Genomic DNA, 67,148 nt, shown 5'->3' on the forward strand with positions numbered 1-67,148 from the left:
TTCCAATGGAACAGGGACGTAGAAAGCTGCCTTAGAGTGCAAGAAGGGCCACACTAAATCAAGCCAATAGCCCATCTAGTCCGGTATCCTGTTCTCTCTATAGCCAACCATTATGTCTATGGGAAGCCTACAGGCAGGACCTAAATGCAACATTGTGCACTCCCATTTGGTATTCAGAGGCAGCCATCATGGCTAGTAGCTGTTGATAATCTTATTTTCTGTGAATTTATTTTATTTTAAAAAAGAAAAAAAACTCAAAGTGGTTTTAACGCTATATAAGTTGGTGGCCATCACTACCTCTTGTATCTACTTCTTTTTTAATATATATTTTTATTGAACAATTTTAGCAAACAAATTATAAATCAATATAACCATTTCCATTCCCTCCCTCTTTTTTTCCTCTCTCCCTCTCCCCCCCCCCAAAGACTTCCCTCAGCTCCCCTCTCTGGTTTCTTTGCACATATTGTTCTCTGCATATTATAAAATTGTACATACCATTGCCTTGTCTATCATGTATTCAACTAATAAATTTGTGGATGTTTATTCAAAACCTGCAAAGGAGTCCAAATCATTTTGTTGTATTTTTAGATAATTTGTAAAAAGTTCCCATTCTTCCTTAATTGTACCTTCTTACACATGCAAAGAGGGACGCAGGTGGCGCTGTGGTCTAAACCACAGAGCCTAGGGCTTGCTGGTCAGAAGGTTGGCGGTTTGAATCCCCACAACAGAGTGAGCTCCCGTTGCTCGGTCCCTGCTCCTGCCAACCTAGCAGTTCGAAAGCACATCAAAGTGCAAGTAGATAAATAGGTACCACTCCGGCGGGAAGGTAAACAGCATTTCCATGCAGTGCTCTGTTTTGCCAGAAGCGGCTTAGTCATGCTGGCCACATGACCCGAAAGCTGTATGCCAGCTCCCTCGGCCAATTAAGCGAGATGAGCACCACAACCCCAGAGTCGGTCACGACTGGACCTAATGGTCAAGGGTCACTTTACCTTTACCTTTACACATGCAAAAACATAGCACATAGTACATTGCAGGAACATGGGAATATAAGAAGCTGCCTTATGCAGAATCGGACTGTTGATCTATCCAGCTAAATATCGTCTACACTGACTAGCAGCTGGTTCCTAGGGTTTCAGGCAGCACTCTCTTCGAGGAGACGGTAGGGATTGAACCTGAGACCTTCTGCATGCAAAGCACGTGCTTTACCACTGAGCTACAGCCCTTCCCTTGCAGAGATTGGTTGGCTTCAAAGCCTATCCAGAACAACAGACCTGGACCAGACTTTGGCTTCTTGAATACCCTCTGCATAAAGATAAACAGCCAGAGCGGGGGGTGGGGAAATACATCGTCTGTTATGTCCGTCCACAGAGATCAACATGCTACGCCTCTGTTCTTGCTCACAACTGAACTGGAACAGTTCGAAGATAAACGATGACGAACGATCACATGAACCGGTTGAGCGGCTTCTTTTATCAGATTAAAGTTCCCTTGCTAGGTATTGGCTCATAGGGCAATCCTGTACTCACAGTGACACATGCAGAGCCCCAGTGATGTAGATGGCTCAGGGCATAGGGGATCAGGTCCCACATCGCAGCCATTGCAGGCTGGATAAGCTGGTTTCACACCACAAAGTTTCGTTGCAAATGGTTCTTTGTTTTCTTTCCATCCCCCTCTTGCTCCTAAAACACTCCACTCTTCATTTAACGGGCTTCCTCCCATCCTAGTTCTTCTAGCGTCCCCCCCCCCCTTTTAAACAATTCCAGTTTTCTGCATGATAAACTGGCTTTTAAAAAAGGAATCAGATAGAAATTTACAGAGCCCAGATCCATCGGCTGCTATGAGCCACTGTAAGTAAAAAATGCACCTCCGTGATTGTCAAATAATGACTCCTTATCATATCCAGAGACAGGGATGATATGCTGAGGACAAAGAATGGGTAAGGGCTTGCTGCTTCATTGCCCTGAAAACATCTAACTGGCCACTCTATGAAGCTGAAGGCAGGATTAGATGTACCATGACCTGATCTAACAGAGCTCTTAAGATTTTAACTGCATGTATAAAAACCTTATATGACCAGCTGGAAGGTTAAACCAATTCCCTCATTATATGCAGCTGCTACAGCTGAATGTAAGACAAGTCTGCTAGATAGGCCAAGGGCCCATCTAGTTATAGAATAATGGAATTGTAGAGTTGGAAGTATCCTCTAGTCAAATCCTCTGCAATGCAAGAATCACAGCTAAGGAATTCCTGATAGATGACCATCCAACCTTTGCTTTAAAATCTCCATGGAAGAGGAGTCCACCACCCTATGAGGGACTCTGTTCCACTGTGGAACAGCTCTTACCATCATCAATTTCTTCCTGATGTCTAGTTGGAATCTACTTTCTTATAATTTGGATACATTGGTTCGGATCCTACCCTCTGGAGAAAACAAGCTTGCTCCATGTGGCAGCCCTTCAAGTATTCAAAGATGACTATCCTATCACCTCTCAAGCCTTCGATTCCCCAGGCTAAACATACCCATCTTAGAATGGTCCCTGCCTGGCATTAGACAAGCCTCTAGACTAGTCCAGATGTTCTCTCACCTTCCCTGACTGCTGGTCATGCAGAGTGGGATGAAGGGAGTTGGATTAAACAACATCTGGAGGCCACAGGTGTCCGTCCCCCCATTATAAACACATACATGCAGGAAAGAGCGAAGCTGAAGTACCTGCATTTCAAAAGACTGCTTTGATCCCATCCCCCAACCTGCAGAAGCCGCCAAATCAAGCAACGTTGAAAAGGTCAAGGACCAAGCAAGCCAAGAGGTCAGAATGACACCCATTTGCAAACTGGAGTGAGTCCAGCCTCCCTCCTGTTCATAGGTTACATAAGTCGACAATGAGGGAATTGTCAGTGTGGCAAGGTAAAGTGATTGGCAGCACATCACTCTCGAATGTAAGGAAGGCTTCACACACGCAATGAACAACTTGCCAGAGTCTGCAGCAACCTCCCCCCCAAAACTGATGCCTTCCGGAAGTTGTTAAGACTACAAATCCCATCAGGCTCAGTCAGCAAGGTCAAGAATACAGGTGTTGCAGTCAAGGAGCATCTGGAAGACCACAGGTTCTCCTCATCTAGTCCCGGGAACTGTAGTTTGTTAAGGGTGCTGAGAGTTTTTAGGAGACCCCAGTTCCCAGGGCTACAACTCCCAGAGTTCTCCAGGAAAAGGGATTGACTGTAGCTCTGTGACATCCATAAAAGGCCTCAGTAAATATACCCTTAAAGATTTACAATACACAAGAGACTGTTTGCTGTTCCTGCTCAGTTCCTATTTGCACTGAGCTCAGCTACTCCTGCGTTAAACACACCCAGGGCTTTTTTTCTACAAAAAATGTTAAAGGGGTACTCTCATTTTCCTACTCATATTGAAATACTGCCCCTCAGTGAGGCCAAACTTAAGATTCACAAAATGTTTAGGGGTATGCATCCGCCTGTGTTGTCGTCCCCAGAAAAAAAGCACTGAACGCTCTCCTTTAAACATGCCCTTGTCTCCCTGGATGCTCACCTTCCTACCTGTTCTTCTTCTTCTTCTTCTTCTTCTTCTTCTTCTTCTTCTTCTTCTTCTTCTTCATCGTTTTATTTGTATGCCGCCTTTCCATAGTTGAAACAATGCTCAAGGCGACTTACAACATGACAAGATTTACATACCGTAATTACCAACATAACATAACAGGAGGTGCAAACAGCTTCTCTCTGTAAGCAAGCTCAGTGGTGGCTGTTTGTAGGCATCTTCCCCATCTCCCCACACTGCTAGGACAGCTGGTAGCTGTAGCTCTCTGGTCCCTTTTCCCTCTACCTCCTGCCCAATCCTCTGAATGGGAAATGCCAAGGACTGGGACTTTCTCTGTGCCCTGCTTTCACTTTCCAGTATAGAGAACCTTGAACTCAGGTGCATTAAACACACATGCAAAATACAGGCCCATTCATTCCAATTGTGGCTGGCTGCAGGACAGCCATAGGCTATTATAGGGAAGAGGTTCTGTGGCTCAGTGGTGGTGGTGCTGCTTTGTCTACACACACAGGAATCTGCATTATGCAAAGTCAGACCGTTGGGCTCATCTACGAAACAGGGCTCTCCCCCAGCACTAACTGGAGATGCCAGGGACCTTCTGTACACCAAACAGAAGGTAAGCCACTAAGCTATGGCCCTCCCCACCCTTTTGCACGCAGCGGGTCCCAGGTTCAATCTGTGCCCTCTTCAGCCAAGGATGAAACACCAGGAGCCACTAGCCCAAAACTGAACTGAATGGACCAGGGGTCTGAATCAATACCAGGTGGCACCCTACCTTTGCATCACCCTAAAATATTTTAATATTGAATTGTTTTTCGCCGCAGTGGGTTGTGTAGGCAGATGTATACCTAAAAAGCTATCCCCTTAAAAGAAACAAGATAGGGAGGGGGATGTGATAAAAGCAAACTACCCAGGTAATGTGCATTCCACAAACACATCTCAAATGTTGTCAGTGAGCCAGCCTTCCTGTGCTTGTTTGTAATCCCTCATTTCCCCCTAAAAGATGGATAAACAATATCAACCCTGGCCACTGTCAAAACAATCCATTTCAGAGTGAAATGTATTATTTTCTGCAGCGCAAGGAGCCTGTAAACCGTTTCCCCGCCTGTTGAGCAGGGGGAAAGGAAACAAACAGAGCCGGGTTTGCCAGGCTGTACCATTTGCAGATGGTGGGAAGTTTAAAAAATAATAATTGTGTGTTCCTTTTCACCTATGATACTGTTCCTGCGCTGGGGATTCTGGCAGTCTCCCACCCAAGGAGCTAAGCCAATCTCAGAATGCTGCAGCACGGTTGCTGAGAGAAGCGAGACCTGGTCAGCACTGAATTGTAGGGTTGAAAGGGACCACAAGAGAAATCTAGTCCAACTCCCTGCAACAGAGGAATCTTTTGCCCAACGTGGGGCTTGAACCCACGCTGCTGAGAGCAAGAGTCTCACACTCTTACCAATTGAGCTATCATTTAACACCTCTGGTTCAGTGGTCTGAACTGGCTGCCAATTTGCTGTCGATTATGCCTGAAGCGAGGGACATGGGTAGCGCTGTGGATTAAACCACAGAGCCTAGGGCTTACTGTTCAGAAGGTCGGTGGTTTGAATCCCCGCGACGGGGTGAGCTCCTGTTGCTCGGTCCCTGCTCCTGCCAACCTAGCAGTTCAAAGCACATCAAAGTGCAAGTATATAAACAGGTACCGCTCCGGTGGGAAGGTAAACGCTGCTCTGGTTCGCCAGAAGTGGCTTAGTCATGCTGGCCACATGACTATGTCGGCTCCCTTGGCCAGTAAAGCGAGATGAGCGCCGCAACCCTAGAGTCGTCCGGGACTGGACCTAATGGTCAGGGGTCCCTTTACCTTTACCTATGGCCTGAAGCTGTCAGAAGGGTCCTGCTCTTTCATTTGCTCTCCTAAAGAGGCAGAGAAGCCACAGGGAAGCAAAGCAGAATCCAGCATTCACAAACTCTGCTTTGCAAACACTGGCCAGAGTGTGCTCTGAGTCACACTGCCAGCATGTGTTTGCCCCCACATTCAGCTGCCCCCGCTTCTACAAACAACACCCTGCTCCTCCCAAGGTGGCTCCCCTGCACTTTGTCAGCTGTCGCACATCCCTTTGCCAATGCAGCCATGCTTCAGTCGGGAGGGCCTGAGGCCAGGGCAGGGACAAGTCCATGGAGCGATGCGGAAAGGATGGCACAATGCATACCTAAGCAAATATTGAACAGAGAACCGACAGGAACATAAAAAGGTCACGAAACTAAACATGATCCCAGAAGAATGCAGTTCAGGAACATGTAATCTCTGTGTCTATCCTGTAACACCTAGAGAGGAAAGGCAGAGCGGAGCTCAGTGCAAGTCGTAGATTCAATCCCTGCAGCTAAAAAACAGCTGACCTCCGTCTGACGCCTCCTGAAGTTGCCCCAATCCTTCCATCCCAGCAGAGTTGCTTCCTTCCTGTTCATTTTGCCCTTAATTTTCCTGACCTTTAAAAGTGGTTTCCCCATCTAGTTATACTTCTGTGCCCTAGGCTTGGAGAAAACAATCCCTCCCTGCCCCCCCAGCTGACCAAGAACATATTGGTAGGCTTCTGGAGAGTGTGTGAATCTGCACACTACAAGCAGAAAGGAATTGCTTTCACTTGCTTTCCGGAACTGTAGCCGTATTGGTCTGTTGTACTACTAAGAATAAGCAAGTCCTCTGTATACTTTTATTTCAAAGAAACCTGTATAACTCTATGATGCTTACATCCAAGGAATGGGGATTCAAAACTGCATTTGCCTTGGCAAAAGTTGTAGCAGGGTGGTCTTTATTCCGGCTTAGTTAATCCATCTAGCTCTGTGTATTAGTAGCTCTAGCTCTGTCCACTGCTAGTATGCGGCCCCCAACAGATTATCCATGAGGGAATGTGGCCCCTGACATAAAAATGTTCTGCACCCCTCAAGTTAAGGGATCTCAGGTAATGGGCTCCTCACAGTAAACCTTACTGGTCAATTGGCAGCCTCATAATTTCAAGGGGGACATGCTGGGTCTCAAACAGAGACCAGGCTATACAAAGGGCAGAATGCAGATCTGAGAGGCACGTAGGGACACTGGAAGTTGCTTTATAACGAGCCGTGCCATTGGTCCATCTAGCCCAGTGAAGTCTCCTTTGACTGGCTCCACCAAGGTTCCAGAAATAAATATTTCTCAGCTTTGCTCATAGAAGGCTGAAAAAAGGAGAACAGAATGCAGTGTAGAAGACAGAGCTTCCTCACACATTTGCTTACACACCAGTAATCAGAATGCCGGAATGTGGCTAGTCCTGCTATCAAATATGGCTCTGGTCTGGGCCTTGCTGATCTGCATAGCTCCCCACCATCCATGAAACCAATCACAACATTTTCCACAGCACTGAAGAGCAGTTAAAATTAACCAGTGAAAAACAATACACATCTCTCTCTCTCTTACACACACCCTGCTTTTGGAAGTTTTCTCTGCAAAGTGAAACACAGAGATGTCAAAAGCGCAGTGCTTCTTTTCTAGAAAAAAGGTGCCGGAACTCACCATGAATTACTCCCTCGTTCTCTTAGAATGGCAATGGCGCCCACCTGAGAGGTGCAGGAACTGAGTTCCGGAGAGTTCCGGCTGAAAAAAAAGCCCTGCAAAAGCCTGAATCAATAAAAGAGGAGGACAGGCTGCAAAAATAGACACAGAACACTCACACCGACCTCCTTATTTGTACAAAAGGTTATTTTTAATCATGGAAAAGAAACTATAGGCAGACACATGATTGCAGAATTAGGAAATGCTACCAAAAGAAGAAGAAAAAGGAACAGCTGAAAACCCGGTCCCAGGACAGACCGCTCATTCCTTTTCTCTAAGAAGGTCGCTCAGGAAAATAATGTTATCTGCAAGGAGAGAAAAAGAGAGATGTTACGCATTCAAACATGGATGAACACAAACACAGAGTCCAAGACCACTGATTTATTAGTCACCTTCTAAGCGACCATCCCAAGTTGATATGCACACATTACTGTATTTTTCTCTCTATAAGATGCACTTTTCCCCCTCCCAAAATTAATGGAAAATGTGTGCGCGTCTTATGGAGCGAATGCAGACTCCATGGCTTCAGCGGTAGCAACATGAAGCCTCCAAAGCGCAGAGGGAGCGCTCCCACCGCGCTCCGGAGGCTTCATGTTGCTTTCGCTGTGCAGCGCCCCTTCAGCGAAGCAGAAGGAGAAATGGAAGGGGCTCTGTTTCTCCTGCCGCTTCGCTGAAGGGGCGCTGCGCAGAGAGGGAGAGATTTTTATTTTCTTGTTCTCCCCTCTAAAACAAGGTGCATCCTATAGACCGAAAAATACAGTAAGTTAAAAACTATGAAAACAGCAGAAGCATTTAAAACAAGACTAAAACCAGATGCCCATACAAGAAAACCACCATCCAGAGCAGGCAAGTTCGCAACTCTCCAGCAGGCAAGTAGAACGCATTCATATACCAGCCAATGGGTGGATGCTGCTGAGAATGACTACTTAATGTGCCAGCAGGGCTAGTCAACTTGACCCCACAACCCGCCTCACAGTACGTGGGGAGAGAGCAGAGGGTGTAGCCATTCCAGAACTACCTATCCAACATAAAGCTAATGGCTTTTACACGGTGAGCTGCTTACAAATGTTTTGCAACTTTTGGGTTGGTCCTAATAACGGGTTGCATCCAGCTAAGTTTTACTCAGAGCACACCCACTGAAATCAATGAACCCAAGTTAAAGATGTTGATATGTTTCAGTGGGTCTACTCCTGAGTAGGACTAACACTGGCTACAACCCAAAGTTATTACCGTGGGGTGTTTTTGGCGGGTGTTTTGTTCGTTAAAAGGGAATTATTTTCTCCCTCTTTTCCTTAGCCACCTCTCCAAGCTGCCTCTCATCCAACAACCACCCTGTCGGACAGAGAACGCAGGAAGATGGGAGGAAACCTATAATCGGTGGCACAGCCAGACATTCAAGTATTTCCTGCTAAACTCCTGAAATCTGAACTTTCAGACAAGGCTCGCTTTCTTTGAGAAAGCAAACAGAGTCTGACCAGCCTCTTAGTCGGCAGAGGGGAAGCGTGCAAAAGCTCACCGACAAGGAAGTAGTAATTCTCTGGATTCTGCCCTCCTCTCAATTTCTGAATGCAGCTCTCAGCTCAAAAGACACATCATGATGCATTTAGAAAACAAACGAACTTGTATTTTAGGACAAAGTAAGTTTTAAAATGTGTACAATGGGATGAAGTATGACTGAACGCTCATATGTCATGAGAAAATACATTTAAGGGCATGCATTGCCTGCAAACTTTCTAAAATAAAAACGACTTACACACCAACGAGAAAATGGGAGAACTTGAAGAAGCATGTGCAAAACTGACGCAGAGCAGACACTTAGCTGTCTTCACTAAGAGCACCCAACAGCGACACCTTGTGGCACAGGCTAGGCATTCAAGGCATTACTCAGTTTTATCTAAATCCGCCTTGTTGTTTGAAGCAAGGAAAGAGAAAGGTGGTTCGGATGCATGGGCAACAAGCACAGCCCCCTTCCCCACTTGCCCTGCCTAGATTGTCATGGGAAGTTCTTTACCTGCTATGATTGTTGTGGCTTGCCGCCTTACGTTGTTCTTGTCTACGTACTCGCCGTAGTCTATCTTCCCTTCCACATAGATCCGAGCACTGCCAGAAGCCAAGTACAAGACAACAGGGGAGATTAATGGTGACATTTTGCTGGTAGTGCTTTAAGAGCTACCGCTAACAGATAGCGCTCATCTGATTATTCTGTAACCACAGAAGGTGTGAGAGGGAAGGAAGATTTCAAAAGCCACTGCGGGGGGGGGGGGCTGCAAACCGGAGCGTGTCTCATCACAGCAGGCTACTGAAATGGGTCCTCCTGGGTCTACACACACACACACACACACACACACACACACACACACACAGGCTATTTTAAGTCGTGAGTGGGCTTGCAGACTCAGACTCCTAGAATTGTAGAGTTGGAAGGGACCATATGGATAATCTATATTCCAACCCCTCCTGAAATGCAGGCATCTTTCACCCAACATGGGTCTCGAACCCACAATCCTGAGATTAAGAGGGTCTACCAACTGAGCTATCCCCGAGGGCTTATTTATTAATAAATAGATAGATAAATAAATAAATAAATAAATAAATAAATAATTTTATCAGCTCAGAGGCGACAGATGGATGGGCAGTTGTGTTACAGGGAGCCTCCACCTCCAGTGGAGAAGAGGTGCAGGGACCAGAGGATGCTAGGGAGAGCCTCAACACCAAGCCGAGCAAACCGGAGAGGCGGGAAGTTCGCCCCTGCCAGCACCCATTCTACGCAGTAGGCTCTGGTGCAGGGAGGGGCGGAAAAGGCTGGGGGTGACGCAGCTTTTATGCTGGGGGAGGTACAAAAACCAACCACTCTCAGATTCTGCTAGCGACTGAGCCAGACATGAACTTACGATGCTCTGCACTGTAAATAGTTTGCACCAAGAATAAAGCCTGGAAAAGACAGGTCGGAGTCTTGCCAGTTTACTCTCGAGCAACCACACCTGCATCTGACAACATCTATATTCCGTCCTTCAATCAAGGAGACCAAGGAAGCATACACGGTTCCCTCCTTCCCCCCATTTTATGTGAGGTAGCCTAGGCTGGCAGGTAGTGGCTGGCGGAAGGTCAGGCAGTGGGATTCTGCATGGGGGCTTGAATCTGGGTCTCCCAGCCAAAATATACTATCCAGTCTAGCTCACGCGGGCTTCCATCCGGTGTAATGAACATCGTACATGTGATATCTGGTGGCTTAGCTGGATTTAGATCACAAATAGCAGAGGACAGTGCAAATAAATATATAAGCACCATTAATTACTATGTTTATTACCAGTTCTTCACCTGCAGGTCCTAGGGTGAGTTAGAACAACTTAAAATTTCAGAATTAAAACAAGATAGTCACAAGAAGAGGGTGGGTCCTGACCGTCAGGTGTCTAGGGCCACAACAACAAAAAATGCATTTAAATAGCTCCATATTTCATCCATCATCCTTATTGTGAGTTAGGTAAGCCTTGGTATCCCTCCTTATTGTAGACTTGTGTCTAAGGCCCAGATTGGCTTGCTTAAGAACATCTAAGTGATTTCATCACCAGGGGCCTCCTGCCTCATTTCATACATTAGGCCCGACCACCAACCCCAGGTTTTCTATACCAGAAGTGGGTGACCTGTGGTCCTCTGGATGCTGTCGGACTCAAACGTCCACCAGTCCCAGCCAGCATGGCCAACAGTCAGGAATGATGAGAGATGTAATTGAGTAACACCTGGAAGACCACAGGCCCCCATGTCTGCTGAGCAGGGAAGATTGGTATACAAAGAATGTCAGCAGTAAGCTCCTGAGGTTTTGTAACGCCCTTCTGTTACGCAGATTTCCCCCAGTTTAACTCACCCCTTCTTCACATACTGATACGCCACATCTCTTAGCCCCGGCCTGAACACAGAGATTCTGTGCCATGTCGTCTTCTGTGTAATATCACCTCGGTCAAAAGGAAACACAGAACAGATAAACACCCATGGATTCATGGTCTTTTCCAGAGGGTGGGTTAAATCAGCCTTTCTGCAATGTGGTTCCCTCCACAGCTGTTGTTGGGACTACCAACTCCCATCATTTCTGAACTTCAGCCATGCTGGCTGGGGCTGATGGAAGGGGGAGTCCAACAACATATGGACAGCACCACATAGGGCGAAAACTTTCATGGGGTGGAAGAAGCGTTCACTTCAACTCCATCGCATTTTCTTTCAATGTGCGATCATGGAGTTTCACGGTGCAGCCACCCTGTTTCTCAACAACAGGCACCCACAACAGTGCATTCGGCATCTGTGTGAAGGAGCCCCACAAGTCTGTTGCCATATGTGCACAGAGACCCTCCAAAAAAAGATTATTAGCCCCAAATCCCAGCACTCCATGGCCTTGCACAGAGGAACTCTCGCACGTAGAACCCTTTGCCCGAGACATGGAGGGTATGGCTTGTCAAGGACACCCATGCTGCACTGCGACCCCATGAAGTTCCTCAGTGCCAGAGAGATGCTTGCTTAGAAACCCCTAAAGTGAGCCATGTTCATTTGGGTAGGGGACTTTTTCCAGCAGACATTTGGGTTACAACATAGGCGAGTTAGTTCCTGCTGTTCAGTGTTAAGAGTACTGTATGGGGGGGACGGACAAGTGCTTGGAGGGCACTGAGTGGGTCAGGAGATGGCGGAGATGGAAGGTGAAGGTGGCCTCAGGAATAAGGGCTCTCCAAGAATTTGGGAACAGGATGTTAAGCTAAGGTCAGAAATAGCAATGGCAAAAGGTCAGGAGGGGCAGGAGGGGGAGAAGGCAAAGAAAAATGAACCCCCCTGGAGTGAAGAGCAATGAAGGACACAAGGCAGGGATAGGAAAAGGAAAAGAAAGAGAGTCAGAGAATGGAGGGGATGGCACACTGCTCAGAGAAGACTGTAATTAAGTGGTATATAAACTGCTGAAATAAATAATAATAATTTTTATTATTTTATTATTTGTTGAATTTATATACCACCCTACACCTGGGGGTCTCAGGGCAATTCACAATAAAAGATAAATATAAATAAAATACAAATATAATGGTTATGGGATTTTTGTATTTTACAGATATGCTTATGTATATTATTACCCTCTTTATTATGCTCTCTGCCCTGTGGTCTTTTTGACAGTCTTAAATAATAATAAAAAACTGGAATTATAATATAGGTTTTGATTAACCTATGCTGAAATGAAGGAGTTGAGACTTTCATCTAACACAGTGTAATGCCAGAACAGCCCCCCAAATATGTCGCAGTTAACAACGCTGAGCCCTCAGCAGCGACAGCAGCTCACCTCCTTGGAACGATTCGCTTTCTCCCGATCGCCACATCTCGTTGGTTGCAAGGCTGAAGATGGTGACCGGGTTTTTGCCTTCAACTTGCCTCATGACAGGATCCTGTCCTACACGACCAAGTAACTGGATACGATTCAAGGCTTTGAAGAAGTAGAAAAAGAGAGCAGGAATAACTTAAGAGAAGGAACCAACATGGTTGTGTTGACACACCACCCTTGGCAGCACGAAAGACAGTTAAATGGCACAATGGGACGATCTGATACTGACTCTGTATGACCCACAGAGCTCGCCTGTCTCGTCTCAAGAAGAGCTACTTACATCTTTCAAGGACTAAAGGCAGCGCCGGCGACTCAGACTCGTGCCTCACAAACTGGCGCATCACCTAGAAGAAAGGAAAACAATGGGCAAAGCTAATACAGCAGGGATAGGGAATCGTGTTTTTTTCTGTCAAGGGCCACACTTCCCTGGAAGTAATTTCATGGGGGCCACGTGATGGAGCTGAGGAGTTCCCAGAGTTCCCTCGGAAAAGGGATTGATTGTAGTGCTGTGAGAAGAATATGGGTCTCCTAACAACTCCCAGTGCCCTTAAATAACTACAGCTCCCAGAATTCTTTGGGGGAAGCGATGGGTGTTAAAGGGGTAGAATGGTGCTTTAAATATATGATGTGGACATTGTCTAAAAGGGTCAGGTCTGACTGGGATTCTCAGACCCTGCCACAAGGGAGTAGCAAGAGGCTGACAAGTAGCTGCTTAAAGCCAGCATTGTTCTGTGGCATCCAGGGCATATTGTGCCACACACTAGGCTGAGGAACTTTTTTGTTTTCCACTTGAGGGTGACATTCCTTTGTGGGTAATCTGTTGGAAGTTGATGGCAAAAGTGGACAGGGCTACTGCTTTTCTCTCCCCCTGCCAGAGGTCTGAAGTATTTGCCTGCAAAGGTCTTTTGCGATTAAGCTGGGCTGCAATTTTTCGTAGTTTCGTTGTACCACTTTTCACACTTCAAAACCACGGCCTACCCAGATGGTCAAATAGCCATAAGCAACCTCCAGCTCCTTGACTTTGCTTTTGATATGTGTTTCTTACTTCACAGAAAACAGCGCTTAAAAACTGTGCCAAAAGAATATGGAATTGTTACCTGCAGTAAGGGCCTGCGCAACATTTCTGCTGCTTTCTTTAAGTCTTCTTATGGGGGCTTTGCTAGTTCCTCTGAAAGACAAAGCAGTTATTAAAACAGTCAGTTTCCAGTTCCCAAACTACCTTACTCAATTTGTCTCCTCTTATCAGAAGGAGACATTAGTATACAATAAAGCTATTCCTTTTTGTCTTTTCTGCACACTTCACATTCGGTACAAGTCCCATCTGCGCTATGCATCTAAAGCACAAAGCATAGGGAGCATAGAAACAAGCCAGGAGTAGCTGAAGAAACACAGCAGCTCACCAGAGACCTTGCATAAACATGTCTTAACAGACATGGAAGAAAAGGGGATAACTTAAACTCTGCCTTCCAGATGTTGTGGTGCTCGATCTCCCACCAGCCCCAGCTAGTGCAGCCAACTGTCTGGGATGATGGGATCGTAGTAACATCTGGAGGGACACAGTTTCCTTATTCCTGGTTTAAAGTGAATCGTTTTGTGGCAAACCCCCAAAGTAATTCAGAGAATCTTGACCCTTCTCCTTAACCCAGCATCATAGCAGTCATTAGACAAGACAAATTAAGTGGATTTCTGGCTGTTGCCCCAGGGTTATAATCAGGACTAAACCATGCCCTTAATCATCCCAAACAATCACTAGCTGCCACCACCAAAATGTCAATACTTTGGGCAGGGTGTGCATTTTACAGGGTCACCACCCTGTCAACCTCTGCTCACCCTAGCAGGCTCGCATGTAGTAGCATGGCTGAGAAGAATGAGAGAATAATCTGGGGTGAAAAGATACAATGATTCAAAAGATGACATATTACTTTCACCGAAGAGTTACAAATTATGAACACAATACACAGAACATGGCAACACAGCCAGCTAACTAAAGCGTTCGTTCTCCCTTGTTTGTGGTGAAGGTTAGACGAAGCTGGTTAGTTACTAAGCATTCGTTTCGATTTGCTTGCAGGGGGGTTACATGACATTGACTCAAAGCAAGTGCTATTTTCCAGCGCATTTTCCTTCCACTTTCCTTACTGCACAAAGTCTGATCTTTGGAGGCAGCTAGTTTTACTGTGCAAGTCCTCCCGGAATTGCAATTTCCAGAGTTCTCTAGGAAGAGGGATTGTCTCTTCAACCACTCTGAGAATTGCAGTTCCGTGAGGGGAACAGGGGCCTCCTAACAAATCTCAGCACCCTTTACAAACTACAGCTCCCATGATTCTTTGGGGAAGGAAGCCATGGCTGTTTAAAGCGATATGCCGGTGCTTTAAATGTGTAGCGCAGATGGGGTTTTAACCGCGTGCTTTAAAAACTGCATTAAGAGAGCATAAATTTGAAGTCGCTCTCTCTATAAAGTTCACAGCAAACCCAACGTGGTGGTGAGAAAAATAAGCTTGTGATGCTGACGGCTCTGGGAGAGATGCGCGTCGAGGAAGGGGTGGAGATGCGCTCGCGGCAAGACCCGCTTTGGGGAGAAAAGAGAAGGGAGCGCTTGTCGTGCAATACGAGGGATCAGGGAGAAAATTAAGATGCACGTATGAACAGGAGAGGCACGTCGGAATCCGCGGCAATTACGGCCAAAACGCGGACACGTGCATGGAGTCACGCGGGCAAAAGCAGCGGGCGTGCAGCTCCAGCCTCCAGGAGTTTTACAATGAGGATGTAAGAGGCTGGATGTAATAGGTGGGGGGTGGTGAGCACCGTGCGGTTTGTTTGCAATACGTAATAATAATAATAATAATAATAATAATAATACGTGATAAAAGTAATATATTTATTTATACCCCGCCTTTTTCCCGGACGGGACTCAAGGCGGATTACAGGTAAAATCAAATTACAGGTAAAAATCAAAGCAAGGCTTGCTTTAAACAACAACAATAACAACCACAACCTGGGGATCTACTGCATTAGGAAAAAGGCACCCCTGAATACTCTCTCCCCGCGCCCTCTGCACCCTCTATTTACCTGGAAGGAAACGAGGCTCCGTTTGCCCTCCCCAGATTCACGCGCTCGGGGCTACGCGGGTCCAAAGAGATAGAAAATTACAGAGAAACCCACCGCGGGTCCGCGCAGATACTTCCGGTGTGAAATGGAACTGGGACCCCTACAGCGCAGACCACGCCGGGTTGAACCATAGAGAGGCGCAGGGGTAGAGCGACGCCACACCGGAAAGAGGGCGGAGGACCCAACAGCGCCTATAAATCGGAAGTTGGGGCTGTGCACCGAGCAACCAACCAATCAGCAGCAGCCTTTCCCTCCCTCCTCCTCTATAGCCCCTGGACCAGTTTCCGGATTTCAGTGGCGCTATTATTTCCATCCCCACCAGAGGGGAGAGCGAGGCCGGCGAGAGACCAGGCGGGATCAGGCCCGTCGGTTTCCTGCCGCCTGCAAAAGCGGGAGTATTTAAAAGGGACTCAGGAGAAGGAATAAGCAAGGGGGGTTGTCCTTGTTTCTCCCTATACACACACGAGAAAGCCAATGCCAGTCCTACTTCAGAGTAGACCCGTTGGAACGAATGAATCCGAGGAAGACTTCGCCCAGGCCAGCCGCCTTTTGGGGGCAACCAAAATGACGCACCTCTTTAAAATGCTGCCCGTGCGTGTCTTCTGCTTCTCTGGTAGGGGGGAATAGCTGGACTTGGAAATTGGGTCCCCTGAAGACCAGCAGCACTCTTAACAATTGCCCTCACAACCCCCAAAGGGCTTTGTGAGAGCTATAGACATGTATGAACGCAGGTATGTTGCTACCCAGCACAGGAATCGGCCGACATGGTGCCCTCCACATGATGTCAGAACACAGTTCTGCCCACAGCCATCCCTGGGTGGGCTTTAACCCCTTAGCGGAATTAAAGCTATATCTGTTAAAAACATACAGATAATTACAGTAAAACCAGCACAGCACCAGCCCTTTCATTAAAAGCAGCCAGTTCCCAAAGGCCTGTTATTTCAAGGTCGTCACCTGCCGGCAAAAGGACAGCAAGGAGGAAGCCAGTCTGACTTCTCTAGGAAGAGCCACCATGGCCAAAGTTCTGGACTGATGAGAGATGCCGTCTAGAAGCCTCTGGAGGGCACTATATTGGTTATGCCACCTGTAGCCCGCCCCCGGTGCAGCCTTTGCACAGCAAAAAAATGTCATAATGTTTGCAACAGACATTACTCTGGCAAAGCCCACGGTGGAGCAACTCAAGATGCATCCTGGATTCAGCCACAAGAGCTGTGTGGTCACAGGTAATGTCATCAGCCCTCCCTTGAATGATCTGAAACAAAATTTCCACACACATACTCTTTAGAAGAAAACAAAATTAGAAGCTTTATTCACAAATGTATCACTTTCTTTTTTTAAGAAAAAGAATAATCTCTCATAGCTATAAAATTTGTGCTGTCCTGCAGCTAGTGAAATAAAGCTATCTTCAGGAAAGTCAGGGGAACTCACACAGAGAGGCTTGAAACCCCCAAAAGACACTGCTGCAATTGGCCAAGTCTTCATGACTAGGCTAGTCAACAAAGCAGTGTTTTGCGTTCAGGAAAACCACAATAGAAGTTAACACTTCAACAGGGGCATAAGGTTTACTTTATTTTATTTATGAACACTTTACATAACATAATCCCCAGAACATCAAGGCGTTCTAAAAAGCATTTATAATTCCCTTCCAATGTGCTTGAAACACCACCACCCATCCCAGACGACACTTGGCAAAAATACAGATCAATCCTTTACCTGTCAGTATTGTCAGCCACCCACATTAAGAACAGCAGGTGCTCTATCCTGGACACAAAAAAGACAGCCATCAAGGCCAGGCTGTATCCTGTCTGCTATTGCTCATGGAAAACAATCTGTTTCCAAATATAGACTCATTTTATTCAACCCCCATTGGCAGCAGGGCTAACCTGTTGATTTTAGAAGGATCCTGTTCATTAGGTCTGTTGAATATTAAATATATATTTTGCATCGGTTACTTTCTCTGGCTTTCTAGGTGGGACTTAAATGTTAGTGATGGCAGGGCCCTCCCCAACTGCAAGAGGAACAAGCCATCTGCTGCCTGACTCTTATTCCATTTGAAATACTGCTAGGGGCTGTGTGTTGTCGTTTTTTAAAGTGAAAAATACAAGAGGTCTTGAAAACACAGGATAACCTAAAAGCCAGAGAAAGGAAATAAAGTTGTACACTCTTCTGATAATCCTGGGAGGGAAAACAAACCCACTCGTTTCAGGCAAAAGGAAGCGACAGACAGGTTTAAAAAGAGGTTATGTTGTAATGTGATGGGTAGCAACTATCTCTTACAGGTAGCCAGATTTAGTACTATGACAATTGCATGATGGAATAAGTAAAAACACAGTCCCTTAAATCTGAAGGTGTCTTGTTTCTAAGGGGTGTGTTTTCAGTGATTTGAGGAGCCTAAACCGTCAAAAGCCACCAGCAGTAAAGCTAAACGACCGGGCATTTTTCCCTCCAACCAGACGCTTCTTGCTGTTTGGGTGCTTTGAGTTGGCTCCAGATTCTTGAGGCCTGGCACATTCAAAAAATTTGTCCTTTCTGAAGCTCTGGGCAAGACGGGCTGCTCTCAGCTCTCTGAAAAAAGAGAGGAGAATTTGGTATGATTTAACACAAGAGGTTGCCAACGTCGCACACACATTTGCACATACAGACTTTCCTTCCTGCCCACAGGGCCCCCTTCCACTGTTGAAAGTGGGCTTTCTACTGTTGATAGCAGAGTAAGTTGTGGTGTGGTACATAACAGTGTGCTTGGTTGCAGGGTGGATGGGCAAAACTCTTGCAACTTTATTGGCTCCCCCCCCCCCCCAAGAATCCTGGGAATTGTGGTTATGGGGTCTTATAACAAGTCAACACCCACAACAAAATGCACTTCCCAGGATTCTTTTGGGGAAGCCAAGATGGATAAAAGTGGCATAAGAGTGCTTTAAATTGCATGGTGTAGATTTGCCACAACCTCCTTTCTTCCCTTTGCCCTGCCCACTCAAAACTAGCATGAAAAGTCACAGACCCTCCTCCTCACTTTAAAATAGCAGCAGGAGGTAAATAAAACTGGCATGGCAAGGCAGTCTGGGTAATGTCTATGAGGAAGAGGTGCCACTCCCAGTGAAGAATTGTATCAGAGTCATGTAGAAACCCAAATGTCAGAATTCTGTGATGAGGAAAAGACATGGCTTGGATTTTTTCCCTGACATAAGTCACAGTTGCATTTAGAACAGATAGAAGCAGCATTGACCATCCAAATGCTGCTGAACTACAACTCCCATAATCGCTGGCCACGCTTGCTTGGGGCCTGGTGGTTGCTGAAGCTCAGTCAACATCTGGAGAGCCAATGGTTCTTCACACTTGATTAAGAACATGTTCTCCCTGCAAAGAGAAGTCGCTTCCAAGCCAGGTAGTCCAATGCCCTTGTTGTTTGCAAATCTTGATTGTCTATTGAAGCGTGAAGGTCTTTTTTTTTACCTTTCCAGCATGGCAATTTTGAACCTCTCCACATTCAGCTGTTCCTGAAGCTGGGCAGCTTTCCCAAGAGAAGGACGGAGGACGGAGTGTTTGGTTAGTGCAGTGGCTGATGGCCTCACAACCGGATCAGGATGAATCATCAGCTGATGCAAGCAGGGGAAAGAGATTTTTATATTCAGTGATGTGGTTGGGTAATTTTAGATGCTGAATTTTCGGGGGGAGGGCAGGCTCTTTAGATGACAATGTGTTTTGGGCATTACTTCAGCTATGCGGTAAGCCTACCCTGCTACATAACTGGATAGCTCAGTTGGTTAGAGCGTGGTGCTGATAACCCCAAAGTCGTAGGTTCAATCCTCATATGGGACAGCTGAGTATTCCTGCATTGCAGGGGGTTGGGCAATGAGCCTCAGGGTCCCTTCCAACTCTATGGTTCTATGATTTGAGCACCCTCCTCATTCTGCTGAGTGGGGTCCTTAACTTCTGCCTCAAAGACCTGATCTGACGGCACCATGGCTCATATTATTGATGCGTGGAAATGTCACTGCTCTCCTCATGCTAGGAACTTAGGAAGCTGCCTTATACTGAATGAGACCATAGTCAATTCAGCTCAGTATTGCTTAAACTGGCTGGCAGCAGCTCTTCGAGGTTTCCACCTGGCCCCACCTGGAGATGACTGGAACCAAACTGGGGACGTTCTACATGCAAGGCAGATGCGGTACCACTGAGCAACAGTCCTCCCCCAAAGGACACTCACACTGAGCAGTTCTGCAAAGCCCCGCGACAGCTGCTGAGGGATTAGCGGAAGGTTGCCTTGGCGGATGTGATGCCACAGGGTGCCGTTGGTAGGCAGGGAACCACAGCCTGCTGCCAGAGAGATGGTCAGTGCAAGGGCAAAGATGTCTGCTTTGGGCAGGTAGCAGTATTGCTATGGAGGAAGCAGAAGATTTTAAAAGGGAAAAAAATATGGACCCAAGCCTGATCATGTTCAAATCAGCATCTCTCTTCAGGAAAAGGGATTTTAATGGGAAGTGTATAAGTTCCTGCTTCTGCTGAAGCCCCCATGAGCCAAAGAAAGCCCACATCATTACCTCTTGCAAGACTTCATTGGCCAAAAATCGGCTATCACCCTCTTCCACCTGGGGATTGGTTATGGATGTCACATGTCCAAGGTCCCCTAAGAAAAAGAAACTTGTGAGCCATGAAATGCATTAATATGTGCCAGCTGTCTTTGCAAGCTTTCTGCATTTAGCGAGTCCTACACAAGACAGATTAGTCTGCTGGAGAAACTCAGCATGTGCTACAGAATTTAATTTTATTTTTACTTGTCTTTTTATTACAGATTCATTTGCCACCCTGGGTTTCTTTGGGAGGAAAGACGAGGTATAAATTTGTTGAGTAGGGGAATTATACACCAGGGATGTGGTCCTCCAGATGTGGTTGTAGTCCAACTCCCACTAATCCCAGCCAGCAAGGCCACTGATGACAGTTGTAATCTTGCAATCTCTGGAGGGCTCTTCTTGCATGCTGGAACCTGTGGCTGGCTTTTCTGGCCTGAGCCTCTCAGTGTTCTAGGCTCACACATACAATATATAATATTTCTTCAGTGATGTCTACACTTGAGAAGGAAGCTAGCAGGCTGAAGGCAACTTTCAGGTTATATTACTCAAGCCCAGCAGCACCCTGATTAGGCAAGGGTGGCAATCCATCCATCAAAGCAGGAATCATCCCATGGGTGACCTTGTTGGATATGTTCTATGCATAAAAAAATGGAATAAACAACCCCCAAACAACCTAATGCAGTTATGTGCATTCAGTTGATTCTTGCTGAACCCATTCTAATATCTATTCAGGACCCAGAACAATTCTACTTGCCCCTCTTCCCACTTATCGTGGCCCTCTCTTCCATGGATCCCATCTGAGAATTTGGAGCAAAGAGATTGGTATATACACCCTAAAAACCATTCTAGTCTTAGCCCTAGAAGCATAGAGTATTTACACTACCAACCAATTTTATACACCACATTAGAAGAGGCAAAGCCGTCATCTTCACTGTCGCTCTCCTCCTGACCAGCAGGCCCAATCAGCTTATGACATATAAAGATATTGCCTGTAAATGCAAAGACAGAAAAACAGCACGGAAGCTTGAAATGTCCACAGAGATAAATTGCAGTCTGCATTCCACAATCACTTTCTAGCCTGCCATTAAATATCCAGTCCGGGGAAGAGAGAAGTCTAGGAAATGCTGTCAGATAAACAAGTGGATTTCCTTTTGGATGGAGCTATGACTGATTTTACGGTTGTAAGCATCATCACCCCCAAATTCAAGTGAAACATAAGATGTATTTCCAGAGTTTTCCAGCAATCGGGGTACAGTAGGGCTTGTATTATTTTATTTCAAAGAATCCTTGAGGAAAGGCGAGTATTGCAAAACTGCCCCTTGTTTAATGCAGGAAATCCACCTTTAGAATATCCCCATTGCTATATAGTCTTTGCTGGAAGGGGTCCCAACAAGGGACAGCCCACCATCCCTTTAGATAATTGGTTTCATTGTCAAACTGCCTTTACCATCAATATGTTTCTCTTGATGTTTGATTGAACTATACCAGCCCATTAGAATTAGACAGCAGAGCCTTTGTCCCCTTCTATGTGTTTTCACCCACAGTCAACCCTGACCTCCAATCAGTCTTTTCTTCCATAGGCTGAACATACCTAGAGTTCCTTCAGCCTATCCTCATATGGTCCATTTCAGCTTCCTATCTGTTGTGGGTGCATAGCTTCAGTGAATTAAACTGTAATCTCAACCCTGTCTACGCAGAAGTTGGTCCAACTGAATTCAATTGGCCAGGTAATTGGGGTTATGTCCAAGTTAGTAACAAGCTAGGCTCAATTTTCCTTATTCCTTAGAACAAAACCCTAAACAAAGACTGGCACAGTTCCTATTTAATGGCCCCCATCCCATCTAAAAGTTCAACAGTGTTTAACTCACTTTTCTGAAAGGGTTATGGCAATGTGCTTATGCACATTCACAAATATTTGATGCCTAAAGCATTGACCAAACTGCGGGAGGCAGTGGAAGACAGGAGTGCCTGGCGTGCTCTGGTCCATGGGGTCACGAAGAGTCAGACACGACGAAACAACAACAGCAGCAACAAAGCATTACTGAACAGAAATGCTTACTGGGTTTGATGTCCAAGTGAACCAGGCCAGAAGTGTGAATATATTTCAGTCCCATGGAAACTTGCAGCAAGATCTCCTTCAGCTCAGATTCTTTGAAATAATCCGATGTATTTGCCTTTTCCAAAAGCACATCTTGAAGGCTCCCACCTGTGGAAAGCCAAGCGATCACAGCAGACAGAGTTCCTTGCCCACTTATTCACAGAGCCTTCTTCTGAAGCAGATTGCTCTATTTTAGAAGGCAGGAATTTAGAAGATCTGGTTAACAGTTAAGTGGTAGCCTCACACTTCTGCCTCGTAGAGTTTTGGTTTGAATCTACTAGCTTCCATCACTTGCATTTCAAAGGGTTTTGATTGACATCTTCTGCACTGGCTCTTTTATATAAGGAAACTCCCAATATTTGTGCTAGCCAGGCCCCCATGTAGGGGTTCTCTCAGTACTGTATCTTTTTACATATCTTAAATTCAGTTTACCACGTTTCCATATCAGTTTGTGATTTTTTTTTATTAAAATAATTTCACCAGTGTTTTAGTGCTAATTTCTCCAAATACATATTTTGTATATCAACCTTTGCAAGCCATTCCCTAAATATAATTTTGCCTTATTTTAACCTTACATGTGCATTTTATGGACACCTGCCCTTAGTATATGCATTTTATACACATCATTTTGGTTGGAGAACTGGGCAGAAGTGTACGTGCAATGGGAACACCCATTTTTTGCAGATCCTTCTGCTAATGTCGAATGAACGCATGTGGATTTGGTACACTCTGCAGACCTCATGCAAGGGTGGTCCTTAACCACACCATTCCTCATGTTTGGTCCTTTAGAGAGCCCAGATTTTGCATCTGGGGTGGAGGTGGAGAGCTTCAATTCCTTATGGCAGTTTGTGAGTTTAGAAAGCAACAGGGTGGCAGCTTATCTTGCTCTTCTGGACTTCCAAACTCCATGAGCATCCATTAACCTCAATTTAAGTACACAAAGGACTTCACAAAGTGCATGTGAATGTAAAGTTTCAGTTAACATGGGAAGTTGAGCAGTATCCTAAGCCCCCACCTCTACCCCCAATCCTTACCATTGCAGTGCTCATTCTGAATGATCATGTGATCATCTTCTGCCCAAGCCGAGTAATAACGCACAACATGGGGATGATGGCCAAGCACAGCATGGGCATAGACTTCCCGCAAAGCCATTTGCCTAGAGAGAATGAGAGAGAGAGAGATGACCCATCATTCAAAGAACAATATTGTTGCAAGATCAGGAGTTTGGACAGGGGAGGGTTAATGGAGTCAGACAAGACTTCCTGGAGAACTTGGCAAAGTTATTCCTTAAATGGCTGGGAAATACCTGGAAGGGGATATGCTTCTCCACCCCCACACTTAGAGAAACAATAGAAAGGTAAGCGCTGGTGACCCTGAAGTCTCTCACCGCTAAAAGATCTCTTTTTGGGGTGTGGGGAGGAGGAAACAATACTGTTATGGAACAAAAGTTCTTAATTCAATACTAGATTGGATTTCATTGCTACGCTGGGCACGGACTAAGGAAAGGCAGGCCCTGAATGACATGGGGAAGGAAAAGGTTCATTAAACGGATGGCGGATTTCATTTTTAAATGCTTTCAGTCTGCTTTTCGCATGACCTTTTCCAATACTTGGCTAATCTCAAATCCAACTTATTTACACACTAGCATCTTGGAGGATGTGCAATGTGGTTTGGGGAATCCAGAAGCAAACATTGCCTTTTGAGCCTATTGTGGGAAGAACAATGACAATACCTATCATGGTCTATTTAAAAAAAGGTGGGGTGGGAGAGGTAAGATAAGCAGCCATGGTACAATTTCTAGCATCATTCAGTCCAGAAATTTATTGACCAATCCAGCCACTCATTTCATCATGGTGTGTTTGTGTCTGTTCTGCGGTGGTCACTTACTCATCTGAGGAACCAGCGAGGGGTCTCTTGGAGCGCTTGATGGCATAGACGCACCCATCCAGCCTTTTGACGCACTTGTACACGGAACCAAATTCCCCCACACCTATTTTCTCCAGTTCCAAGAATTCCTTCTTGTAGCGGGAAACCATGTTGCTCTCACGTAAGAGGAATCTCTGGAGGAGGGAGAGAAGAATCCACGTAAGTTTAAGACAGGTTTGCCCATCAAACCCCAAGCACGACATGAAGAGACCTTGCGATGTGAGGCCTTGGGTTCTGGTTCCTGGATGTAGTGATGTCCTTCCAGAAATAGCCAACATTGCTTTCCCATCATCCTTGACCGCTGGCTACCTTGGCTGGGCCTGGTGGGCATTTGAGTCCAGCAAGATCTGGAGTTGGCACCAAGTTGGCTACCCTGCTTTACACACACAGTATGTTATCCTGCTCCACTGGAAAAACCTCCTATCTTCTTCCTGATTTATCAGTGAAGGAAGATCACCACCCTTCTGCTATGCCACTTCACAAACTACTTTGGAAAGTGCCCTTAGTGTCCAGAGTAGTTTGCTATGCAGCATGGTGCAGATGAAACAAAATCCTCAAGTCATATCTTTTCCGCTTGCAGGGTCAAAGCAGCTGGAGAGTAAGGACTGGGCATGATTTTTTGCAGGGGGGAAAAGCAGTGCAAAAGCAAACTATTAAAGACACCCCCTTCTTTGCAACCGGTTCACCACCACCTGCTTTCAAATTGCAGCCTCAGTGTCAACATTTTGCAGAATATAAAGCCTGATAAATCAAAGAACTGCACCCAGTATGTATTTATGCCCTTGCAGAAAATGCTATTGTTAGCACCCCTCCTGCAAAACATATTCCACGACAGATGTTCAGATTTTAATCAATGGTGTTGGCACCGTTTCTCTGCTAAGAGCTTCTAGTAGATCATAGCACTAACCTAGAATTAAACTTGGAGAGGCACAAACATCAAAGCCTTCAGGGCAGATGGAAATGGATCCAATATGCTGAGTCAAAATACTGCCAGCAGCCGTGCCAACATAAAAGTGCCTGCCCTGCCCCATTTTGTTTCCCTTGGCATGTGATTGCTTTTGACGGCTATGGTCAGCACTCTGTTCCCTCTCAGCCCACAACTCTGGCTGAATAATTCACTCTGCGTGTAATTTATAACATCAGTGCTGACTCAGAGGCAGAGGGCATGCTATGTGCACAGGAAGCCACAGGTTCAATCCCTTAGAAAAGACCCTGACCCAAAGAGCGGCCAATATTGGTAAGATGGAGAATGAGTCTCACCTGGTAGAAGGCCGCTTCCTATGCTCCCAGCAGCATTTCAAATTAATGAAGCCTGAAGAGTTAGATATGGACTGGGACAAGTTTCTTACTAAACCACATTGCCTGCAAGTTTGCAGGTGAAGGTGCTGCCTTCAATCCCCAGATCAAACTAGTGGCCCCCAGAACTCTGTGCTTCTTCCCCCATTCCTGGCACTCTCCAGATGTTTTGGACTACAGTCCCCATCATCCCTGACCACTGTACATGCTAATTGGGCCTGACGGGAGTTTGAATCTACCACCATCTTAAGGCAGATACTGCATTACACAGACATCACTTCACTTCTTTGATTGTTATCGATGCTAAGGAAGTACTCTTCAGGTTGTTGTATAATTTATTAGAGTTTACATTACGATGGGGGGGGGGAAGTGGGGACATTTCACTTAGCTTAATTGAGAAAGAGACTGGAGCACATTATACGGTCAAACCTAAGCTAGCTTTATCAAGGCACACAGCAAGCAAATAAGCATTTTGTGTAAGTTGGAATTTGTTGATTTTTGGAATGGAAATTTAGGAATTTGTTGATTTCTGACCAAGATATGGTCAACCCATGTACAGGGTTGCATCTAAAGTTAGTCCAATGCAGACGAGACCCATTAATTTCAATAAACATTGGTAGCTTGAGTCTGAGTATTTTAGTTATTTTTGCTTTTGCATCCCACATTTTCTCCAAGAAGCTCAAGCTAGCATACGTGGTGTTCTCTCTCTCCGTATTATTCTCACAACCACCCTGTGAGGCGGGTTAGACCGAGAGACGGTGCCTGGTTCAAGGTCAACCAGGGAGCTTCACGGCTGAGTGGGGATTTGACCCTGGTTCTCCAAGTCCTAATCTAATACCTGAAAACCTCCACCAGGTTCATTTATGGCAAGTGCATTACTACCAGGAGAATCACTGAAAATGGGCAGGACAGGGTAGAACTGGAAGAAAACAGGGAACTGAACTTCCAAGTAGTTTTAAAGCTGAACGAAAGTAAACTTTCAACTTGGCCTTCAGCCTATACCTCAGCTTATTAGCCGTACTTTATAACTTAAAACAGAGATCTGATGCAACGCATAGTTTAGTTTTGAATGGTGTTCTTCTTGAAGCCTGTTAAGTAACTATCTGGTGTTGTAATAACTATTGCCTTGCACCACTGATTTTTTTCTCCCCACTCCATTTCATTAAAATATAAAACTATGGGCTTTCTTTGAAAATGTACAATGAAAAGAAAGTCAGTGCTAAGATTACTCTTTGTGTTACAGTAATACTGTTGTCTGCTGCTAGAGGCTCACAAACAGTTTCCCCTCTTTCAGTATTAAACCGATAACTTATGGCCATGATACTTTTTGTGCACCTGTTTGAAGAAACGCACTACTCACCTTGGCTGGCAACCCTGGTTCCACCTGGCTCTCTTTTTGGCTGGGATCATCCCTGAAACGGTAAGTTTAATCACGTGAAGAAGCATCCCAGTTGCAAAGACAAGACGCAACTCCCAACTCTATTACTCAGTTTCACCATTTAAATATTTCAAACACCAGCTTCAGGAACTTCTCAAGCTGCATGAAGTATTTATGTAGGCATTTCCGCATAAGCATAAGAGACCACTAGAAAAAAAAATCACTCAAAGACCACAGAGGCTATAGCCCTCAATTTATGGTGATCGACATTCTAGTTTACAATCAATTCAGATTTCAAATTAATGCACAGCTGCCCTGACATCTGCAGACAGAGAGGGTTAGTGATGCAGCATTTTAAACACATGAAATCCAATCCCAGTCTTTGTGAAATCCGAGACACTTGGAAACAAGTATTCATCCAACTCTGACAGACCTGAGGTTAGGGGATGGATTTGGTGATACCTCCAATCCATGTTGTTTCATAGGGATAGACAGGATTCTTGTTGGGGGGAGGGGGCAGAACCGACTTGATTGGTTAGTTAAGTATTTCTGTTGTTTTACTTGATCTAGAGAGTGACAACTGCTATGCCCATGTTAAGTTTTGCATGTATTTATTCATAAGCCTGCCCTGTCCCATTTCTGCAGTAACCTGGCAATTTCTGTTTTTTAAAATGCTGTAGGAAAATTTGTGTTTAATCATATCCTTAAACATCATAACACACATATTTAAATATTTATTTTATATTCCATTCTATGCATTTCTAAACCAGTTTAACCCTTGAATAAAGTGCTCAATGCATTTTGGTACATTTCTTTCTTTTTGAGCTGGCAGTACTGCAAAATTCAGGGAAGTGCAGAATCCCAAAGATCTGTGCTATTAGTCTGGGAGGTACAGATCAGTTCAGTTTGCTTTAAAATGCAGACCAAATGACATCCTCCACCATCCCTACCTGCAGAGAGCTTAATTTTTGAAATCCTTCTCCCCCCCCTTCCTGTGCCTGAAGATACAGGAATAACTCCTGCAGTTGAAAGCAATTAAGCTTCTCAGTTAGCCTTTGGCATCCGAACCCATATTGATGCAATGCTGATTGCTTAGTGACAGTTGATTACGCATTGACAATTGACAGCTGCTGGTTGGACCAGTGAAGGCCGAAACCTGTCTTTCCACAGTAGGCCATCCGATTAGATGTACCATGACCCATTGTCAGTAATCTTTACAGTCAAGTGCCATTATGCTTTTCACTCATACAATACACCCTGCATGCTAGCTCCCCTAGCTAGGCATGGCTTTGAGAATCAGGGGGGGGAGGAATAATCTTCCTATTGTTTTTTTAAATCTATTTTTTGTAATCATACAAAACACACGCAGCCTATTATTTAACACTAAGAAACAGACACAACGCGGAACGCTTTCCGCATCCCCCGCCCACCTCCAGGAAGATTGCCAATTCTTAGCTTTGCGGTGTGCTCCAGTGGTTTAAGAGAGTCACACAGAGAGGTTATTAGAGTGGCGCTTTTATTGATCAACACAGCACTTGCTGGATGTCTCCTTTACATGCAGCAAAGACAAAGGAGCCCTCTTTGGGTTGAGGCAAAGGCTTTCAAAGCTTCCTATTGTTAAGAGAACCTTTCTGCCAAGAACTCCCAGAATCCTGGCAGTTTTATCCAATACCCTGCTTGATGCAAGAAGTCCAGAGCATCCCCAACAGCAATGGAGTGTGTTTTGAAGTGAAGCAGCTGAGCAGGACAGCCTCCCCACACCAGAGCCATGCTCCCAGGAAGGCCTCCAAAAAATCAAGAAGCTGTATTGACCTACAAACCCACTGAACTTCAACAAAACATCTTCTACCTCAGATGCTGAAGGCGCTATGCCCGGGTGCCCAGTTTCTGGGGAGCACAGGTAGAGAGAGTGCTGTTTGCTTCCTGTAGGTATTGAGCTGGCCACTGCAAGAACGGGATACTGAACTAGATTTCATTTGAAACAAAAACCATCTTGCAAAGAACTGCGAGGAAGGAGGAGGAGTGATCTGTTTTGCATGCAGAAGACATCCCAGCTTCAGTCCCTAGCATCTCCAGGTAGGATTGGGAATGTCAACAGTCTGAAACACTGGAGTCCGAACAAATGATTCTCAGCTTGGTGGGTCAATAGTCTGATATGAGATAAAGGAGCTTCCAAACCACTCCCTCCATAGATGACTGTACAGCCTCTGGAGAGGATTGGATTGTAGGGTGGTTCATGTGCTCAGTTCATGTGGCCAGCCGAGTTGGACCTCTTCAACCACTGTGAAGGCGTTTTTCAGAACACTCTGCCAAGACCATATAACACCGGTCTTAAAGGATCTACATTGGCTCCCAGTACATTTCGAGCACGATTCAAAGTGTTGGTGCTGACCTTTAAAGCCCTAAACGGCCTCGGCCCAGTATACCTGAAGGAGCGTCTCCACCCCCATCGTTCAGCCTGGACACTGAGGTCCAGGGTCTACTTGCGGTTCCCTCCCTGCGAGAAGTGAGGTTACAGGCAGAGGGCCTTTTTGGTAGTGGTATACCCTGTGAAACACCCTCCCATCAGATGTCAAGGAAATAAACAACTATCTGACTTATAGAAGGCATCTGAAGGCAGCCCTGTTTCAGGAAGTTTTTAGTGTTTGATGTTTTCTCGTGTTTTTAATATTCTGTTGGGAGCCGCCCAGAGTGACTGGGGAAACCCAGCCAGATGGGCAGGATATAAATAAATGTATTTATTATTATTATTATTATTATTATTATTATTATTATTATTATTATTATTGCAAAGGAATGTCAGAAATTTATAGCAGGCAAGCTGTCAGAAGTTTGTCCATTGTTATCAAACTTCTCACTCATGAGGCCCTGCAACACAGTATTAAAAACCAATGGGCTACAAGATGGCTACCCTCGTATCTCCCTTTTGCCCCCTATAGAATATATATTCTTAAGAAAAAAGAGAAAACACTCACAGCTCCCCTCTGGCTTTCCTCTTGCCACTGGGATGGAAAACCATTTGCCGATAAGACTCCGGTGTGAAGGGGTTAATGTTAACTAAGGAAGCGGGGGGAGTTTCCTCGGAGTCAGGACAGGAAGTGAACCTCAAGTTCCTCATCCCTTTGGAGGGGAACTTTCCCACAGGTGAAGGGAAAGCTGTCTTGGACAAGAGGCTCTAGATTGAAAACAACAACAGATAGTCAGCGGAGAACAGTCTAGTCCACTAGCATCAACCTGCAATAAAGAGAAAGGTCATAATGCTTGTTATTCCCAAACTCACCAATACCTGGACACCACATTAAGCCAGGGGTAGGTAATGTAGTGTCCGCCAGATGTTGGATTCTCAACTTCCATCAGGCCTAGTCAACCTGGCCTATGGAAAGGGACCATGGGAGCTGTCCAACAACATCTGGAGAACCAGTTTTCCCACCTTTGTTATGCTTTGTAGTGCCAGTGGGTTAGGAATGTAAAAGACCTTCCTTGCTACATCAGACCAAGGTCCATCCAAGCCAGTGTTAGGATAATGGAAGTCCAGCCACATCTGGAAGGATCCACGATGGCTGCACCTGCTACACAAATTGCAGCTGGAATATCAGAGTCATGTGAAGGCTTTGACTTCCCGTCAAGTCGAATCCTTGTCAGCCATATGGATTTAAATCACAAAAAGGGGTCTTTCAACTATGTTACTATCACAGCAGGCTATTTTTGGCAGCAAAGCTTAAATACAGAACTGCAGATGCCAGGAGGATCTGCAGGCATCCAGCTTAACAAGCAGGAAGATGAAGGGGATTTTCTAAATTGCTCCATTTCAAACCTTAAGAGAGCAAAAATGCAATTAAGAGACTCACTCAGGATTGTGTCTTTATACCTCGCAGAAGCTCCACATCCAAGCCTGGGACTTGGAAGTGACAGAAGCTGCTTTGAAGTAAAGCTTGTTCCTGCAATGCTACTTGAAGTCATTTTGATGGTAAAAATATATACATACACTCACAGTATGGTGCACCCATTAGAAAGAACTTCAGCAGAGACTCTCAACAGCCAGCTATTCATCTGAGAGAATATAGGTGCAGCTTTTACAATGACAGAGGGAGAAGAACACAACTGAAGGTGTTTCTGTCTACCTAGCCCAGTATCACTTGTTAAGCAGGTGTACAATTCATTTACACCCCACCTTTCCTTCAAGGAGCATAAGGCATCAGGCATGCTTCGCCTGCTCCCCAATTGCACCCTCACAACAACCCGGTGAAGTAGATTCAACTGAGAGAGAGCGGTCACTCATGGCCAAGTGAAGATTTGAACTTGGGTTTCTCCAGTCTCAGTCTATGACACTAACCACTGCACGGCATTTCCTTTTATAGGTACCATACTACTGGGACATGGGGCACTGGACAGGAGAGGTTAACGGAACCAGAATGACTGCAAGTGTTCCTTAACAGTCAGTGGAAAAGTTGCCAAGTATGTCCTGTTAGGATGGCCGTTAGCTAAGTGGTAGTGGTTGCTTTCTGAGTAGTTTGGAAATATATGGAAGGTGGAACTGACTATCACTCCAAGCAAAAGATGTAATCTAGGTATGTGTAGGTATCTGTGAAAGGGAACAGAGATGATAAAAGGGCTAGGTGAGCATGTGAACAGACCTGGGCGGGCTTCAGGTTCATGTCCTCCCCTGATTGAGTGCGGCTGCACTCTGGTCTCTGTAAGCTCTCGTTTCCATTCTAACCATAGCTATGTGTTATGTCCAAACCCTGACCTACTGTACTTTAGCATATGACTTTGGTTTACTGAAACATGGCACATTGATGCTTTAGTTTATGAAGTTGGCTAGTTTCAATATACCACACTTAAGATTAAGCAGGGGGCACACAAAATGCTAAATAGCAGTTCAATGAAACCAGAAACAGATTTCTGAGCTCCTTATGACCACTAAGGAGATGGAAAGCAAAAAAGAAAAAGAAAAGCCCAAGGCTCAGCCAGGCTCATTCACATAACCCTAAATTATAGTTTAGTGCTATATGTCTAAACCAGATCAGAGAGAGAGAGAGATGAGTTTGTGGGCTCTGTAAACTAACAGTGTTTAGTGGTGCTGGCTGCCTCTCTGGAAGTTTGATGTGGGACATTGGAATTTGCAATCGAGAGTGTTCATTCTGGTTCTAGGATGAAAGGTAAAGGTAAAAGGACCCCTGACCGCTAGGTCCAGTCGCGGACAACTCTGGGGTTGCGGCGCTCATCTCGCTTTATTGGCTGAGGCGTACAGCTTCCGGGTCATGTGGCCAGCATGACTAAGCCGCTTCTGGTGAACCAGAGCAGCGCATGGAAACACTGTTTACCTTCCTGCTGGAGCAGTACCTATTTATCTACTTGCACTTTGACGTGCTTTCGAACTGCTAGGTAGGCAGGAGCTGGGACTGAGCAACGGGAGCTCACCCTGTTGCGGGGATTCGAACTGCCAACCTTCTGATCAGCAAGCTCTGTGGTTTAGGATGAAACTTGTCCCCAAATTCGCAGCAGTTCTTGTCATTTGAAAGAGTTTTCTATTTTTCTGGCTTATGCATATGGTACTTTAGAATTTCAGTCCACAAACAGTTGAACTTATTGTATCGTTTGTGAGGTGGTGTGTGCACTTCTTTTTCTGTGAAACATTTCTTCAGCACTCTGCAGTCTTGCCAGCTGCCCACACTTCCTGATCTGAGGAAAATCCATGGGACGAGTTGCCTCATGACATCTTCCCCTGAGCTTCAAATTAAAGCACGGGAAGATATGGAAGCTGGCTACCAAGCGCTTGAGATTAGTATGTCAAATGATTTTGTTCAAGGGAAGTCCTTAAAAAGAGTTCTACACAATCATTTCTTTAAAATTAAGAGAGACTTTGCTTTAAAAACCCCCCAAGCATAAACAACTGGAAGGCTTCCAGTAAGCAGCCTCCCCACCTTTCTGTGCTTGGAGAAAAGTCCAACCATGGTTATCACGCTGTTTACAGGAAGCACACATACCCAAAAACACTGCTAAGTGCAGGGCACCAGAGACATGGTGTAGAGGTTAGCATATCAGACTAGGACCTGGAAGACTAGAGCTGAAATCCCCCTTCTGTTATGAAGTTCACCAGGCCCCAGTTCAGTCATGGCCTCATGGCCTACGTCACAGGGTTGTTCTGAGGATGAAATGTGGAGGGGGAGAACCATGTACACCACTTTGTGAGCCCCTTGGAGGAAAATGGGGTCTAAAAGTTACAGTAGAAATATTAAGATTTGTGGAATGAAAAAAAGGATGCTCACAAAGACTCCTCAACCACGTTGAAAGTCTAAACTGCAACCAAAGCCGCCTCTCCCCCGTTGAGGATATTTATACATAATGTGCCATATAAATACACACACCACATCACCTTACCTTTGGAGTATGTGGGGTGTCACAGAGCTGGAGCTTTTGCCAGGTGATGTAGTGCAGCGGCGTCCCAGGATAATCTTCCAAAGGGAGAGGTTTCTTCCTCAGAGATTCCTTACCTTTCCTCACTGGACTTGCCCATGATTTCGGGAAAGAAAGATCATCCAACTGCCTCTGTGGGGTGACCGGAACAGGGCAGTTTACTCTCCAGTTCCCAGTCTCCCAGTTTTTCTGAGGGGTGACATGACTCGGCTCTTCCTCTTGCATGCTATTGTCTTCTTCCAACTCAGTGTCTTCTCCACAACTTGAAAAATCCAGCTTCTGGATGAAGTTATTACCGCTACTGCTCTCCCAGTCATCCATGGTAGCTGGAAAGAAACAAAACACACAGCCCATTGATTAGCCTTTTGCAATACCTGTCTCAGCCTAGGAAGTTACACCTAGCCTAAGGCTCCAGGAACAAATTCCTTCAAAACAAAGTTCTTAGATACTTTCCCCTTCAATCTTCTCAATTGCGCAATTTCACACAATGCAAAGGCCACACAAACTACCTTGACTTTGTCCCCAGAGTTGTATTTGCTTACAAGAGCTAGTTTTCAGCTTTTACTCAATATACAGACATCCATTTTGAATTATCCCACAGCTACACTGGCATAAGAAGACATACTCCATTTGAAAATAAGACGGCATTTAAAAAAGAAAAATAGTAAGGGAGAGAAAGAGAGACTCTGAGGAGACCCAGGAATAAGGGTATTGTTATATTAACCCTGAAATTCTATGTACACTGCTTTGGGAATTAGCCCCACTGAACTCACTGGGAGTTTTTCCAAGTAAATGTGAATAGTCTGTGGCTGCACACAGGTCTCATATTAATCAGGAATAAGCATTTAGTCCACAGCTGTCCTCACACAAGGGGTTAAGTCAGTATATACAGAAACTAGGCAGAGAAAAGCCCCACATAATAATCCCTTTACACTGATCTCCAGAAGGAAGGCCCTATGCTACAGCCAGATGCAAAGGCACCCAGCCAGCTAGCAAACATTTTCTGACATAGCCCATTCTGACTGGAAAAACTGGCCCTTAATAATGCCCTCACAGAATTTATAACTGCTCCAACCCACTGCCATTAAAAACGAACAATTAAAAGCACAGCATCACCTGTGTTCAAAATGACCCCATACCATTTCCTGCTCTTTCCTTCCTGCTTAGCCTACTGAATTGCAGGTCTGGCCTTACAGTGCATGCTGGGATTGAGGTTTTGCAAAATGCCACTTAAGAGCAGTTCCCTTCCCTGCATAGCTTCCTGTTTTTCATCGTGGTCCATCCTGCAAGGACTTGCATCTATGCAGCTCCCTCAGCAGTGGAAAGTGCTTGCCCATGAAAAGTAAGGGTGAGCAGTGACGTAGCCAGGTTTGCTGGCGATACAAAATTGTTCAGAGTGGCTAAAACAGAAAGAAGATGGCAAAGAGGTCCAAAAGGACATCTCCAAACGGAGCGAATGGACATGATTTCACAGATACACTCATGGGGTCTGAACCAACCAGAAATGAGACCTTGGGGGGGGGGGTGTCACAGTAGACAGCTCACTGAAGATGTTGACACAATGTCTGGCAACAGTGGGGGGGGGGGAGGCGGCAAATTCCATACAGTGGTACCTCAGGTTACATACGCTTCAGGTGACAGACTCCGCTAACCCAAAAATAGTACCTCGGGTTAAGAACTTTGCTTCAGGATGAGAACAGAAATCGTGCTCCGGCGGCGCGGCAGCAGCAGGAAGCTCCATTAGCTAAAGTGGTGCCTCAGGTTAAGAACAGTTTCAGGTTAAGAACGGACCTCCAGAACAAATTAAGTACTTAACCCAAGGTACCACTGTACTAGGGATCATTAGGAAATGAAAATAAAACACAGAGCCGTTATTGAAATCTGCGGTGTAACTGCACTTGGGAGCAGTAGCACGTACAGTTCTGGCCGCCTTGCCTGAAGAAGGATATTGTAGAGTTGGTATGGAGAAAGTGGTTGGAGAAATGTTGTTCTCCACAACTCAGGGCCACCCACTGCAGTTGAAATGTTGGAAGATTCAGGACAGGCAAAAGAAAAGACTTTTGCACATAGTTAAAACCGTGGAATTCATTCCCAAAAGAGGCAGTGTCGGCCACCAACTTGCAAGGCTTTAAAAGAGGATAAGGCACATTCAAGGAGGGTAAGGGTATCAGTGGCAGGTATGCTATGGCATGATCCTTCTTTCCTGGTCTATCTTTAGTGTCTGCATGTTTTGGATTTTCTGGCTGATTGGCTCTGAAGCTAATTGTTATGATTTGTTAGTATTTGTGTTCTGGATGGTAAACATCTTTGGAAAAATAGGCAGGATATGCATTCATATATATATATATATATATATATATATATATATATATAACCTAGCTTGCAGTCCAAACCAGCATATTGGCAAGTCCAGAGGGAGGTCCTACTGAACTTGGTGGAGAATAATTGTGCATAAGCCGAAGTGCCAGAAAGTAAGTCCCATTTCTGATTGGACACCCCCAGAGATTGTGCCTTTAGGATGTAATCCTGTGCAGAGGAACTTGCAACCAAATCTTGTGCGTATTTACTCATAGGTGGCACTTTGACCGACAGACTTTTTCTTTCGGATATGTGTGGTTGCACTCCTAACCCCGCTTACCACAGAGTAAGCCCCATTCAAAAGGCCAGCACTTACACGCAGCAACACGGTTAGAGCAATAGACTTGGGTGCAAATCCTCATAGCATGGAACGCAGCCTCACAGGGTTGTTGCCACGAAAAGGTGGGGAACAAAGAACCCCCAAACTCAGAAGAAAATGTCATTCATTTTAAAGGCGCGTGCGTCCCTGTTAAGCCTTTTAAGAAAGGCAAAAGGCTACAAGCATTTGCAGTGCAAGCCCTTGAGCAGTTTAATGGGGTGGGGGATTTACACGTAGCGCAAAACGGATCGGGCTGTTAAGCTCTCAGGTGCAGCGCTGCGCGTGTTTACTCGGGACTTTTCCTTCCCACCGAACAAGCGTCCAGAGGCCCGTGCGCCACCTCCCAAGTTTGCGCGCGGCCGCCAGCGCGCACACGGGCTTGCAGCCGGCCGATTCCCTGCGCACCAAGAGGATCGCGGGCAGAGGCAGGCGGGCATCCCTCCTCCGAGCTGGGCGTCAGCTGCCCGCAGCCCGCGCAAGGCCCCGTCTGGCCGGCCGGGCCGGGAAGCGAGGGGGCCGGGCGTCGTCGGAGCGCGCCAAGCGCCGCCCCTCAGCTCCGCCAAACGCCGCAGCTGGCTGGCTGGTTGGCTGGCTGCTGGCTGGCTGGGCCATGGTGGAGCAAGCCGACGACGCGCCGCTGCTCTTCTGGGCCGAGGGCCCGGCCGTCTCCCTCCCGGAGCCCGGCGAGCCCGGCGGCTGGGGGGGCTCCTGCTCTGGCGTCAAGGGGGAGGCAGCCGCCGGCGCTGGCGGCGGCCCCAGTGGGCGCCTCCAAGAGCAGGAAGGAGCCGAGCAGGTGGAGGAGGACCAGATCTTGGCCGTGTTCGTGGTCACCTTCGATCCCCGCACGGGTAAGGGCTGCTTGCAGCGGAATCGCTTAGGGATGCCCTCGCCGGATCTCCCTTTCCCCCCGTGGAGGAGGAAGGGACTCGGATTCGCACCCAGTCCCCCCTCCCTTGCCAGCCCGGGTTGCGCGTGGTGGTGGGTGCCTTTACAGCAGCAAGACCTCAACAGGAGCTTGTGTGTGTGGTTTCTCCCCCTTTGGCTTGCTTTCTGGCAGAACCGAGTGCCTCTGACCATGCACAAAGGGCGCTCCCCTCGCCCTCCTTTAAGCTGCAGTTGCACGTCGGCATACACCTTGCCAGGAAGGAAACCAACCGGTAGGTTGGCATTAGGGATGTGTCACCTCTTTTCCTACTGCCTTGTGATGCCCAGAGAGGTTCCTAAGATAGCAGCCATGAATTCTTGGGCAGGGAAGGTGACTTGCACCTGTTTGCTTTTCCACCAGGCTTTTCCTAATGGAAAACTTAATAGTGTCTCCACCCACGGTGAGTCATGGATGCCCTTCGTGGCAGCCACCTCAGTGGTAGCTGATGATGCCCGTTGAGGGTGAAAGGTCTGATTGGTTGTAAGCAGAGAAGACAGGCAGGTGGGGCCTGGCTGAGGGCAAACTGAGGCTAGTGGGACAGTGCCATGTTTGCCCCAATTGTGTAGCATCCCCCTTCCACACAGGTATCCCTCAGAAGACATCTCCAGACGATGGAAGGGGATAGAGTCGTATGCTGTCTACCCACTGCATTCAGAGAGGCCCTGTTGGAAGCAGTAGGGCCTGCACCATTGACCCTTGACCTCTCAAACTGCAACTTCAGAGTACCACTCCTGGGACTTAGCCCAAAGCATTTGGATGCCTGGTGTGAAAAATACACATGGTTCCCCCTTCCCCACTGGTGCATCCATGAACATGGGGCATGATTCTCTGGGACATTTTCCAGTGGAAGTGCCTTTGAATTGCACAAGTGCACAGTTGTGCTTGTTCTGGTGGAGCTGTCCCAAGAGGACTTCCTAGTACCCTTAGATGCCCAGGTTGGTCTGTCCGTCTCTGCTGCTCTTAATGGCAGACCTGAAGGGATTTCTCTCTCTCCATCTTCCGTAATATTTGAGTATGGGATCACCCAATTACATTGATGGGTGTTGATTGTGGATGGACAGAAAGGGTGTATTGCTTATCACTACATATCTTAACTTGCAGCCAGGGTAGCCAATGGGGTATCCTTCATATACTGGTGGACTACAACTCCCATCAACCACAGCCATTGGCCATGCTAATTGGGACTGATGGGATTTGTAGTCCAGCATCATCCAGAAGCACTGTACTGCCTTACACAATGCGCTGCCGCAGAATGTAGCAGTGGGCTGTGGGTTTGTTTAGGTAGCTTTTGGGGAGGATCAAACAAATTCACAGAGGAAGATGGGTCTTACCAGCCATTATGGCTAAACGGAGCCATAGTCTTCTGAGGCAATATGCCACAGACTACCACTTTCTGGAGACCAAATAACAAGGAAGGGTTGTTGCCTTCAAGCCCTGCTTGTGGGCTTCCCAAAGGTGTCTTATTGGCCACTCTGGAAAGTGGAATGATGGACTAGATGGGCCTTGGGTCAGACCCCATTGCATTCTTACCTGCAAAGTTGAAGATATGTTCTGTATGAATGTTACCAATTCGGAGTAGTTGGAAGGACGTTCCTCTTAAGCAGATATAGTATGAAACCTGTTAGAGGTCACCAGCGTGCTTTCAAAGCCCTTCCCTTGTAACCAGAAGGGTCCTTTCCCTTCCACTGAAATGGGTGAATTCTGTTGTTGCCCATTGGAAAGGTTTTGGGGTGCCAGCAATAGTTTATCCAGTTTGTAAATGTGCCCATTGGCACCAAAGGGTTGGCAACCCTTGTGTTAAAATGAGAGATTCGTGGTGTCAGAAAGTTCCCAAATGCTATTGATCCTGGATGTCCTGCTCTTTAACTCCAGCTTTACAAGGATTGTTTGTGGTTACTTGGCTGGTGGGGAGAAAAATACTCTGCACGTGCTTAAAGGCATTGACGCATATTCCTGGAGTTATCTTTGCTTTTGAAATTAACAGGAAGAATTAAGCCCAGCCTTGCTTTTATAAGGATAAGCAAAACTGAGTACCATTTTTACTGTCAAGTTTCTGCAGCATGAATCTTTTTGGAGTGGCTCAATATTTCCTCATTTCTTGTGTTGTGTCCTTTACCTACATCCTGTTGCATGAATATGTGGCAGGTTTTCAACAGTTTAAACAAGTTCTTTGGAAATATATGCAAATTGTGTGGGTTTTGTTTTTTAAAATTGTTTCCTGCTTTTTCACTGGAGGTTACTGAAGGCAACTAACAACAACAATGCAATGAAATATATTAAAAATAGATAATAGCTGTGAATACACCATTAAAAAACAAGACAGGTAAAAAACATCAGTCATTTAAAAAAAGCTAGTGAAAACCAATTTCAGTATATTCACAAGCCGGCTTGTAGGCCAAAAGCCTGTTTAAGTAAAAATACATTTTGTCTAAATAAAAAAGATAACATCATAGCTGCTGCAAGATAGGGTGACAGCTGCCAGCTTGTCTTTAAAAGAGGATTAGATAAAACTCAGGGGGGATAAGTCTATCAGTGTCTACCAGCCAGGTTGGTCATGTTATGGGAGGCAGTATGAATACCAGTTTCTGGAAACCTCAGGTGGGGAGACTGCAATTGCACTCAGCTTCTGTTTGCAGTAATCCTAGGGGCATCTGCCAGGTGAAAAGTGTGATAAGCTTTTGGCCCTCTCTAACATGGCGACAGGGTGAGCTCCCGTTGCTTAGTCCCTGCTCCTGCCAATCTAGCAGTTCAAAAGCATGCAGTGCAAGTAGATAAATAGGTACCGCTCCAGTGGGAAGGTAAACGGCATTTCCATGTGCTGCTCTGCTTCACCAGAAGCAGCTTAGTCATGCTGGCCACATGCTGACCCAGAAGCTGTACACCGGCTCCCTCGGCCAGTAAAGCGAGATGAGCGCCGCAACCCCAGAGTCGTCCGCTACTGGACCAAATGGTCAGGGGTCCCTTTACCTTTAACATGACTCCTAAGCTCCTATTTAGCCTTTTTAGGCCTTCCTAAAATGACCAGGGTATCCTACAATGGCAGTCCTACAATTCTGCTTGTAAGGAATAAAGTCCTATTGAACATGAGCAAAAATGCTAAAGGATTGGGCTGCGGGGCAGCTGATTCTTTAACCAGGGTAACCTGTAGCATTGACTGATGCCATGCTCGCCTTCAACAAGTTAGTTCAAGTAGCTTATATCTTATTTGGTCCTAATTCAGGTATTGATGGCTCACCTCTCTGCCCACGCTCAGCCAAGGCAGTTTACATGCATGCATCCAGTTCTGTCTTAGCCACTTGAGTTGGCCTTGCTTGAGAGACTGTGGAGTGGCTTCTTGCTTTTGTGAAGCTCAATAATTAATGCTTCGCTTGAAGAGCACTTAACTTCAAGGGTTCTTTAAATGCCTTGCATATTCCCGAGCCATGTGGTGCAAAATCTGCTGGGTTGATTATGAAACCCGTAATGAAAAGTTCGTGGATAGGTGTGTGATGGCGTGTTAGTTCGTCCTTAGGATGTTGCTTCTGGTGGTGTTTGCATGGCTGCTGTGTTGGGGGTGGGTTGAGGAAAGGAGAAGTACTTGCAAAAAGAGCATGGTGGTCTCTCATCCTCCTGTTTGGTGAGGCTGCCTTTTCTCTCCCTCTGTGTTGGAAGTGCTTGGAGGGGGACTTCAGACTTCATATGCGTTCAGTGGTATGAATCTCTGTGTTGAATTCATTAAGAGATTTCTATACCTTTACCAAAAATGATCAATGATTGCAAAGATAATATTGAAAAAACATAATGCTTAATAAACAGAAGCAGTTACTGTAAATTACATAATTAACAATATCATAACAATGACTTAATCCACCACCTTCTAAAAGTCCAGCAAAAGAACTGGGTTTTTACCTGGCACCTAAAGTTGGAACAAAGTGTACTTCATTGGGGAGGTTGTTCTATAGGTTTAGGGCCACCACCAAAAGGGCTCTTCCTTTTCTAAGGATGCAGACATAACTGCACTGTTATCAGAGTCTACATATTTTGGCTTGGCTTTCTAGACAGTCATAGCTGGTGGTTGCCACTGACCCCTTCCCCTCTCTGTTCTGGGAAGATGTGATGTGTCTGAGTGATGTGTCAGTTATGGTCACATTGTCCTTAGCTAGGGACAACATCTGGGATCCTTGGGCATCTTTGACACGGCTTGCGCTTGATATCTGTCCCAGGCTCCTGCCCCCCAGCACTTCTTATTTCCCCCCTCCCCAGTTTGGTCCTCCCAAGCAGTGCCTGGTAGCTGAATCTAGCCACCATTTTAATTTCCCACAGCGTCTTGGGGAAGGCTTGCAGCTCAGTGACAGAACACCTGTCTTGCATCCTGAAGGCCCTAGGTTTAGTTACTGGCATCTCCAGGTGAGGGCTAGGAATATGTAGACAGTACTGAGCTATATGAACCAATGGTCTGATCTCAGTACAATGGTACCTTGGATTCTGGATGCCTTGCGAGTTGAATGTTTTGGCTCCCGAATGCCGCAAACCTGGAAGTGAGTGTTCCAGTTTGTGAACCTTCTTTGGAACCCGAACTTCTGTTTTCAGAAGCTACACTTTGGTTTCCGAATGTTTTGGAAGTCGAACGGACTTCCGGAACGGATTCTGTTTGACTTCCGAGGTACCACTGTATAAGGTATCTTCCCAGGTCACTATATTCTCCTGCAACTTTGCCCACATTTTTTGTCCCCTATGTTGCCTCCCCTGAGTTTTGGCTGCAAGTCTGTCCCTCGGATGTCTTCGGAGAAATAGTGGAGTCGTCTGTTGGTCATTTATGAATATAGACAGGCTCACTGACAGTATTAGCCTCAACCAGACTACAGTGAGGAATGGGGTGTTTTTGTTTTTAGCACTAGTGAAAAATTCAAATTACAGTTTATGGATTTATGTCCACTTGCACAAACAGTCAAGCCGCAGTCCTATCCAAATATGCAAATATAAATGCATTTAAAAGTACAAGGAAGTTACAGCAAGACGTCATTTCTAGATATTAAAAAATAAAATGATTAATGACGAAATGGTAGCTTAAATATCACACGGGCTAAGATAGCAGTTTTAAATAGAAACACCATGCACTGTTTTCTCACGTCCCCTCATGTGACAAAGTTCTTTTGCCTCTTCTGTGGAAGGAAGAGAATGACAACATCAGCAGACTCCCTCTCTCCCCCTTTCCCCTTACTGGTTACGTTCTTTGCGAATGTTGAGGAATGGGAGGAAGTAAAGTCTGGATTGCCTCGCTACTATTTCCCTGACCACAAATTTGCCGTTCTAATCTTGGGGCTGTTCAAGTTCTGCTTTTGGGCTCAATTGAAAGTCTTCCTGATGCCAGAATTAGTCACTTTGTGGAGGACTTTCCTTATCCCCTGCAAACACGCTCTATCAGTTGACATCAGCGGCTACTATTTACGATGACTATGGCCACATTCGCAGCAAACATTTCCCGGAGTGGTTCGGCACTCAGTCCTTCTTTGCAGAGAACTCTGAGAACTCTGCAGCTCTGTCAGGGGCAGAGGGGTCCCCTAGTAACTCCCAGCACCCGTCACAACCTACAGCTCCTAGGATTATTCGAGGGAAGCCATGGCTGCTTAAAGCGTGTGACTGTACGGTATGAATGTGTCAGAGGCAGCACAAATACCAGTTACAGGTGGAACTGCAGTAGGAGGGGACTATTGTGCTCCTGTCCAAGATCTAGACCTCTTCCCTTAGGGTAGAACCTGCAGCGATACCCAAATTCCCGCTGTTTAAACTGCCTTGTTTAGTTATGGGGAGCATTTTTCTTTTCCCATAGTGTCAGTGTGTCTGTAGCTCTTATGAGTACAGTATGGAATGCACTTGTGCCAGGGTTGTGGGCAGGGTGGATAAAAATCAATGATTAATAATAATAATTGGATTTTTAAAAATTTTAATCAATTTTTTTTATTTAAATTGGATTTTTAAAATAAAATGCTTTTGAAGGAAAAATCTTTCTAGAGATAGTTTTCTATTTAAGTTACATTATAGTCCAAACTCTATTAATCAGGAAATAAGGATTTGTTTTAAGTTTTTCATGTGTGCTAAAACTCTGCCTAAGTTTTTTTAAAACAAACAAACAAACAAACAAACAAACAAAAACATGGATACATATGCTATAATGTTATTGCTTTAGTTAAATAAATTGTTTAACTAAACTAAACTAAAATTGTTAGATAAATTGTTTAAATTGTTATTAAGGAAATGATTATTTTCTCCTTCTAATAAAGTACAGCAGAAAAGTTGTCCAAATATAAACAGTTCACTTATTAAACCTCAAAACAATTTCATAATTATCTCTCTATGTATTTCTAATAGTATAACCAAATCAGTCTTTTTTGATATAACTGTATTATTCCAAAAATGAAACCTCCCTCTGGTTGTAAATATTAAGATTATACTAGCAAGAATGAGTCTTTTTGTAAAAAAGAAAAGAAAAAAGATTTAAATCAAGTCTTACTGACTAGTGATTTAAATCAAGTCTTACTGACTAGTGATTTAAATCAAATCCACCCTGGTTGTGGGAGTAATTTATGGGTGCATCTCCTCAGCGAAGCGCATGCCACTCCATTTTGTAAATACTGTTGTTTTGGCTTTATTGTTGAGTGTGCATTCCGCAGAACGCAAGGGAGAGGCAGAAGCTGAAACAGGGAAGGAGGAAAGTTTAACTGGGAAGTCGTCTGCACTTTACATTTAAATCGGTATGATACCACTTGCGGGAAACCAAGGGTCAAGACTGTTTAAAGGGGCATGATAAGGCTTCAAATGTACAATGCAGGTGTGACCCAGATATTTGCTGTTTGTGGGAAGAGTGCAGAAGCAGCTCTCTTCCCCGCCCAGAAGAAATAACTATGCAGTGACTGACCTTCCTTTACCTGAGTCCACTGTTGGACAGAATGAAGCAGTCGCCTCAGGTGGTTGATTCTGGAAGTTATGAAAGGGCAGCAAATTATTCACTATTTAATTTATTATTACTGCCAGGGGAGAAATGGGAGAGGCGTTTGTGGACATTTGCGGTTTCAAAATGTTTTGATTGGCTTTGTGTGCCGTGCGCTTTGACTGGAAACAGGGCACCATTCACTGCTCGGACTTGGGTTGCAAAATGTTTTGGGTTGGTTCTGTCTGGGTCAGCTTCAGCCGATATTGGACTGTGGCTTGGCCAGATGTGGGGGGTTTGGAGGACCTTATTAGACCCATGTGCTCAAGTTCCCTCCTGCTGATTGATGCTTTGCTGTTACTGACACCAGGTATTGGACGACTGCATGGAGCAAGATATAAAAACAGAAAAAGACCAAGGGATTCCTCAGCCTCCCGTCATTGTGGTTTCCCTTTCAATGTCGCCATGTGCAGGGCTGGAGAATAATGCATAATAGCCAAGCCTCTCTACCTTCAAATCTCTATGGTAGGATACCATATATTGCTGCACTGTTTGGCTGACATATGCCATTGAACATGCAATAAGAGCATAAGAGTTTGCTGGATCAGGCCAGAGCCCATTTAGTGCAGCATCCTGCTCTCACAGTTGCCCACCAGATACCTATGGGAAACCTGCAAGCATCACCTGAGTACAAGGGCACTTTCCTCTCCTATGGTTTCCATCAACTATTGTTTCATTGAGTTTGTGACTCCTGGACTCAGGGTTTGGGTGAAAACCTATTTTAAGGAGCAGTCCTGTTCTGTTGCAAAGACAATAGATTATTTCAGACGCATCCCAAGTTTGAGTCCTGAGGAGTCTCACACCCAACCTCCTCTCCCTTTTCTCTCTTAAGGCTATCCTGGTTTGCAGGCATGTGAAACCATGGTTTGCCTGTTTGGACAAAAACCAGGAAACTATGACTTGCAAGAAACCCAAACAGGACGTGATTAATCTCCAGATGTGAGGGGAGCATGATGGCCGTTCATTTGATGTCCAAACTATATTTTGGCTTTACGTTAGAACAGCCCCAGGGTTACTTATCCTGTGTCGGTGAAGGTGATGGGGAAACTGCCAGAAGAGCATTTCTAATAACCTAGCTTTTATGAACAGGGTTCAAATGTGGGAGCCAGGTTGTGGGTTCAGTGATCCCGTCCCACCCCACCCCACCCCAAATGACCAAAAAACCCCAAGCACCCTCATTCTTGTTTTAAACAGCTGTGTCCTCCTCAAAGCAAACAAAACTGATTACTTAGGAGGCTTCTAATTAAAGCACTGAGCTTGCTTGACACAGCACACTTCTTCCTACTTGGCATGTTATATATCACACACACACACTTGGTGTGACTTGGTGAGAGAATGCCTTTCCCAGAGGAGGCTGACCATCTGTTCGGTGCCATTAGCCAAACTTACCTGCGTCTGCCAGGCAAGGGCTTGCCTCAGCACCTTGCTCCATGAGCATGAAATGGGTGACGTGGCAAGAAAAATGTGCGTCTGGGTGAGTAGGTGGGGAGAGATACAAATCAGTTGGGCAAGACAAAGAGCAAACAAAGGAGTGACTTCATGTGAGCCTGCCGGGCCTGGGGGAGAGAGCAGGAAAGGGACAAATGTTTCCCAAGCATTGGACGCACTATTTTTCAGGATTTGGGATGGGGGAGAAAGGGTCTACCCAGCACTTCCTGGGCTTTAATGCCCAGGCTGCTTGTTTGTTCTCTTGATTCCATCTATGAGAATGGGAATTTCTGCTGGATTGTCTGTAAAGTTGGTTCTTTGCTATTTTTATTATTTTGGGTTATTGGGGTGTTGGGGGGGGTGTCGGTCTGCATATTTTAACGTTGTGTTGTGTACCGCCTTGGGAGCCTTCAGGTTGAGAGACGGAATACAAATTGAAACAAGAGAATTAAGTGGTTTATACATTTGGTCACCCAGTTCCAAATCTAGCTTTCTTCACCTGTTGAACTGGTGCAGTTAAAGCACCAGTTTTGAACAGTTTACTATACCACTTCGTCTCTCATCCCCCCTCCCCCCCGGCTGCAAAAAACCCCCCACACCTCTAATCAAGATCAGGTTTTCATTTATAGTTAAACAGAAAGGATGAGAGTGCCAGAACTTGAACCCATAGCAGGGAGAGATGCAGTTAAGTGGTTTAACAAGTTGCCACCACAGCCCTGTTTAGCGTCAGTATTCTTCCTTCCTACCTCCCCATCCTGTTCCTTGTGTTTGTTCTGCTTAAGACAAACACAAATTTGGAGGCGAGATAACGCTGCAGGCAGCTGAGCATTTCATCCTGGCAAACAAGCTCTTCTCTCCGCTTCCCACACCCAGCTGTTCATCTCCAAAGCTTTCGGAAAACTGGTGCAACTCCCAGCGATACAGAGTCAGGGAAGCTCACTGGAGAACCTTGGGTCATTCGTTGCCTCTCAGCCTGACCTACCTTGCAGAGCAATGTTACAAACTCAGATATATAAGCTAATTCCCAAATGCCACCTTAAACACTAATTAATGTCACTACAAGGGAATGTCAATACGATACGATACGATAATCTTTATTGTCATTGTCCCATACAGAACAACGAAATTGAAAAATAAATAAATCTACATAAGATATTCAAAACCAACAAGCCTGCCATCCCTAGATAGCCTAGCCTAGTCTAGGGAACTCTCTCTGTTTTGCAATGAAATATATTTATTTATTTATTATTAATAATTTCATTTCTATATCGCTTTATATTTTAAATAAAAAACCTCAAAGCAGTTTACAACACATTCAGACATCAAATAAACCAATCCGGAATAAAATTCAAGCTTCCAGGAAAATATTTCAGTTCCTTCTCTAAGTGACTATTTGCCTTCCCCATATCTATTTACCTACTTAATTTATAGAGCTGCCGCATAGCAGGAGTACCCTAGGAAGGCAGTGTGGTGTAGTGGTTAGATTGTCGGACTAGGACATGGGAGATCAGGGTTCAAATCCCCACTTGGGCTCACTGGGTGACCTTGGGCCAGTCACAGCCTCTTTACCAGGGTTGCTGGAGGGATTATCTGAGGAGGGGGGGTGAACCATGGTCGTACTCCTTGGAGAAAAAGGTGAGATATAAATGCAATAAATAAGCCCTTCTGCTTACCTGCTTAAGAAATATTTTTTTTGGGGGGGGGCAGCCAGATAGAGATGTCAGCCGCCACCCTATCATCCAGAGATCTCAACTTGGTCGCAGTTGGACCTGCGCCAGTCGCAAAATGTGCCTGGCCCCTGGCTAATTTCTAACACTGTTGTAGCGATTAAACAAGGTGGGGAGAACTGTGAACATCACCTTGAGCTCCTTGAAGGAGATATCAAGGTAATAAATACATAAATAAACTCCCATTATTCCCCACCTATTTGCCAATGCTGACTGGGACTGATGGGAGTTGCGACTCCAGTCGTGTCTGGAAGGCCACAGGTTCCCCATCCCTGAATTATCAGATGTTCTTCAATGTATTTTGTTGTAAAAGGAGGAATCAGAAGGAGGCTGCTTGCTTGAGGTGAGGCACAGCTTCTCAAGTGAAGTAGTTAGATACCAGAATGAAAGATGATGCATGTTAAACAGGCAGCTCTTGGGAGAAAGAGAATGTGGTTTCTGTAATAATAATTTTCTTCTACCTACTAAGTTAAGACGGCTGAATGTATGAAGCTTTGCTTTCCGTGAAGCAAATAATATTGCTTAACTAGGCCCAGGGCTTACTCAGGCTCCTGAAGGAACATGATAGGCAACGCTTGATTTCAGCAGCTAAATATAATTTTATTGATCGATGTTTGCGCATGCAATGGGAAATTTCTATATAAAACACAACCCGATTGGCAACAACATAATAGCGAGGCAATTGACATCTTTGTGGGCTTGATAGCTTTTCCAGTGTACGGATCCCAGTGGATAGAGGGTTGTTGTTTTTTTAGGGCAGAGGATTGGAACAGGGAAAATAAAGCTCTTACTTTTGGGGGCCTAGAATCTAAGCTTGTCATTTCTGCCCACCTGAGATAAACAGCCTGCAATCATCAGCTAAAATTTACAACCGTTGCAGTGGGTGCTTTTCAAGTATTTTCCCCACCCTTTGCTATGCTGGTCGTGTTTCACCTTGAAAAGTATTGAGTGTGGCAGTGTCTATTTTGAGGATCAGCCTTCGCAGTCTCTCTTGGAGAAAAAAATGTTGTGTTTTTGGTGGAGCTAGGTTTCGTAAGAGGCAACCTTCGACCAACGTCACCCTTGTGACTAAGTTCACCCAGGGGGCAGTGTGGTGTGGAAAGCCAGTCTGATACCATGGTTAAGAGCAAGCATAGGCAAACTCGGCCCTCTGGATGTTTTGGGACTACAACTCCCATCATCCCTAGCTAACAGGACCAGAAGTCAGGGATGATGGGAGTTGTAGTCCCAAAACATCTGGAGGGCCGAGTTTTCCTATGCCTGGTTAAGAGTGTCAAATCATGACCATACGATCTAGGTTCAAATCCCAACTCAGGTGTGATGGACTGGTTGGATGTGGCAGAGTGGTGGGAGGCAACAGTTGGGGAACCCTAAGGGAAGAAGACTCAGAGCCTGGGAAGTGGTGGTGGGACGACGATTAGTGGGCAGAGGGAGAAGAGGGAGCAGACTGGGAAGAGGAGGTGTCAGAGGCTGAAGAGGTAACAGGACTTAGTGAGCAGGAAGAGGCTGTGACAGAGAGCAGTCCAGAATCAGTGGCAGAAGCAGAGGATGGAGATAAGGCAGGCCAAGAGCCAGCGCTGGTGAGGAATCACAGGTGTCTCCCCCTCCTGCTGCAACTAGCTCCCTCCTTTCCCCCTTGGTCTCCCAGAACCAAAAGAAGCATGGAAAGGGTTGAGAAGTTAGCTTCACACAGGCACAGTTTCAGATGGCATGGGGAAAACCCTGGAGAAGATGGGACTTAGGCAGCTGTGGAGAGGCAGGGGCCTGCAGTCTCCTCAACTGCTTCACGGGGGCAAGACCGACCAGAGATGAGTTGCTGTGCTCATTAGGCTTGGCACTCCTGTGCAGACCCTGTTTTTTGCTAATAAAGAGTCAACTCCAACTTGCTCAGTGTGATTTACTGGTGGCTGGCTCCTGTCATCAGACCGGTGACCTTGGGCCGAATCACTTTCTCAGCCTAACCTACCTCTCTGGGTGGTTGTGAGGATGACATGAGCTCCTCCGATGAAGGGTTGGATAACTGTGTAATCAATAAAGATAACTAAAAGGACAAGGCCAAAAGGAAAGGGGACAAGGCGCAGGAGAGGCACAGATTTTAAGGAGGGACTATAACTCAAGAGGACTGAGCTGAGACAGGTTTTCCATGTGGAAGATCCATGGCACCTCCAGTTTAAAAGGATCAAGTCAAAAATCTTATCTTTGCTTCAGCCCCTTGAGAGTTCTGGCCTATCAGAGACAACACTATTGCACTAGATGGATTTATATAAATAGTTTAACCCCACTTTTCAGCTGACAAAGGGCTCCCAAAGTGCCTTTCAAATATCTCCATTAAATCAGCTCCTGCCCCCAGACTTGCAGTCTAAAAGACACGACACAAGAGGAAAAGGGATTGGGCAGGAGGAAGGGGGAAAGTGAGCTCAGGCATTATATCTTAGTTACGGAGGTCTTGTAAAGACCAGCAGCAATGGAAAACTGTTCAAGGAGGGAAGGAGGCAAAAACTGCTCTTCTTTCAGCTGAGCTGATGGAGTGGCTCTGCTTCCCGTCTCTCTTTCTGCTCTATAATAATCATAATCATTTATTTATACCCTGCCCATCTGGCTGGGTTTCCCCAGCCACTCTGTTTGGATCTGAGAGGTTGGTGTGGGACTTTTGAGCTGAGGAGCAATTTGCCATTCATAGCCTCTTCTTCCTCCCCATGGCTAGCAGAATTAGTGACCTGGCATGACTGTTGCAGGCCCGTCTGCATAATACGTTCGGGCCAATTGCCTTGCTGTTTGTGTCCAGGTGTGTGTTCATGCTGCGTTCTCCCCTCTCCTCCACAGGTAACATGGTTGAGTGGTGTTTGCCGCAAGACATTGACCTGGAAGGCGTCGAGTTCAAATCCATGGCCAGCGGGTCCCATAAAGTTCAGTCGGATTTCATGTGAGTGTACAAAACGTCCCCAGGGTCCTGCTTGTGCTGTTCAATTGTGCGTATCCAGAAAGCACACGGCACAGACTGTCCCTGATGAAATGGACGAGGCGGTTACCATTGTAAGACTAACAGGGTATATTCGTTATATAGTCATTTATTTGTTGAATTTATACCCTGCCCTTACTCCCCTGTTTGAGTGCATATTGCAAGGGCTTTGGGGCGACCGGGGGGGGGGGAAGGTTTGCCCTGTGCACAGATATACCCTTCACCCCCACCGGTGCCCTGGTTGATGCAGATGGAGTTACCCGTTGGAGGCAGCCCTTTAGTCGTGAGCAGAGCCAGAGCTGATGATGGGGAGAGCCCAGAGACTAAACATTCTGGATTAACTAGCCCAGCATAAAGACTGCCCTCCTTCAACTCTCATCATGTTTTTGATCTATGGGCTACTTTTAAAATGAGGGTGCATTTTAAATTGCATTTTAACCTGTATTTTAAATTGTTTCCCCCACCCCCTAGTATATTTTTACTGTAATTTTACCGGTGTTATCTGCCCTGAGCCCGGCTCTGTCCGGGGAGGGCAGGGTATAAATAAAATAATAATAATAATAGTAATAATAATAATAATAATAATAATAATAATAATAATAATAATAATAATAATAATTTTATTATTATTTCCTAGTCCTGGGCAGGTCTACTCTGAAGTAAGGCCAACTTGGTTTCGTGGAGAACTAGGCAGAGAGATTTATTTTCTTTTAGCACAACGGACCAATCCAGCTGCTGTTCTGGAAAGCAAGCAAATGCGATTTGCGTCCAAATTCAGTGCGTCTTTAGCGCACACACATGCGTATCTGGACAAATCATAGAATTGTAGAGTTGGGAGAAACTCTGAGGGTTATCTAGTCGAACCCCCTGCAATCCAGGAAGCACTGTGTCTTCCTCCTGCTTTTTCTGCATGCCTCCCCCACCCAATTTGCCTATTTTATTCCCATTCCATCTTCCTTTCCAGTTACTTCCGGAAAGGCCTTTGCTTTGGCTTGGCCTGTTTCGCCAACATGCCTGTGGAGAGCGAGTTAGAGCGTGGCGCTCGGATGAAGTCCGTGGGGATTCTTTCTCCCTCCTACACCCTGCTATATAGATACATGCACTTCCTGGAGAACCAGGTCAGGTACGTTATTAGAAAAAAGGGAGAATGGGAGGGAGATTGTTACTGGACCATAAAGTGGTTTGGGAGAAATGTTTGGTTCATGCTGGAATACCGTGGTGGCTTTTCTGGGATGGTTTCATATGTGACTTGGATGACACGCTTTGCCAAGTCATTTTCCAGCGGAGGCGTGTAGAAGTCAGACCACCTCTGTTGTCTTTTAGGCACTTGTTGAAGACTCTTCCCTTTCTAGCAAGCCTCCCAAGTGAATGTTGTTGGTATATGTACTGAGCATGAAACAAATTACAGTGGTACCTCGAGTTAAGTACTTAATTTGTTCCGGAGGTCCGTTCTTAACCTGAAACTGTTCTTAACCTGAAGCACCATTTTAGCTAATGGGGCCTCCTGCTGCTGCCGCGCCAATTTCTGTTCTCATCCTGAAGCAAAGTTCTTAACCTGAAGCACGATTTCTGGGTTAGCGGAGTCTGTAACCTGAGGTACCACTGTATATATATGTAATTGTAGTTTTAATGGTTTTATGCACAGTGCCTTTTTTGCTTTTATAAATGCAGTCGTTTTGACTGTTTTTATGTTTGCGATTGTTTGCAACGTGCTCTTGTTTCATTGCAAACCACCGCAAGGTGCCTCGTAGGAAGCAATTCGTAAGTGAAATACATAACGGCACTGAAAAGATGCATGCATGGAGGCTGGATGCTACTGTTTAGGCCACCAGGTGCTTAAGCTTGGAAGCTGTGCTGCACCAGGAGCCATGTGGGAGGGTGCTGTTTCACTCAGGCCCTGCCTTTTTGACTTCCCAAAGGCACCTGGTTGCTCCCTGTGAGAACAGCAGGTTCTTCCTGTGTTCTTATAGGAAAGGAATCATGTGACCACCAAAGAGGGACCAGCAAGAGGGACCCTCAGGTGCCACTGATGCAAAACTGATAGCGTTGGCTTGTAAAGGGAGGGTTGTTCTCTGGTTACCCTTTGTGACTCGCTTTCCTGCTTGCCTTACAGACATCAGCTGGAGATGCCAGGGCATTACTCTCACTTGGAGGCATTTTATGATGACAAGAAAGGGGTCCTCCCTGCTGGCACTCTGGTTTCCCAGCAAACCGTTCACTGGCTGCCTTCCATCCACAGATACATGTACCCAGAGATGAAGGTGAGAAATAGGCTGCGGTTATTGATCTTCGCATGAAGGCAGAGCGTGCCAATGATCCATACTGGTCAGATGCCATGAAGTAGCTTCAACTAGTGGCCAAGGTGGATCTCTGGAGGCCTCTTGCATTCTGTGACAGTAGGGCATGAAACTTAATTTTTGCAAATTTATTCAGTGAGGGGCCTTAAAAAATGTTTTTGGATGTTAGTACGGTAATTCAAAACTGACATTATGTTTGTGACTGGGCACATTTAGCTTGGTTAGTGTTATGTTTGTTGAAGATGCACATAAACTGCTTTTGGAAAACTGAATAATTTTAGTTTCGCCTTATGAAGATGTCATTTACTGCTAAATAAATAAATAGATAGATAGATAAATAATATAAATATATACAACTATAAGTACTTGGCAACCATTTTTTAATGATTTCTCTGCAATTTTGCACAAATTTTACTTACCAAGCAAAACCAAATTATATTAATTTAGCCAAAATATCTTGAATTCCCAAGTCAGGTTACAACTTTTTAGCAGCCCTCATTTTGGGAATTGGAAAGTTGGGAAATTCAGTGCACTCTAATCACCCAGTTTACTGCTCTAGTTCACAACGAGGAGTAGAGCAGGTGTTCTACAGAAAAGTGTTTTTGTTTGTTTGTTTGTTTATTCCATTTTTATCCACCTCCATCTCCTCCTCCAAAGAGTTCAGGGCAACGTACATGAATCTTCCCCACCTTCCGCAATGTACCCTCACAACCTTGTGTGTTAGGATAAGCTGAGAGCGAGGGTGTTGGCCCCAGGTTGCAAAGTGAGCTGTGTGGCTCATTGCTTCTGTTTGCCTGAAAGGATAGAAGTTTCTGGACATTCGAAGCCCAAGGGCACTTCTCCCTTTTCTTGGATCTGTTGTTTGTTTTTAGCAGTCATCACCTCAGCAGCAAAAATGGGAGCCATCTTGTTTCAGTTTCGTTGCTAACTCCCTGCCCCCCTTTTTTATCTGGCTGCAGATCACGCACCCTGCAGGCTGTATGTCTCAGTTCATTAAGTTCTTTGGCGAGCAGATCCTGACTCTCTGGAAGTTTGCCTTGCTTCGGAAACGCATTTTGATATTTTCCCCGCCTCCTGTCGGAGTGGTCTGCTATAGAGGTACGTAGAAAATGGGAGATGTGGCCCGTGTTATCAAATCACGCATGGTGAAAGTTTCTCCCCTCTGCTGTTTGTTTGCTTGAAATGTTTCTTTCTAAACGCCTACACCAACAGATTCCAAAGCGGTGCATGAAACTGTGAATAAAACGTAATCCACACAAGATAATTGCTGCTGGTTTGAGACAGCAAACGCAAAACCACAAAATGCAGCGAGAGAAAAGAAATGCCTCCAGCCAGAACAAAACAGGGCAGCATTTCAAACAATCTGAACGCTAATGCGCAGGTTGTCACATCTGACAAACTATTCACCCCTCTGGTTTCAGATAGTACATGGTAGGCCAGGAGACAAATTTCCATGACCTTCTAGAGGCTATGCTGGCTCATTTACCCAGAGCAAAAGCCTCCAGAGAGGCTAGTTTGGTCAGAACAGAGTATACAATTCCAAAGTTAACAATAAATACATTACTACTGATAAATGAGCTGCCACAGCTACTAGAGGGCCATGAAAATTTGTGTCCTGGGCTTTTTAGTTAGCACCCATGTGCTGTCTGAAACCATTGGTTCCCAGATGCGATTTTTTTTTCAGCTCTCCTAACCCTAGTTAGGGCTTTTTTACGTTTTACAGTGCAACCCTTTGCCCATTCAGCAGTAAGTCGCATGGAGTTCAGTGGGACTTACTGCCAGGTAAGTGGGTATAAGATTGCTGCCTTATTGTGACACTTCTTGGCTGAGTTTTGGGTATAATGGCCAGGGGGGAACCAAGCACATGTTCTGTGCTCCGTAGGTGAGAAAGTGGAGCTGTTCATTCATCATATAAATCTTAGCTGAGTCCTTGATCTTAGTTGGTACGCTGTGTCTTGTGGAAAGGATCTTCTTACTGATAACTCATAAATTGTTTCATGAAAAGAACTCTCCTGTTTTTAAAACCAACAAGTTTTTAAAAACATAATAATAAAAGATTTGATGATAAGACAAAAATAACATTTGGATTTTTTGTGTCCCTGTTTGCTCATGAAGGCAACTGTTTCAGAAACGATGAGTGCCTCCACATGGCTCTGTTTACAGACTTGGCGCTGCTTGTGCATGCAAGGTTTGCATCCACACAGCATTGTACTCATCAAAATGCCATCATGGGGACACGGGTGGTGCTGTGGGTTAAACCACAGAGCCTAGGACTTGCTGATCAGAAAGTTGGCGGTTCGAATCCCCGCGATGGGGTGAGCTCCCGTTGCTCGGTCCCTGCTCCTGCCCACCTAGCAGTTTGAAAGCACGTCAAAGTGCAAGTAGATAAATAGGTACTGCTCCGGTGGGAAGGTAAACGGTGTTTCCATGTGCTGCTCTGGTTCGCCAGAAGCGAAGCGGCTTAGTCATGCTGGCCACATGCTGACCCAGAAGCTGTACGCTGGCTCCCTCGGCCAGTAAAGCGAGATGAGTGCCGCAACTCCAGAGTCGTCCGCGACTGGACCTAACGGTCAGGGGTCCCTTTACCTTTATGTGTGTGTGTGTGTGTGTGTGTGTGTACACACACACACACACACACACACACACACAAAGTTTTAATCCAGATGTACAGTTTCTGCCAAAAATCCAGTGGGTTACAAATAAATAAAAAGGAAATAGTGAATCTGCATTAAAGGCAAGGGAGCAGGGATATGGGGTAGCATTTTGATGAAGACAATGTCATGTAGACTGAAGACCATGCCTTCTCTCTGCCCTTGTCTGCAGTTTATTGCTGCTGCTGCCTTGCCAATGTCTCCTTGCCTGGAATCGGTGGGACTGTTCCCGAGTCCAAGCCTTTCTTCTACGTCAATGTGGCTGACATTGAAATGCTGGAGACGGAAGTGTCGTATGTGGCCTGTAAGTATGAAGCATCCCATGTGGGGGGGGGGGGACGGGACAGTCCTCCAGGCCTCTCTAGCATAGCCCTCAGTACTCTTCCTGAGGCCACGCCCCTTCCTGGCCCTGCTCTGCACTCTCCGCTACCGCTTTGCCTGGCTGGAACAGGCACCTTAACTGTGACATTGAGTCTTGCTTGCCTGGATGAATGATGGAAAGAAGAGTGTGCATGCATAGGACCCTCTGGCTTTTGAGCACTTGAAAGGCAGCCTGCTGTACAACAGTAGTAAGACCCACACCAATTGTTCCACCCACTTTTCCTTCTGGCTCTGCCAACCATTGGAATGTGGCCTCCAGAAGATTTCCCATGATGCAGTGCAGCTGAGGCTGAAAAAGGTTCCTCACACCTTTTCTATAGGCACATGTTTGCTTGCTTTGTCACCCCGAGATTCTCCAGCTCTGCTTGTGCAAGGGTTTGGGCTGAAGTCAAGAAGAAACTGTTACATACAGTATTATTATTAATAATAATAATAAATAATTAATGGTATATTCTTCATCCGTAGATCTCAGGGCTGTACACAACATAAAATTACACAATTAAAAATACAAAATACATAATAAAAATAAGAACAACAGCAAACCAAGAATCCCCCCTCCCACAACACAGTTAAAATTGGATGTCAATCAGCCCAAAGGCTTGGTTGAAGAGGAATGTTTTCGCCTGGCACCTAAAGGTGTACAGTGGTACCTTGGGTTAAGAACGTAATTCGTTCTGGAGGTCCGTTCTTAACCTGAAACTGTTCTTAACCTGAGGTACCATTTTAACTAATGGGGCCTCCTGTTGCCACCGCGCAATTTCTGTTCTCATCCTGAAGCAAAGTTCTTAACCTGAGGTACTATTTCTGGGTTAGTGGAGGCTGTAACCTGAAGCGTCTGTAACCCGAGGTACCACTGTATAATGAAGGTTCCAGCCGAACCTCCCGGGGGGAGCATTCAAACAACAGGGAGCCACTGCAGAGAAGGCCTGTTCTCGTGTTGCTACCCTGCAGCCCCCTCGTGGAGCCTTGCCTTAACAGTGGGTACCTAAGGGATCATGCATTCAGCAGTTTTCTAGGACTACGCTGTTTCACTGTGTGTGTAGGAGGCTGCATGTGGGGATGCTTTGTGGCAGAGTGGCATACAAATAAACTGATGGTTATGAATACTGATTTCACTAACAGCCCAACCCGTTCTCTTCCTCTGTTTCCGGCAGGCACAACAGAGAAAATCTTTGAGGAGAAGCGGGATCTCTATGACGTCTACGTGGATAACCAGAATGTGAAGACCCACCACGAGCATCTGCAGCCGCTCCTGAAAATTAACAGCGCCGACAAAGAAAAGTACCGGAGGCTTAATGATCAGAGGTAGCAGCAGCAGAAGCTTTCCCTGGTGGATTCTCCCCATATCTTGAGTGTGGGGGCATTGTTTCCAGATTATTCCCCACTTCTGAGCACTTCATCTGGACTCCAGAGCATATGTGTGGCCTTGGAGGTCTCTGTGATGACTGGTCTTAAGACCAGGAACGTGAAAATTAATTATTAAAAAAACACACCAGGTGTCAAAATTAAATAGTGTGCTTTTCTGAACTTAGACTTCCTTAGCTGTAGACTTCCACCAAATACTCATCTGTTTGCTGTAGTTCAGTGATGGAGAACCTTCATCAGCTTGAGGGCCAAATTTCCTCATGCACAAGCTTCAGGGTAATGCAGGTAATGGGCTAGAGGTAAAAGTGGGTGGAGCCACAGGTGTGACTCTTACCTCGATACAGTAAAAGCTAGAGATACCCACACTCGTATCTCCATCCTCCACCCAGAGAAGAATACTCAAGGAGGGTCCAGAGGAGGGTCACTGAGGGGTGTAGCCTGGGAATAGGGGGTGTGGTCCTGGAAGAGTCCTGAACACCAGGCAGAGAGGCCCAGAGGGCTGCATTTTGCACCCAGGCCTAAGGTCCCCCACTTCTGCTGTGTGGCCTTGGTCATCTTGGGGCAAGTTGGAATACAGGGAAAGAGATGGTTGGTCCCCTAGATATACAAGGCTCTCAAGCTCTTCAGATCTTTGTAGATCAATGGCATCACTTGGAATTGCCTTTGGAAGTCTCTAGAGGAGTCATTCGAGAGGCAGCAGTTTTGATGTGACAGTTGTGTTTCTCTATCATTCAGACAGATGCTGATGTACTCCCAGGAAGTGGACGGAGACTGCAGTTCTTGTGAAGAGGACCTTTTTATCCTGTGAGTTGTTCATGTGGGATTCTTCAGAGCAGGGGTGGGCAGTAGCTGGCACGGGATTTACTGGGAGATTTGTGGCAGATCACCAATGGTTTGGGGCTCCCAGTTGTTTAGCAATAGTGGCAACAAAAGGGCAGCAGCACCCAGTTTTCCCCAAGCCATACTGTTTTTTTGTGGGTGGAAGGACTGTAAGGTCTATTGAATTCTGGAACTCAAAACAAAATTCCAAGGCTCAAAATCCTCTCGTTCTGTTTTTGCAGTACATTTCTGTTGGTGGTTCTGGCAGTCCTAGTAAAAAATAGAGCCTGGAGGTCTGCGTATCCCTACTTTTTTCATTTTTTCCATTATTTTTTTTAAAGTAAGATTTTATTAAAACTTTTCCTAATACATTGCAATAAAAAACCCCCACAAATCTAAACCAAAACAAAGAGAAAAGAAGGCTAGTGTAGTATATCAAAGAGGGGATCTGCTTTGGGCTTCACACCTCTCCATTTTGCATTATCTCTGAAGGTTCTTCATGGAGCAGAACAACCGGATATTCCAGACGCTGATGGAGGTGTCAGCCAGCCAGGACAAGACCTTGACAGCTGACCACGCCCGAGGAATGGGCTTGGACCCCCAAGGCGACCGTAGCTTCCTCATGGACCTACTGGAAGTCTATGGCATTGATGTCATGCTGGTCATTGATAACCCTTGTTGTACATAAAGCGGAGAGCGGCGGCGGCAGAGCAGGAGACGGAGAACACAAGTGCGAGAGGACGGCAGCCACTTGTTGCCAAGACTACTGGAAGCACCAGGGCAGCCTTGCAGGAACTCACCACAGCTTGAATCGTGAAGGATTGCCTTTTATTTATGAGAACCCTCTACAGAAAGTGTTATTTATATTCACACACACACACTTACACACTTTTAACCATTGCTCTTGGAGATAACTTAAGTTGTGGCTTCTCTCTTCCAGGACAGACTGCGCAGTCATACTGCCTCTCATTGTGTTCTGTAAAACTGATAGTCTGCTTCCTCCCTTCCCTTCCTCCCTGCCTGCTCTTAAACAACCCAGCACATGCAGTTGTGAGAGCCTAAATTCGGGTGGGTGGGGAAAGCACTTTACTCTCTTGGGGACCAATGTGATTTTTTTTTAAAAATATAACACTGCTTTGAGCCTTCGTGATTTGCGTAGTTGACCTCCCCCATCAGATTTCCTTTGTGTTCTCTCATAGCGTACACAGTCCTATCCCAGTGGTCCTCCAGGTGTTGCCTGATTCTCATCCTCCATCACCCCCTGACCATTGGGCCATTGCCGGCTGCAGTCCAGCCTTACCTGGAGGGCCCCAGCCAATGAGCCGCTTTATGCAAAAGATACTTGAATTCTACCTGTATGTTGTGAAAGGGTTAGGCTTTCGTTGGGACAGGTTTTAGGGGGTCAACATTTTCTCCCGTGTCCAGTCATTCAAAAGGAAGTCCTTTCCTTCCCTTGACTGAATGATAGGAACGATCTGTTGTTATTGCTTTTTTGACTAGCTTTGTTTAGAAGATCCCACTTGGAAGGAATATCCTCTTGCTAGTCCCTGCTGAGTCACAGCATTTGCCTCCTTGTTCAAAGGGAAGGTCCAACACCAAGTGACCCCTCTCTCTGCCCCCGCCCTCTGCAAGCCAGAGCAGCCGGCTATGGCATTCGTACAGAGCCCCCGGTCGTCTCACGGAATGTTGACCCGTACACCACTAATCCGCTGCCACCAACCAGGTCCTCCCCGGTAAATCACTTAGTCTCACTCAGGTTCTCAAGTTAACAACGAAGATTGTAATTTATTGCAAACACACATAAACTTTAAATGCATTCAAAACACTGTTACCCTTTACCCTTTTAGTCTTATTTTATCCTATCTCTAACTCTTCTACCTCCCCTCACACAAGAACCAACTGCACTAACTGTCTCTCTATTTCCATCTGTCTTCCAACTGCTTTTTCCCAACTGTCTAAACCTCTGGCTAAGCCTTTTAAAAACAGGTAGGCTCCGCCCCTCTTGCTTTTCTATTGCTCTACCTATTAACCCTTTCTCTCCCCCTGTACAGACATTTCCAAAAGAACGGGCAAACGCCACACTGACCTTGTCCCTTGCTCTCAGATGTGCTTTGCAGAATCTGCCGGCACAGTCTGCATCTTTAGCAGTGCACATCTCAGCCTTAGTCTAGATTATGTCTGCTTGACTTTGCTCCCCGTTTGCTTTTTAAATATTATTTAATTTCCTATCTATCTTGATATATGTACATTCTCCTCGTGCCACAGCTTGGGAAGTTGCCCCTCCTGTACGAAGCAATTTGTGTGCTTTCTTTCGCAGGGATTAACCATACCTGAGTCCCATCTCCATTGTGAAGGTCCTCCATGAATCTTAACGGGAGCGTTGGTGGTGTGATTTTATACTGAAGAGTTAGTTGAAAGCAGTGAGGGCTGGCGGTAAATATCTCCTGGCCATTCTGCTGTGCTACAGCGAGGGGCTTGGCTGTATCCTTGACGAGAAGTAGTTAATAGTGTCCTCATTGCACGCCGACTCAGGGCTTCGTCTGCAGGGAGAACTGGACTTGTGTATGGCAGCTGGTTGGCTGCCCTCACTCCCAATGCAGTACGTGAGTGTGGAACTTCTCAGAGCCGCAAGTTTGCATTGTTCAACACGGACTTTTGGGCTTAGAATTTAGTTTGACTTGTGCCAGGGCTCGCACGCAGTAACTTGCGCCAATTCAGGATCTGTTGCTTTGTAGCTTATTTGTACTTCACTTTCTCTTCCTGCCATCAAGGGCAGCCACAGCTCTGCATGTAAACACTGCAGAGAGCTTAGCTCACAGTGTCCTCTCGACGTTGCCAGACTACAACTCCCAGCAGACTCAGCCAGCATGGCGAGGGATGATGAGAGTTGTAGTTCCACCAACACCTGGAGCTACATCCATGTTGGCTTAGCCCATTTCTTCAGCTGGTAGCTGACGGCTGGTTTGACCTCTTTGCTTTGAACCTCTGATCATATGCTAGGGATATAGGCAACCGTGGGTGCTGCACCCGATTTTTGAGATGCAGCCGTAGCTTTTTAGCCACCATGCACACGAGGATAGCAGGATGGCTGAGGGACATGACAAAAGAACCACCCTTTTGAAATTGGCTGCTCATGTCTATTGGAGATTAACTATTGGAGTCCAGCTATTTTTGGACTTCAGCTCCCAACGGCTCCAGCCAGCATGGCCAATGATCAAAGATCATGTGAGTTGTAGCCTAGCAACATCTGGAGAGCTTTGAGTTCCCCGTTCCAGGTTTGGAGAGCACGTTGCTGGGCAGTGGGTGGAACAGGCCAAGACAATGCTGCTATCCCTGAAGCCCTTGCTATAAACGGAAAACGCAGCCAGAGTTAATTGTTAACCAGTGTTTTCATGCTGCCTCCACAGACTCTTGAGACTTAACTTGAGCTCTGTTGCTATCACTGAATAATTTCAGCTCTTCTGCCTGGAAAGCCACTATTTGCAGGTGGCAGAAAAAGCTAGATTTAACTAGAGGAAGAAATATACAGTACGTTTGAGCCATCCCCGGGTCCTATTTCTTTGGCCTTTGTTGTTTAGTTGTTTAGTCGTGTCCGACTCTTCGTGACCCCATGGACCAGAGCATGCCAGGCACTCCTGTCTTCCACTGCCTCCCACAGTTTGGTCCAACTCATGTTCGTAGCTTTGAGAACACTGTCCAACCATCTCATCTCTGTCGTCCCCTTCTCCTTGTGCCCTCCATCTTTCCCAACATCAGGGTCTTTTCCAGGGAGTCTTCTCTTCTCATGAGGTGGCCAAAGTATTGGAGCCTCAGCCTCAGGATCTGTCCTTCAAGTGAGCACTCAGGGCTGATTTCCTTAAGAATGGATAGGTTTGATCTTCTTGCAGTCCATGGGACTCTCAAGAGTCTCCTCCAGCACCATAATTCAAAAAAAGTCATAGCTTATACTGTTTCAACCACTATCTTTTCAAGTATTCTCTGTGCTTCCTTGGTTTTTAGACCTTCTCTTGGACTTTTAGTGTTCTGCACTCTTTGTGTGGAATACTTAATGGAGTTTATTATTATTATTATTATTATTATTATTATTATTGACAACACATCCCATATATTATGACTAGGGTGGATGCAATGGAAGAATCCTTTTGTGAGCTGCAATAGTGATGGCATTCATCTTTTTCTGTAGAGAAGACACATTCCTTCTACGTTTTAACCCATGTATGCAGAATCTTTAGACCTCCAGATGTTGTTGAACTACATCATCCTTGGCTGGCGCTGATGGGAGTTGGAGTCCCAATAATATTTGGAGGGCAGCAGATTCCCTGCCTCTGTCTTAACCCTTTCCTCCTACCTCATATTTAGCTGTTTTGTAGGGAGGAGTCTTCCTGCGTTGGGGCTTAAGTAACTTATTTTACATAGTGAAAGATAATAATTGCTCAGCATGTGACTCCAAGCCGCCAGTTTCTCCATTCGCTCCCCTTGATATCCTTTGTGGTGGTCCTGATTCGTGCACAAACCAAGCCTTTGAATTTGGGGTCTTTGCCTAAGTTTTGCTTCTTTTCCCAAACCGCTAAGCTGCAGCAGGACAGTGACTGATAGAACATTATGTTTGTAGTTGAGTACGTAGATCCAGGGACGTGGGTGGTGCTGTGGGTTAAACCACAGAGCCTAGGACTTGCCGATCAGAAGGTCGGCGGTTCGAATCCCCATGACGGGGTGAGCTCCCGTTGCTCAGTCTCTACTCCTGCCAACCTAGCAGTTCGAAAGCACCTCAAAGTGCAAGTAGATAAATAGGTACTGCTCCGGCGGGAAGGTAAACGGCGTTTCCGTGCGCTGCTCTGGTTTGCCAGAAGCGGCTTAGTCCTGCTGGCCACATGACCCGGAAGCTGTACGCTGGCTTCCTTGGCCAATAAAGTGAGATGAGCGCCGCAACCCCCGAGTCGGCCACGACTGGACCTAATGGTCCCTTTACCTTTTACGTAGATCCAGAGTCAGGGTTAATAGTTTGTGCATGGAAAGGAGAAGAGGCAGCAGAGCTCAGCTGTCCACTCCAGAAGTTCTATTTTATATGTGTATGGTGTTCATAAATCTGTTTACTTGCTGTGCACCTCTGGAACATGGCGTACCTACCGCAGGTTAAACTTTTTGGTCACCTAGTCTGAAACGCAGAAAAAGCCTTTCATGCCTGTTTACGGCCATGCTAGGAAAAACCCTCACTGCTTAATTTGTGCATGGCAGCAGGCTGCTTTCTAAAGACACAGGAACAAGACCAGGAAAATAAAAGAAACACTGGGAATTTGAAGGAGCAGGAATTGTTAATGAAGTCCTACCCACTACTTACAGGACCCCCTTCCCTTGTTCATTTGTTTTGCTGTCAAATGGTGGGTGTTTTAAGAGAACCTTTCCTATCTTAACGGAGCAATCCTGGGGAAGGTATTTTTTGGGGGGAGGGGGGAAAAGATCACCAGTTCCCAAGCTCTGCTGCTTTGGGTCAGCTAGGGTGTGAGAGGGAAATAGCTTTCTCTCTAAAAGATCTGTTGCCCTGGTTTTCAAATCCAAAACTCTCTGCAGCTTCCAATTTGCAAAATAAATAAATAAGCCACAGCCTCCCCCACTTAGGCAGGAGGAAGGCAATTAATTCTTCTACCACTTTCTTCCCAGGCAACAGAATTAAGATTATTGTTCACAGCAGGAAACGCATTGAAGCAGGAACAGAGTGGATTCTTAAAAGGAAAATGCAGAGGGAAAACATGCAAGACAGGGTCAGAATATTGACCCAGGACCTTACTTGGAAAGATCTTTGTTGCTTCTTTCTGTGCTAGGTGTAGAGAGAACGCTGCATCCCTCTACCACCAACCCTGCTCACTTTGCTGCATGCCACACCTTGTCACGTAATGGCTATCAGGCTAGTGCTTAAATGCAAGGCTGGATATTCCACTTCCCCAGCTCCTATTTTGTATCTGGATCAGGTTTGTGCATCTCAGGGGCTCCTGGAAACCTGAAGTCTGCCCAGGGTTGCTGTAAATTGCACAGTTAAAATAGCCTCTTTGCTTGTTTTGCATAATTTAGTTTGCTTTTGCTAGGCAGGGGCAAAGAGGCATGTGCAGCACAGTTGCCCTGCCTGTTGGCCAGCCTATGTTATTTCCTTCCACCTTGACTTCTGAAATTTCATCAAGCTGTGCTCACAGCCTGTCTTTGTAACTTTCAGGGCTAGAAAACCCTATAAAACATGACTCCTGATTTCCTAAAAACATCATTTTAAGGCCCATTTGCCCCGCCATAACTGGGTAATCCAGCCAGATTTCCTCTTGTAATATTATTAAAAATTATTATTATTATTAAAAATAATAAATGCCCTTTACAGGAGGCTGTAGAAGCTTCAAGAGAAGAGTACCAATGTGACTTTTTACATCAGAAACAAACTGTGCAAACTAGCTGTTTAGGAGGAAGCTGAGCTATAGAAATGTTTAAAAACCTGTCCTCCCGAACTCTTATCTGCCTTTCTCCTTTCTGCACTCGGGTGTGGGAGAAGCAGGAAAAACAGCAACCTGCTAGTTCTCTTTCCTCCCATATGCATAATAAGATTTTGCTCCTGAAAAAGAGTGTAGGTGCCCTGCAATATGCTTATCTTAGCAATTGAAGTTCCTCTTACTCCTGACTCCCACAACCAGTTGCTCCCCTGGCAGAGGGACACCATACAATAAACTTCACACACCCCAAGACAGCATATGGGGATTGCAATGGTAGTATTCCATACCCAACTGCAGAGCTCCCTCTGGCAGTGACCATTCTTCCAATCTGGTTTCTGAGGCAGCTTTAGCCTTTGTGCTTGATCAGCTGATCATAGCACCAACTTGGCTTAAATTCTTTTTCTCAATGAGGAGCCTTGCTTTGGCCCTTTGAAAACTCCCCTATACGAGATCAGTATCGTCTTTTTTGTATATATATGTATTTTTGTTCTTTTAAAATTGAGTGCCTGGCACAGGAAAGTGGTGAAGCCACTGGTTCTACTTTGCAGTGGTGCACGGATCATTGTAAATAGGAGATATAAGTGGGAGCTGCAACAAAACATTGCAGCGCGAAGTGCTGTTCAGGGTTCCAGCAAGTCTGCCATGCCCTTTCCAGGATACTCCCCCCCCCCCTTTCCCCACCCACCATTCAATGTGCACTGAGCATGCTCAGTCCTCATTGGGCTGTTTGGGGATTCCTGTTTCCCCCATCATTGCTTTTTCCTCTACAGATTTTCTGTGCGCTTCTGCACAGTATATACTTGGGGTTCCCCCCAAAGCCTGCTGTTACCTGCCTTTCATTTGTGGTTGTGCCATTTAAGGCTAGGCACTGAAGAGAAAAAAACAAGTTTCCCATTAGTACGTGTTTGGCAAATGAGCGATGCTCCCTCTGCTGTACAGGCTGAAAAGTGCAGTTTGCTATGCAGATGCCATTGAGAGGCAAGTTGCTGTTTATGTGTACGACATACAGTGCATACTGCCTCGCCTATGAGATCGCTCCTTGTTTTCTAGGTATTTTCCCAGCAGTAAGAGGCAGGCAGTGAGCCACTTGTTTATAAAACACAGCACCTATTTTTAAACCTGTGTGTCTTGTGTGCCTAGAGGGGATATCACCATGGCACTGAACTATACTCTGCTCCTCCTTTTCCGTAACAAATATCGAAGTCACAGCCAGCTTTAGTCTCGACACTCCATGGCGATTATGGTGCACTCTTCAAAACAAGCACAGCCCATCTCACATGGCAGTTCACATAGGGCATACAATGTAGTGGCAGCTGAATTTGTGAACTAACATTGCTTGGCATGACATTGAGCACTATGAAAGCTTGGGTATGTGATGGCTCCTGTGTGCAAGTAAGTGGGATGAGCGGGAACCTACGAACCAAGGCAAAACTTCTTCTGTAAGTGATGGCTGTTGCGAAAAAGTGCCGCTTGCTTTGTTGTAGAGCAGGTTGTGTGGAGCTTTTGGCCCTCTAGGCATTTGTTTATTTATTCCAACACAGTGGTGTACGGGAGTCCCAATACAATCAGACGGAAAGCTGTAAAACGTCACTGAACCACAGCTCCCACCAGCCCTAGCAAGCAGCAGGGATGACAGGAGTCTATATTTCAGCACCATCTGGAGGGACAAAGGATTCCTCACTCCTGCAATAAGATTTCCAAAAGCTTATTGTGGGGTATACTGTAAATACATAGCATCCTCAACCCAGCTGTTTTCATAAGAGAAATTGGGAATCGGCCATCACAGTGGGCCACCACTGCAAGACCACCAAGCAATATACAGAACTCTGACTGGTTCACCTGATACTTTAAAAAAGTTTGCTTCTTTCAAGTAGGATCACGGCAGGAGCCCCGTGGGAGAGGGTTAAACTACACATGGAGAGAGAAATGGTTCTCTGATTGAAATCACTCCTACCTGCAAGGTTGCTAATGGTCTCACTGGAAGAAGAGCGAAGTATGAGTTGTTACCTGGCTTTCCCCTTAGAAGGACTAATAGCTCAGGGAGAGATCTTGAGTAAAGGGGGATAAACCTCTCCTCCAGAACTGTTGCCTGAATCCAATGTTGGCTCATCAGTAGTTGTGAAAGTTTAAGAACAAACACCTGAGCGCAGCAGGCGTTCCAGTCCCAATTCTCCCACATGTGGTTTGGCCCTAAAGCTGCTTGCGATACTTCCCCACTTGATACTGGAAGTATTTCTGGTAAAAGGGTGGATTGACTGAAACCCCTCCTGGTAGTGTTAGTGAGAGGGCATTCCTCCTCTCTTCTCCTAGGTAAGCAATCTGTAGGGTGTTGTGATTTAAAGCAGTATCCCTCAGCAGCCGAGTTTAGTGTACAACTACCAATTTGATGTGGCCACAAAGGCAGCACAGACTGTGATAATTCTAATATCTCTGATGAAGCGTGAATCTGATTTGATCGGCAGCTAGCCTCTCCTCACTAAGCTGTGACCACGCACCTTCCTTTAGCAGTGTCAATTGTACCTGTGGCTTTCTTCATTTTCCCGCAAGAAGGAAAACACTAAGTTTGTGGATTGCCACTGCTTATGTGGAGCCCGAGAGGGACTCATGTACATACTATAATGGACTTTTTTTACTCTATTAAAGTTCACTTTTAACACATACAGCTTTTTGTGCCTGCCAATTATTCTGAAAGCGCTTTATGGGACATCTGTAATGAGATACTTCTAAGATAGAGATATGTTCTGAGGCTTTTTATGTTAGTAATGGGAGAACATGAATGTATTTTGTCTTGGGAATCAGTGACATGGCCAAGCCCTTCTTGGCCAGGGAGCTGGTGATAATTTCCTTACAAATGTGATTGAGGGGTTCAAGGCTCCCACCCCATACCAGGGACCAGCATAGAGCTTGTGGCACACAGCGAATATTTCTGGAACACACTATAATTCTGGTCATCTCACTTCAAAAAGCTAGAAAAGGGCAACTAAAATGATCAGTGGGGTGGAGTATCGCTCCTAAGTAAGGAAAGGTTACAGCTTTGTTGCCGTTTTTTAGTTTACAGAATATATGAGTAAGAGGAGTTATAATAGACGTGTATAGTGTGAAGAAAGATACAGAAGTGTTGTTCTCCCTCATGATTGAAGCTGGATGCTGGAAGATTCAGGACCGACCAAAGGAAAGTAGTTCGCACTGGGGTTTAAACTATGGCAAGATGCAGTGAATGCCA

General features: G+C 45.7%; 3 protein-coding genes across 14 annotated transcripts; 1 reads left to right on the forward strand and 2 right to left on the reverse strand.

Moving 5' to 3' along the window:
• Window positions 1–7,256: 7,256 nt before the first annotated feature.
• On the reverse strand, window positions 7,257–15,754 carry SSBP1 (single stranded DNA binding protein 1). Of its 3 annotated transcripts, none has more exons than XM_083462118.1 (7): window positions 15,541–15,754; window positions 13,572–13,642; window positions 12,755–12,818; window positions 12,436–12,576; window positions 10,990–11,077; window positions 9,139–9,227; window positions 7,257–7,432 (listed from the first exon to the last, which is right to left on the reverse strand). In XM_083462118.1, the coding sequence occupies exons 2-7, from the start codon at window positions 13,593–13,595 to the stop codon at window positions 7,389–7,391; spliced, it is 450 nt and encodes a 149-aa protein (XP_083318244.1). In that variant the 5' UTR covers window positions 13,596–13,642; window positions 15,541–15,754; the 3' UTR covers window positions 7,257–7,388. The 3 variants fall into 3 exon arrangements, with proteins under 3 accessions (XP_083318244.1, XP_083318242.1, XP_083318243.1); XM_083462116.1 differs by having other exon boundaries at window positions 10,990–11,083; window positions 15,541–15,753; XM_083462117.1 differs by having other exon boundaries at window positions 10,990–11,083; window positions 15,634–15,744.
• Window positions 15,755–16,859: 1,105 nt separating this feature from the next.
• WEE2 (WEE2 oocyte meiosis inhibiting kinase) lies at window positions 16,860–45,240 on the reverse strand. Of its 10 annotated transcripts, none has more exons than XM_083462016.1 (12): window positions 45,221–45,240; window positions 33,227–33,588; window positions 29,821–30,020; window positions 26,828–26,879; window positions 24,133–24,305; window positions 23,280–23,401; window positions 22,207–22,353; window positions 21,035–21,136; window positions 20,118–20,203; window positions 19,784–19,954; window positions 19,030–19,172; window positions 16,860–18,144 (listed from the first exon to the last, which is right to left on the reverse strand). In XM_083462016.1, the coding sequence occupies exons 2-12, from the start codon at window positions 33,581–33,583 to the stop codon at window positions 17,979–17,981; spliced, it is 1,719 nt and encodes a 572-aa protein (XP_083318142.1). In that variant the 5' UTR covers window positions 33,584–33,588; window positions 45,221–45,240; the 3' UTR covers window positions 16,860–17,978. The 10 variants fall into 10 exon arrangements, with proteins under 10 accessions (XP_083318142.1, XP_083318145.1, XP_083318143.1 ...); XM_083462019.1 differs by lacking the exon at window positions 45,221–45,240 and adding an exon at window positions 36,313–36,469; XM_083462017.1 differs by lacking the exon at window positions 45,221–45,240 and adding an exon at window positions 36,250–36,469.
• DENND11 (DENN domain containing 11) lies at window positions 36,535–59,289 on the forward strand. The gene is made up of 9 exons (XM_083462063.1): window positions 36,535–36,787; window positions 49,810–49,909; window positions 50,910–51,068; window positions 52,059–52,206; window positions 53,202–53,340; window positions 55,066–55,197; window positions 56,429–56,579; window positions 57,375–57,443; window positions 57,951–59,289. The coding sequence occupies exons 1-9, from the start codon at window positions 36,550–36,552 to the stop codon at window positions 58,144–58,146; spliced, it is 1,332 nt and encodes a 443-aa protein (XP_083318189.1). The 5' UTR covers window positions 36,535–36,549; the 3' UTR covers window positions 58,147–59,289.
• The last annotated feature ends 7,859 nt before the right edge of the window (window positions 59,290–67,148 follow it).

Source organism: Podarcis liolepis (genome assembly GCF_965112155.1).
Source record: "Podarcis liolepis genome assembly, chromosome: 10".
Lineage (NCBI taxonomy): Eukaryota > Metazoa > Chordata > Lepidosauria > Squamata > Lacertidae > Podarcis > Podarcis liolepis.

Excerpts from the sequence above, each read along its gene's own strand:
- SSBP1 (XM_083462116.1), bottom strand. The coding sequence starts at position 13,595 with ATGTTGCGCAGGCCCTTACTGCAG. Across the intron at positions 12,577-12,754 it reads GCCTTTAGTCCTTGAAAGAT|CCTTGAATCGTATCCAGTTA; the intron begins GTAAGTAGCTCT and ends ACTTCTTCAAAG. Across the intron at positions 7,433-9,138 it reads AGCCACAACAATCATAGCAG|ATAACATTATTTTCCTGAGC; the intron begins GTAAAGAACTTC and ends CTCTCCTTGCAG.
- WEE2 (XM_083462017.1), bottom strand. The coding sequence starts at position 36,376 with ATGCCCGCCTGCCTCTGCCCGCGATCCTCTTGGTGCGCAGGGAATCGG. Across the intron at positions 33,589-36,249 it reads GGCCTCTGGACGCTTGTTCG|CTACCATGGATGACTGGGAG; the intron begins GTGGGAAGGAAA and ends GTTTCTTTCCAG. Across the intron at positions 30,021-33,226 it reads ACACCCCACATACTCCAAAG|AGCCTCTTGTCCAAGACAGC; the intron begins GTAAGGTGATGT and ends TTTTCAATCTAG.
- DENND11 (XM_083462063.1), top strand. The coding sequence starts at position 36,550 with ATGGTGGAGCAAGCCGACGACGCGCCGCTGCTCTTCTGGGCCGAGGGC. Across the intron at positions 53,341-55,065 it reads CGGAGTGGTCTGCTATAGAG|TTTATTGCTGCTGCTGCCTT; the intron begins GTACGTAGAAAA and ends CCTTGTCTGCAG. Across the intron at positions 56,580-57,374 it reads CGGAGGCTTAATGATCAGAG|ACAGATGCTGATGTACTCCC; the intron begins GTAGCAGCAGCA and ends TCTATCATTCAG.